General features: G+C 35.5%; 3 protein-coding genes across 3 annotated transcripts; 1 reads left to right on the top strand and 2 right to left on the bottom strand.

Annotated features, from left to right (window-relative positions):
* The first annotated feature begins 30566 nt into the window (after positions 1-30566).
* LOC145159954 (Pentatricopeptide repeat (PPR) superfamily protein) lies at positions 30567-32549 on the top strand. The gene has a single exon (XM_079079007.1). The coding sequence runs from the start codon at positions 30582-30584 to the stop codon at positions 32415-32417; it is 1836 nt and encodes a 611-aa protein (XP_078935133.1). The 5' UTR covers positions 30567-30581; the 3' UTR covers positions 32418-32549.
* Positions 32550-52217: 19668 nt separating this feature from the next.
* Positions 52218-54319, bottom strand: LOC145156701 (high mobility group B protein 6-like). Its single transcript, XM_079075979.1, has 5 exons — positions 53913-54319; positions 53531-53808; positions 53248-53353; positions 52917-53153; positions 52218-52439 (listed from the first exon to the last, which is right to left on the bottom strand). The coding sequence occupies exons 2-4, from the start codon at positions 53668-53670 to the stop codon at positions 52968-52970; spliced, it is 432 nt and encodes a 143-aa protein (XP_078932105.1). The 5' UTR covers positions 53671-53808; positions 53913-54319; the 3' UTR covers positions 52218-52439; positions 52917-52967.
* A 6999-nt stretch (positions 54320-61318) lies between these two features.
* Positions 61319-64051, bottom strand: LOC145158098 (uncharacterized). The gene is made up of 4 exons (XM_079077041.1): positions 63786-64051; positions 62340-62524; positions 62021-62219; positions 61319-61925 (listed from the first exon to the last, which is right to left on the bottom strand). Exons 1-4 carry the CDS (start codon positions 64049-64051, stop codon positions 61319-61321), a joined length of 1257 nt encoding a protein of 418 aa, XP_078933167.1.
* Between the last annotated feature and the right edge of the window lie 8038 nt (positions 64052-72089).

The raw sequence follows: 72089 nt of genomic DNA, 5'->3' as shown, positions 1-72089 counted from the left end.
ATCTTACAAGGTTAAACAATTGCATATCGGCATCATGATATGGAAGGTAAGTTAGTTATGCCAAAATGGTTTGAGTTATATATCTTCATGCACCAATGTCGTTATTTAATGGGTTTAACACCATTTCAGAGTTAAGATGCTTCAATCCAACTCCATTTTCGACAGTAAAAATGGTGTCATGACTAGATTGCCAAAAAATGGAGTTAATTACTCTTCATTTTGTTAATTTGCACTATAAATGGAGTTACTAAAAGTAAAGTTATTGTTGGAGATGATCTTGGTTGTTCAATTAACCTTCATTACCTAGCTAGGGTTTTGCCAAGCTATAATTCTGCCATTTTTGTGGACCAAAACTACCAAATTAAACAATTTTTATTTCTGTTTATAGCACTTACTGATGTTGCTAATATTAAGCGAATGCATGTACAGGGAGTTTGTGTGTGGTGAAGAAGCTATGCGAATATCTCCCATTGAACCTTATTTCTTAAGGAGTCCTATACGTAGAGGACATCTTAATATTTCTCAACATTATTCCATGCAGTAGGTATAAGAAGGGTATTTTGGTCCTTTTGTAAAAAAATGGAACTTTTGAACATGAAGGGACCAAAACATCATGTTATATTTTTTCCATTAAAACCATTTTATGTTCTAATAGCTCACTAATTTGTAAACTTTTTTTTATGTTTAGTAAGTACTTTTTTATATGTAAATTGAATTTTTAGTTTTTATATATTTCCATCCATTTTTATAGGTACTTAAAGATCAGGAAGCTATGTGGGATTAGATATTGATTCAGAAACTACATATTCCTCAAAGTGAAAGAAACATGTATTTTGCTCTTATTGTAGTCCCTGAAACATTTGACAATCGAGGAAATCATGTTTTTTTTACTTTGGTTTTGTTTTTTTTTTTTTTTCTAATTTATGATTATGGTTTAAACAACAAAAAATATAATTTATGATTATATTTTTTTCAGAAATCAAGGAAATATTATCTATTGTATTACGAGACGTGCGCATTCAGATAAGATGTAGTCCACCAAGTAAAGTTTATTTTTTTATTTTTTTTATTTTTTTACATGTTAAAAACTTCAAAAGTGATACCATTTTTTTAACTTATTAATGCAGGAAGGTCTTGCTGCAGTGTTTGGAAACGGATTAGCTACGATTATTCATGAACAAAATGGCATACAATACGGATTGAACAAGGTTTTAAACTTTAAAATGACTTTTGCGCCCTTTTTATCTGTTAATGTAACATTCCGTAAATAAAAAATAAAAAATAAAAAAATAAATAAATAATAAATAAGTAAATAAATAAATAATAAAACCTAAAACCCCGATACGTATATTTTATATATATTGTATTTTAGTCCTAAGTCGTATTAATTAGCGAGGTGTACTCATTGGGGTGTTAAAAGCTATATTTTTTTAATATTGAGGGTTAAATGGTAACTTTTGGACTTGAATTGTAATGAATTCTTAAATTTGGGGGTTGTTTAGTAAATTATGGGCTTGATTTGTGAGGAATAGACGGGGAAGGGCCGAAATTGTCAATATGATGTGAAGTTTGATTTGGAGGGGGTCTAAGACCCGTCGACTCCTCTTCCCTTGCATATCACCCAAAAACCCTAACCCTAAATGACTCCAGCCGCCACTTTATCACCCCTCCAACTTCCAGACGCCGCCGCCACCTCCTTATCGTCGTCATGAGCCTCCAAACCGAGCCGAGCATCGCCGCTGCTGTTCCGTTGCCAATGAAGCTGTGAATCGCTAGCCGAGGTCGAGTTATGGGTTGTCGGAAGATTGAAGCTCGTGGCTATCATCCTTCTCTTTGATAAAGGCGCCCCACCCTCTTCGCTTCTTCTTCTACTACGTTGTCACGTCCCATTGCCGCCGCTCCGAGCGGTGGCCCATTTTGTTGATTGTTCTCCGACTAGCATATTCCACCGTGAGTGGGTGGCTGCGTGGTTCTACGTTTTAGGCATGCGTGTGTATTCTGTTGGCCGGAAAACGTGGGAAACCACCATGACGGCTAACCATGGTGGCTGTCACCTTCCTTCCGCCCTCTGCCGCCATCAGCCATCGTGTTAGGTGGATGTGTGCATGAAGTTTTATACATATGGGTTTTTTCTGCATTGGTTGATGTAATGGAAGTTGGTGGTCGGATTTTAACTCGAAAACCACCACCGCCGCCGTGAACAACCGTCGACCACCACCGCCCGAGGTGGTAGTGGGTGGTGCCCGACCTATTATAACTCTAATTAACCTAAAAACTTAACCTTGGACCTACTTTGCATGTTTTTGGGTTGGAAACCTTAATTAGGGTTTAGAAAACCCTAATCTTGGAGACTTTAGTTTGGGACTTGCTTGGACCCGCGTCTTGGACCGTTGGATTGGAGATATGAATTATGCCCAACCACATTGTATGATTGACCTGGTAGAGTGATGTACTTAATGGATTTAGTACTTAATGGTTTAAGTGTTCTTACTTAACCCTAATCGTCATTTTATGTGAAAACCCTAATCGTGTTTGGGCTTCGAGTTGGGCCTTTCTTTTGGGCTTAGGTGTTTGGGTTCTTGATGGGCCATCTGAGAACAAGTGTATATACTAGGAAAATTGGATGGGCTTTAGGGTAAGGCCTATGTAAGGGGTTTGTGTAACATCCGGATTTCCACGTATTATGTTTGATCATGTTTTTGAGTAAAAGAGAGGGACTCGACGAGTTGACGCTTGGACTCGTCGAGTAGGATCGCGTTTGCTGACTAGATTAATGAGCGGACTCGACGAGTCGGAAAGGGGGGACTCGACGAGTCCACGCTGTAGGCTGAAACCCTAAATCGTCGGGCCTGAGCCCTATTTAAAGGACCTTATAGCCCTCTTGTGCGGCTACCTGTCCAGAGAGAGTGCCCCTTGAGAGCTTGAGCGAGTTGAGAGAGTGATAAGGCCATATTGATCGATTTTGGTGTGATTTAGCAAAGGAGAAGTTGTTTCCAGCAAGAGGAGGTCAAGGGAGCTGTGGATCCAGGGTTTTCAAGTTCAGATCTACACTGTTGAGGTATCAAATCGAACTTCCTTTCTGTTTTGGGTTAAGATCTATGATCTAGGGTTTTCTATAACCTTTTAGGGCTTGAAAAGTTGAGTTTATGGTCCCTTGCGGTGTTAGACCTCGGATCTGGACCCATAGAGGTCCAGAGAGCCTTCCCCATTATGCTTTATGTTGGTTTATGGAGGAAAGGAGACTAGGTTGCCATTTTAGAAGCCATTTCACCAAGGAAAGCCTTGGGTGCATTGCATGTGAGTCAAGTTTCGACCTTTACGTGGTTATTGGTCGTGGGGAAGTCAGATCTATAGTTTAGAGAAGCAGATCTGACCTCAGAAGGTCATTTGAGAGTTGTTATGGGAGCAACTCGCCGAGTCCATAAGTGGACTCGACGAGTCGAGTCGGGGTTGCCCCGCGATTCGTTGCATAGTGACCCGACGAGTGGAGGAAGGACTCGACGTGCCAAGTGAGGCTTAGAAGGATTCAGGGGACCCACGTGGACTCGCCGATTCGCCCGAGTGCACTCGACGAGTCTGGTCAAAGTTGACCGTTGACTAGGGTTGACTTCGTTGACTATTGTGGTTTAGTCAATGTTTGGACTTTTGAGCCATTGGAGGGGTAGAATGGTCTTCTACCCTCCTTAGAGAGCTTGGAGAGGGATTAACATAGTCTTTGAAAATCGTATTGATTAGAGTAATTATTTTATGTGATTAGGAGGAGGCTAGATCAGTATTTCCGAGTTCGAGGGTTTCCGAGGTATCCGAGGTGTCTTCTCACTATACTTTACCTTGAGTGGTAAGTAGAGTTATGTGACCGAGTATCTTGTATGCTATGTATGTGATGTGTTGCACTTCATTATTTCTATGTGAATTATGCTGTGTGTATTCCAGAGTTTACAGAGTTAGGACCGGAAGGTCCACAGAGTTAGGACCAGAGGGTCCACAGAGTTAGGGCCAGTGGGCCCACAGAGTTATAGCCTCGAGTGGCTAATATGTGTTATATGTGGTATATTGGGGAACTCACTAAGCATTTATGCTTACAGTGTTTTGTGTTATGTGTTTCAGGTACCAGTGAGGATCGCGGGAAGGCGCCGGCATGATCAGTACACACTATTGGAGTTTTTTTTATACATTTGATCTTGGGATGTGTTTTTATGGATTTGATATGTGATACATTGAGATTTGATGATATTTATGCATGAAATTACATTTTAAAAAGTGAAAAATTGTTTTAAAAATTTCGGTGTTACAGTTTGGGCCCAATTTAGAAAATTGGGCCATAATTGGGCCTTGGTTGATTATTTGGCTTTTGGGCCTTTAGAGTGTGAGTTTGGGCCTTGGTCTTGTACCATGCTAGGTTAGGGGTAAAATGGTCTTTTTATCCCAAGTATGGATTTATGGTTATGAATTGGAACCCAATTGTTAATTGGGTGTTGTTTTGATGTTGACAGTCCGGGGATCTGTCAGCCAACAGCTAGAGATTTATCTGCGGGACTTCAACAGTGTGAGGTGAATCTCCTCACTGGGTTTAGCGGGTCGAAGGCACCAATACCGACCCATGGTTTTATGTTAGGATGCTTGATGTTTTCGTGACTCTTGCATGTGTTGTATGATGATATGCATACCGGGCAAGGCCTGATGCCAGACGGTGCCTGATGAGTATATTGCATGCTAGTTATTAGTATCTGATTTTATGCTTATCGGGCGAGGCCTGATGCCCGGCGGGGCCCGACGACTTTATGGGATGCCATAGTCTTTGTGATTATTGATGGGTTTTATACAAAAAAACATCATATGTGCTCATGCAAACCCTAATGCTTGGATCTAGGTTTCTCTATTGTACATGCAATTCATCCAAGGCTCAAGAACCCTAATCTAGCATATGCATTTCGAAATTATCACATAAGAGCAGATCTAGATGATTACCTTTTTGATATTGGCTTGAATCTTCAAGTCTTGGAGCTTAGAGTCACAAGTGTCACTCCTCTAATGGCTTACAATAGGGTTAGGAATAGGGTTGAATGATCTTGGAGAGAGGTTGGAGTCTCCTTGAAATTATCACATAAGAGCAGATCTAGATGATTACCTTTTTGATATTGGCTTGAATGATCTTGGAGAGAGGTTGGAGTCTCCTTGAATTCGGCTCTATAGCTCTTAGGAATAGGGTTAGCCGATTTCTGTAGCATAAGGGTTCTATTTATACTGTGGGCAGTTAGGGTTTCATTCAAAACCCTAATGGACAGCTTAAACTCTAAGCAGCCCATGGAACCTTCTGGAATAAGGTCATGGACGAAAATATGATGGAATCTCATCATAATTTCGTTCACCCCTTTGATCCATTAGGTTTCCCAGCCCAAAATCAACTATCACACATTTGACAGTTTAAGTCCCCTTTCTTCAATTAATCTCTTTTAGTCACCAAATTAATTCTTAATTAATCTATGACTAATATTAATTAAATAATATGATTTCTCTTATTAATATATTATTCTAATAATACATTAATGAATCATAAATAATCCTCTTTCTCCATAAATCATCCTATCAAGTTGCTTTGGTGAAGGCAACCCAAAAGGACCATGCACAACCGGGTCAAGTACATACCAAATATAGTTATGGGCTTAGACACTAATCAAACAGTCTCCCACTTGGATAAGTCTAATAACTAAATTTACAAGTATGACTTCGGAATCCGATTAGCAATCGTAGCTCTCAAAGACGATGTCGAACTCTGATCTTATCAGTAACCTGTCCTTTAGATAAGGGATCATATATTCCTCCATTCTAGATATCGTACAGACTGAGACATGGATTTAAATCATTCTCTCTGTCTATATGTTGTTTCCCGACTTCTGATTTATGACAACTGACAACAGACTACAATTGAACACATCAACTTAGTCCCGGCTTGGCCAAGCGCTTAGGGTGTCATCACTAAATCATCGAGGGGCCCACAAATATCGCTTTTATCCCACTTTGGGTAAAAGGAATGAATAAACTTCGACTCAATGCTCGCTTGTACTCACTTACCGAATCACACACAACAATATGTTTTATAACACCAAGTTACTGGTGTGTTTACATATTATCAATGTGCAACCGACTCGCAAGATACAACTCACACATCTCGGTTTCAAGAATATAAGATATTACCGTCTCACCAATCACTCGTGATAAAATCCATGAAGCGATCCAAGTGAGCGTGGGTTTAATCCAATACTCTAATCTTATAGGAGCACTCATGAACCCTGCAACAAACTTTTTGCTATGTCAAAAACACTTTAGACAATCTACAGTCAGATTCATGACAGTCTTCTTTCATACCTACTTCCAAAGTATGAGCGACTGTGGAGGGTTTGAATAATCTTATTATTCGAGAATTCAAAACATGCAAAGTGAAACACAAGAATAATACTAATATTATATGGCCTCGGACCTTTAAGTATAAATGAAACACTTTTATTTAATCACCATATTGATTACTCATTATTTGTTGTTTAGGGTAATCAACTTCTTACTTGAATTATAACGACAATTGTCCCATGCTCTTAGCATGCACACTATGTTTACCTATGGTCCTTACTTTGTGAAATAGTATAATTGAATAACATTTTCAATCACACTCATTTCATAATTTCCCAATCCTTACCACAAGTGTGAGAATACTAAATTCTTGCCACTTATAGAATATGTTAGATTCTAACATTTTATGCAACGGTCCTTTCGTAATATCATGGCGCCAAAGTCACCAAGACTTTGTCAATGAAATTACAAAGTGCACTATTGGAGATTGTTACAAGACAATTCCATAGTCATGAAGTCTCACATTCAAAGTACATTCCTTTGAACATCCTTCTTGCATAGAAGTTTCTAATCTAGACATAGACTCTTAACGTCCAACTCCCAATAAGGAAACATTTCAATATTTGCCATGTGACAACTCATTCTAAGTAGAGTCTTATCTACTCATAATAAAGTCAATATGGTCCATTCATTAGTATACTTCTAACTGTCCACAAGCGACCAATATTTGGCGAACCTTAGATTGTCCTTGGCAGTTGTTTAATTATTTTAGTCAAATCCGCTCTTATTCCCTTTTTCCCTCTAAATGCCCTAGGCATTTGGAAAATTTTAGAACGGTCGAATATTACAGCATATCCAATTGACCCTTTACCCGAAGCGTATGGGATACGATTCATAATGAAAAACGTGATACTTTACCAGTTTCTTGCTATAATATTGCATAATATTTCTATTTGCCGTGTTCTCAAAATTTGAACTAGGAAGAGGGATGTCGTAATCATAATCGAACTTTGAGAACGCAAATAATAAATATATCCTTGACTAAATTCAATTAAAATTTCTCGATCTAAGCTTTTAGATTGGAAACGAAGTACAACATTCTCTCCCTTAATTATGGCAAAAACAACTTTTCAACCCTTGCAACTTTGCAAAGTGAAACTTTTGTTTTTCTATAATTAATATTGCCAACTTGCAATACATATAATAATAATAATCATGCTCCCACTAACATGATGATTATATCCATTCCAGCATAACATTTATACTCCCACTAGCTTTGACACGTATTCAGAAAACAGTTGGACTTCTAGAAGACAATACTTATTGACTTCCAAAGTTCATATTTCCAATACGATGTGCTTCAATAAGCCTTTATCTAAGCTTCTCAAACTCACACACCTTTCTTTAGACAGCTCACATGTGTGTCTAAACTAATTCAGAACTTATATTACTAAGTCCTAAATGTTCAGACTAATTGTCAAATCTCACAATTCGAACTATGAAGAGGGATGTCGTAATCATAATCGAATTTGAGAATGCAATTTACATAATCGCTATCTCCTTAAAATCTCTCTTAGTGAAAGCGTTTCCTCACAATCATTTTCATGAAGGAGAGAAACCTTATGACACTTAGATTTTATGGTGTATGTGCTCCTATCCATGTGAATTTGTCATAAGCATAATCATAAGATAATGTTTGTGACGAATTCAAACTCTTATGGACAGAACTTGTTCATTCTTAATTTCTTGCCATCAAGGGTCCCACCATTGCTTCCAAGTTATTTAGCAGCTCACCTATGCCAGTCAATGTGTTGGATAAGGTGTCTAAGTCCATAACTATTTCTGGTATGTACTTGACCCGACCCGGCATGGTCCATTTGGGTTGCATGGCATCATGCATTTGGATAGACTAAATGAGAGAAATAACACTTGTGGTTTATTAATATATTATAAGTTCTAATATATTAATAGTATTATTTAATTAGTATTGATCAAGAATTAATCTAGGATTAATTAAGTGATCAAAAGATGACTAATTAAATATATGGGTTGATCATGTAAATCATCCATAACTTGTATAGTGGGCTAAAAGGCTCCATGGATAATCAAGTTGAGTTAAACCCATTGAATGCTCCATGGAGGCTCCATGGGAGTTACAAACCCATGGGTCATGGAAATGAAGAGTCATGCCACATTAGGGTTTACATGGTGTAACCCTAGATGTGACACACTATATAAGCAACATGTTCTCCACCAAAATCGGCGACACATAAGAAACAAGAGGGCTAGAGCCGATTTTGCAAGTGTAAGATTCTCTCAAAGTTTACTCCTTTGCATTTGGTGTTGTGTGAAGCATTTGAGGCATCACACTTGGGGTGCTAGGCTCACAAGGTTTCAAGGATCATAATCAACAACAAGGTAAGTTATTCTATCTTTCATTCAAGTTAAAAATGTTCCCCATGTATGCTAGATAGGAATATAACCTTGGAATTCAACTTTGCATGATTATTAGACAAACATAGATCCAAGGTTATTAGGGTTGCATGTACACTTAGGAAGTGTTAGAATGCTCAAAACCCATCAGTGGTATCAGAGCATGGTTCGTTTGTTGTTTTTTTTTCTTTTTTTGTGTGCAAACAGCTTGAAAAAAAATCGTTTTTCTGTTTTCTGCTCGTATGAAAGTTTGCACATTTGTTGCTGGAAATGGACTAGAAACATTACCCTAAACTGTTTTGATGTTTTAAAGCTTGTTTTAGATGGTGTAATGTTTATGCTAATCCATTTACAATGGCAATTATTAAAATTACAAGTTTTTTTTAAGTGTAATTTTTGATTCTTGAAAGTGTTCATATTCATGTTCTTGAACTTATGAAGATTAGATGATCATAGGAATTGTTTGTAACCTTCATGTAGTTTAATTCATGATCATAATGTGTTTTAATGGAGTCCATAACTTGTCCTCAAGTTATGGAAAACCAAAAGTCTCACTTTTATTAAAGCCATTAAAAGAACACAAGAGTTATAAAAATGAAGAGTCTTCATTTTTATTACTCAATTAATTCATAAGTTATAAGAAATGAAAAGTTTTGGAAGTTTACAAAACTTGCCCTCAAGTTTTGGAACATGTAAAGTCTTGATTAAAACTTTAGTTCCAACCCTTAGAATTTTAAAAGTTAAAATTCAACCCTTATACTTTATAATATTATAAGTTAGTAATATATATATGTATAACGTCAAGTCGTCTTACCGCTAGTACGCCTCATTCACGAAGCCGGTCTATAAGGGGGGTATAAGGTTGTTACCTATAAAATGGCAACTTAATGGGTGTCCACTCTCACCCACCGCTTCCTTGATCGGTGGAGGGTCGTTAGCCGAACGGGTAAGACAAGGACTTATAAATTCTCATTAAAAGTATGATGAATATTATAAAGTAACTAAATGCTTTTATTAAATTCCCAATCTTAGTTACTTTAGGAAAATGTGAATAAGGTGCTAATCCATGAAATTACACTTTACACTTTGTTTAAGTCGTTGGTGGAGCGTGTGTGGTTAACCGGCACACTAACTTCGACTTAACAAGGTAGGTAAAGGGTGACTTAAAGTTTATTATAGGTCGGTGGAGCTCGTGTGGTTAACCGGCACATCGATTGAGTAATAAACATTGAGTGTACCAAGTGATTTGCATGGTTACTTTACACCTCGTTTTGTGATCCTCGGTATCCCAGTCACAAAACTTGGAGGGCACACTCGAGATTGAAACATGCCTTTGAAAAGTTCATTGAATCTCAAAAGAATCTAGGAATTTCTAAGAACCAATTAAAAACCTAATATTTATATTTCGTTTTTCATGGTGGAAATTGGTGAATCGTCATTCACCTACCTTTCAAATATGTTATAGCTTGGATTACGGCATACCTCTTCTAAGTTATAATATATTGTGATTGGATCCTAGCCTTAATATTACATTTGGGTGTTTTATTAAGGACTCTCTTAATATCTAAACTAATCTTGTTCTCTTCTTTCAGATGTCTTCAAACAATGCTGCTTCTGGCTCTAATCCTAATGGCTCCTTTACCCTTATGAACTTGTGTGGGAAAGTCACTTTTGATGGATCCAACTTCAATGAATGGATCAGAAACATCAGGATGATTACCCGCTACGAGGACAAAGAATATGTCCTTGACAAGGAGCTTAAGGAGATTGATGAGACCACTGCAACTCCCCAGGAGATCGCTGACTTCCGGGCACATGAAAGGGATGCTACAAAAGTGGCATGCATCATGTTGGCCACCATGACAGCGGAACTCCAAAAGTCCTATGAGGACTTCTACCCTTTTGAAATGCACCAAGATCTGATGGAAAGATACCATCAAAGTGCACGACAAGAGAAGTATGAAATCATATGCTCTATCATAACAACCATGATGAAGGACGGGGAATCCGTCATGAGCCACATGCAGAAAATGCAAAGGTATGTGGATCGGTTGCTGAAGCTTAATGTGAACTTCCCTGAGGAGCTTGCAATAGATATCATTTTGCACTCCTTACCATCGTGCTATGATCAATTCCGCATGACATATCACATGAATAAGGAAGAGGTCACACTCAGCAAACTTCAGGGACTCCTCAAGACCGCAGAAACAGGTCTTAAGGGTAAGTCGGTTGTTAACACTCCTACTCCAAACTCCGCCCCGGTTTTGGCAATCGGGAAAGGTAGAGGGAACAAGAGAAAGAGCTCTTCGAAGGGTACCAAGGCTAGGACCCTTGATGGCTCTTCTTCAAGTGGAACCAAGAAAGGTTTTGTCACTCCTTCTTCTGACCCTAAAGAGGCTGAATGCTTCTATTGCCATGAAAAGTCACATTGGAAGCGGAACTGCCCAAAGTACCAGCAAGATGTGAAGGATGGGAAAGTTAAACCCAACCATGCAGGTATTTACACTATCTTATCAGATAACTCACCCCATTCTAACTCTTGGGTCCTTGATACCGGTTGTGGTATTCATATCTGTTCTGATTTGCAGGGACTAAGAAGAAGTGAGAATGTGGAGCATGGAAGAATAAACTTAATCATGGGGAATAGGAAAGCTTTACCTGTCACCAAGATTGGAGTTTATACTTTATCGCTAAGTAGTGGGTTTAGTTTAGATTTGAATAAATGTTGTTATTCGCCAGAAATGGCAAGAAATATTATTTCCTTTCATGCATTGTATAAACAAGGTTTCACCTTTTCATTTGATAATGAAGTTGGTTCGATTAATGCTTTCTTTAATAATGTTCTTTATTTTAAAGCATTACCTTGTGATGGTGTGTATGAAAGTGTATCTGTGGTTGATAACTCAGGAAATAATGTATTGTGTATTGATTCTGTTAATGATAATAACTTGGATAAAGCATCATTATGGCATTGTCGTCTTGGACATATAAGCAAGAAACGCATAGGCCAACTCCAAAAGGATGGAGTATTGGAGTCATTTGACCTAAAGTCAGATGATAGTTGCGAATCATGCTTACTTGGAAAAATGACAAAGTCACCCTTCACAGGTTCTTGTGAGAGGGGTGAAGGTTTGTTGGATCTTATACACACGGATGTGTGTGGGCCCTTCAAACATGCCACAAGGGATGCTAATCGTTATTATTTGACTTTTACTGATGATTACAGTAGATATGGATATGTCTACTTAATCAAGAATAAGTCAGAGACTTTTGAGAGGTTTAAAGAGTTTAAACAGGAAGTCGAGAATCAATTGGGCAGGAACATTAAGATGCTTCGATCCGATCGAGGTGGTGAGTATCTTAGTTCAGAGTTCCTCGACTATCTTAGGGAATGTGGGATTGTCTCACAATTGACACCTCCCAGGACACCGCAGTTGAATGGTGTAGCTGAGAGGCGTAATCGAACCTTGTTGGATATGGTTCGTTCCATGATGAGTCGAGCTTCGCTACCAATCTCATTTTGGGGGTATGCCTTAGAGACTGCCGCCCATATCCTTAATCTAGTTCCCACAAAGAAAGTTGCCAAAACTCCTCATGAGATGTGGACTGGTAAAGTACCCAAACTAGACCACATTAAGATTTGGGGTTGCGAGGCTTTCGTGAGACGCGAGACTCGTGATAAGCTCGAACCTCGAAGTGAGAGGTGTATTTTCATCGGCTACCCATAGAAATCCTTTGGTTACCTCTTCTACAGACCTAGTGAGAATGTGGTCTTTGTAGCTAGGAGGGCTTTCTTTCAAGAGAGAGAGTTCATAAGCCAAGGAGACAGTGGGAGGCAAGTTGACCTTGAAGAAATTCAAGAGTCAAGTGGTGAAGGAACTTCAAACCCTAGCACTCAACTTGAGGAGGAAAGTTCTTTTGAGCCAATTGACAAGTCTGTACCTCTGAGGCGTTCCACAAGGGTTAGGAATGCACCTGAGCATTACTATGGATTCCATATTACTGCGGAAGGTGATACACTTATCAGTGATGAGACACTGATAGGTCTGGATGAACCTAACAGTTACGCGGAAGCCATGGCAGGCCCTGAGTCAGCCAAGTGGAAAGAGGCAATGGACAGCGAGATACAGTCCATGTATGACAATCAAGTTTGGAACTTGGTTGAGAATATACCAGGTCGTAAGACTGTAGGGTGCAAATGGATCTTCAAGAAGAAGACCGACATGGATGGTAATGTACACACTTATAAGGCACGACTGGTTGCAAAGGGTTTCTCACAAACTCCGGGAGTTGATTATGATGAGACCTTTTCTCCAATGGCCAAGATTAAGTCTATTAGGGTTCTGTTAGCCATATCCGCATTTCATGACTATGAAATATGGCAAATGGATGTCAAAACCGCTTTCCTTAATGGAAAGTTGGCTGAGGATGTTTACATGAGTCAGCCAGAGGGTTTTGTCAACACAGAGTACCCTAATAGAGTGTGTAAGCTTGAGAAATCCATTTATGGGTTAAAGCAAGCACCTCGCAGATGGAATCTTTGCTTTGATGAGAAAGTCAAGGAATTTGGCTTTTCTAGGAGTGAAGATGAATCTTGTGTATATGTCAAGGCTAGTGGGAGTATAGTTAGCTTTTTGGTATTGTATGTGGATGACATACTACTCATAGGAAATGACATCCCAACTCTGCAGGAAGTTAAGTCCTGGCTTGGGAAGTGTTTCTCTATGAAGGACCTAGGAGAAGCTGCCTATATTCTAGGGATAAGGATCTTGAGAGACCGGAGTAAAAGACTAATTGGACTTAGTCAGAGTACTTACTTGGATAAGGTGTTGAAGAGATTCGGCATGCAGGACTCCAAGAAAGGAGAGTTACCCATCCAGAGTAATGCCAGATTGAGTAAGACACAAAGCCCTAGTACTGAGGCTGAGATAGCAGAAATGAGTCGAATACCTTATGCTTCAGCTGTAGGATCGATCATGTATGCTATGACGTGTACTCAACCTGATGTAGCCTTTGCTTTGAGCATGGTTAGTAGGTATCAGGGGAACCCTGGAAAGGCACACTGGACTGCGGTAAAGAATATCCTCAAGTACCTACGGAGGACTAAGGACTGGGTCCTTACCCTCGGTGGGAGTGAAGACTTGAGAGTTGTAGGGTATAGTGATGCTAGCTTTCAGACTGATCGGGATAATTTCCGCTCTCAGTCAGGCTGGGTCTTTACCTTAAATGGAGGAGCAATTTCTTGGAAGAGTTCCAAGCAAGAGACAGTGGCTGATTCAACTTGCGAATCAGAGTATATAGCAGCTAGTGAGGCAGCAAAAGAGGCGATATGGCTGAAGAACTTCATTGGAGACCTTGGAGTTGTATCAGCTATTAAAGAGCCAATGGAAATTTTATGTGATAGTGAAAGTGCAGTTGCCTTAGCCAAGGAACCAAAGGATCACGGGAGATCCAGACACATCGACAGAAAATACCATTTCATCAGACATCGAATAGAAGAAGGACTCCTCGTGGCAAAGAGGGTATCATCGGATGAGAATCCAGCAGATCCCCTTACGAAGGGACTGACTCGGGTTAAGCATCTCCAGCATGCTCGGAGCATAGGGCTGAAGGATGATATTAGATTTAGTAGTTAGATAACCTTGAAATTTGTAAAGTGTAATTGACATTAGATGATGAATAAAAGGTGTTTTATTTATGAGTAAAGTGTTGTTATCTCTTGTCGATCGTTTACTATATTTCTTTTGCATGTTTTGACTTCCAGAATAATTATGTTTGGTATATCATATTATTCGAACCTCCACAGTCGGTCATATGTCGGAAGTAGGTATGAATCAAGACTGTCATGATTGGTTGCAGAGGTCTAAGTTGTTGGACATGGCTACAACACTCATGAGTGCTCATAAGTTCTGAGCATTGGACTCAACCCACGCTCACTGGAATCACTTCATGGAATTTATCTCGAGTGATCGTGAGACGGTAATATCATATAAGTCTTCAAACCTAGAGATATGATTTGATACTTATGAGTTGGTTATGCATTGATTGTACGTTAACGCATTGGTAACTCGATGTTATAAAACGTGCTTTTGTGTATAATTCAATGAGTGGTAGAACAAACATATGAGTCGAAGTTTATCTGTTCCTTCTTGGATTAGAAGCTGATATCTGGGCCCCTCGATGATTTTCTTTTGACCTATGTACCGGGCCCGGTCAGAACTAAGTTGATGTGTTCAATTGAGTTCTATGTCAAACAAATCGGAAATCGGGAAACAAACTGCTGGACACAAAATAAGACACTGTTCCATGTATTTGTCCGGCTGATATCTAGAACAGAGGATTATATGATCACTTATCTGAAATGGCGTATCATCATCTTCTCAGTTCCGAGAAACCTTGAAAAGAGCTACGATTGCTGATCGGTTCCTGAAGTCATACTTGCAGTTATAGTTATTAGACTTATCCAAGTGGGAGACTGTTGGATAAGGTGTCTAAGTCCATAACTATTTCTGGTATGTACTTGACCCGACCCGGCATGGTCCATTTGGGTTGCATGGCATCATGCATTTGGATAGACTAAATGAGAGAAATAACACTTGTGGTTTATTAATATATTATAAGTTCTAATATATTAATAGTATTATTTAATTAGTATTGATCAAGAATTAATCTAGGATTAATTAAGTGATCAAAAGATGACTAATTAAATATATGGGTTGATCATGTAAATCATCCATAACTTGTATAGTGGGCTAAAAGGCTCCATGGATAATCAAGTTGGGTTAAACCCATTGAATGCTCCATGGAGGCTCCATGGGAGTTACAAACCCATGGGTCATGGAAATGAAGAGTCATGCCACATTAGGGTTTACATGGTGTAACCCTAGATGTGACACACTATATAAGAAACATGTTCTCCACCAAAATCGGCGACACATAAGAAACAAGAGGGCTAGATCCGATTTTGCAAGTGTAAGATTCTCTCAAAGTTTACTCATTTGCATTTGGTGTTGTGTGAAGCATTTGAGGCATCACACTTGGGGTGCTAGGCTCACAAGGTTTCAAGGATCATAATCAACAACAAGGTAAGTTATTCTATCTTTCATTCAAGTTAAAAATGTTCCCCATGTATGCTAGATAGGAATATAACCTTGGAATTCAACTTTGCATGATTATTAGACAAACATAGATCCAAGGTTATTAGGGTTGCATGTACACTTAGGAAGTGTTAGAATGCTCAAAACCCATCACAATGTACTTTCATTGATCAAGGTGTTTGCCCTTATGCATTCAATTGAGAACTCGTAGAACTCATATGCATAATCAATCAACTAGATTGGCACATAAATAAAATTTTGTCAACACGATAGGTTACAATCCTCAAGTCGTGTGCTAGTGTTTAATAGGTTTACTTCTTGATTTTTTAATAAAATTTTCAAGATTTTTAGACTCCCACTGACCTCTTGACATATTAGATGCTCTTATCAAGAAACATTTCTTGACAGAAACAAATATCCAAGAGTTAGTGTGTGTCTATATGAAGAAAAAACCACACGCAATTCGGTACTAGTTGGTCTTTGTCTTATTCAATACATCATAACTTACCAAAATGTGCAAGTGTAAGAACATTCCTACTTAAGATTATTTCACTCAAGTCACAGTCTTGGAGTATGACTCTAAGACTTGATTTTGGAACGAAGTACGATACATCTTATTGACTAAACCATTACAACAATTCTCCGTTCCTCTTCTTAGCCAAACTAGTGCACTAAGGTGTTCTTAGAGGATGAATTGTAATATGGTTCCTACAATTACCAAGACGATCATAAAACACGATACAACAGTACTCTCCCTTCTTCTTAGATTGGAGAAACTTTTAATCTTTCTGCCTTCATTGATTCTACTTATTCGTTCTGCCATCCATTGAAAGTTTTCAATGATTCAGAATTACACTTAATCTTGTAAGTATAACCACATTTACTACACCTTTAGTAAATTATGATGAATAACGGTATCATTATTTATGATGGACTTGACTAGCGCACAACATTGTGTACTAGTTTCTTTATTTCTTCACTTGACTCACATACTTACGTGAACAAGGAATTAGCCTTAATTACTTAAGTACCAAGATTTCCATACATCATACAATACAAGTTGTATGATTCTAAGTTTCTGTCCAATTGAAACTTGGGTGATGGGAATCTTTCCTTACTTAGGAAATTATGACACTACCATGAATAACATGACTAAGAATCACATCCATTTCAACATTGTTAATAATAGAAATACACAAACATCAATTTTTCATAACGATTTCATTGCAAGGATATAAATAAATAAGTCAAACCAAAATTTATTTTATTCATAAAAGCAGCGGAAAACAAGTCCTTACAATGCAACAATCAAATGAAAACTATGTATCTAAGTATCCCTAACAAATCTATCATAACTTTCTAAGCTCAAAATTTGATCTTCGAATTCATGCGATTGTAATCCATTTCTTCGTGATCAGACTCATCGTGCTTCTTCCATCAAGCTTCCTCTCCTTTCTTCGATCCTGCAAAACATCCAAATGTAATCTTCTCACATCATGTATTAAGAATCAATGAATAGGAGCTTAACAAAGTTAGATAGTGGATTTTACCTGAAGTAGAGCCATACTCCTTGACTCTCCCATCTCTTGGGCTCTTCAGGTTCTCATGGAAGATCTGTATCCAATGCCCCCTCTCTTGGCAGCAGAAACAGGTGGGTTCTTCTGGAATGTTGACGGAAGCATGGTAGGTTGATATACCAGACAAATATGCCCCATTGCTTTGCCAAATCATTTCTGACTCAGCAGCAATAAGCATGTAAGTTAGGTCAATGAGGGTTGCGTCAATATCCATCATATAATACTCTCTTTTGAACTTATTATATGATTCAAGGAGTGACTGGAGAACCCAGTCCACATCCAACTTCTTGGGAAAAGTCGCACCCAACATTATCAACACATCGATGTGTGATTTCATCCCTAGGACGTGAGCACACACGGGTTTACCATCTTCATGTTTCATTGCCAACAGGGTTTCAGTGATCTTGAACCTTTCAAGTCTTCGATTCTGTGGGTTTGGGAGAACAACAGGAGGAGGTGGAGGAAGTGAAACCAAGCTAGTCCACGAGGAAGGGATTGATCTTTCACCTTCATTGTGGAGCAGATATTCACTTTGAGCAGGAAAACCTTTTCCATGGGATTCGGGAAGACCATTGTTAGAATCAGACATCTACAAAACAGGAGAAATTCAAGTTAGTTGATAGAGTCCTTAATAAAACACCCAAATGAGATATTAAGGCTAGGATCCAACACAATATCCTACAAATTGGAAGAGGGATGCCGTAATCCAATTTGCAGAACATTTGAAGGTAAGTGAATAACGATTCACTAATTTTCCACCATGAAAAACGAAAAAGAGATTAAGTTTTAAATGTATTGAAAACTCCTAGATCCTTTGAGATTTATTGAACTTTTCAATGGCATCTTTAAATCTCGATATGCCCCTCGATTTGTGACTGGGATGCCGATGATCACAAAACAGGATGTGAATAACCATGCAAATATACATGGTGCCCCCAATGTTACAATTACCTATTTGATGTGCCGGTTAACCACACACGCTCCATCGAACTATGACAAACATCAAGTCACCCTTTGCCACCTTTGCTTAGAACCCAATTAGTGTGCCGGTTAACCACATACGCTCCACTAACGTCTTAGCAAGGGTACAAAGTGTAATTTCATGGAATTGCATCAATTGACTTTTTCCTAAAGTAACTAAGATTGGGAATTTTGTAAAACATTTAGTTACTTAATTTTTCATTATACTTTTAATGAGGAGAGGGTTTTCCCTATCCTACCCGTTCGGCTAACGACCCTCCACCAATCAAGGAAGCGGTGGGTGAGAGTGGACACCCATTAAACGGCCATTTTATAGGCCATAACCTTATACCCCCCTTATAGATCGACTTCGTGAATTAGGCCTACTAACGGTAAGACTAGCATTTAAGTTATACATATATAATATTAGACTTTTAATTTTATATATAGTATAAGGGTGTATTTTACACTTTTAAAATACTATGTGGTCTAATTTATCAAATTATACTTTTAATTTAATTAAATGTAAACCATATCATCATGGATTTATTAACTCTCTTTTAATTATACACTTAATTGATTTAATAAAACCATAAGGATGCAATTTGAACTTTTTCAAAAATTAGGGTTCTAGAATTTAACATTTTAAAAAATTAAACTTTTAATTTAAAATTTAAATTCCAAAACTTGAGGGCAAGTTTTGAAACATTTCAAATCATTAGGGTTTAAAATTTAAATATTTAAAAATTAAACCTTTCAATCAGAAAATTTAAATTCCAAAACTTGAGGGCAAGTTTTGAAACCTTTCAAAACTATTTAGATCAAAATACAAATAAGGCAATTAAACAATTAATTGGTGATTATCTATTTTGACCTAATCCAATTTCATGCAAGATAATTGTCCAAATAATTCAAATAATTTAACATTTATCCAATAAGGTAACAATTATCTAATTAGATGACAAAAATCTCTTATTTTGACAAAGATAATCATAAAGAAACAATAAAATTCGTATTTTATTAATTTGAAACAGTTATGGCAATTATCCTAAGTAAAAATAGGCAAAAAAAACCCGAAAATCCGTCTGTCTGACAGCTAGACTCGCCGAGTCACCATATGGACTCGCCGAGTTCATCCTACTCGACGAGTCCACAATGGGAATCGACGAGTTTGTCAGGCAGATGGCCAAAAACTCGATTTTTAAAGCATGAATGAATCAATAAGGCATCAATACAATAGAAACCAATCAAGGCTCTGATACCACTGATGAGTTTTATACAAAAAAACATCCTATGTGCTCATGCAAACCCTAATGCTTGGATCTAGGTTTCTCTATTGTACATGCAATTCATCCAAGGCTCAAGAACCCTAATCTAGCATATGCATTTCGAAATTATCACATAAGAGCAGATCTAGATGATTACCTTTTTGATATTGGCTTGGATCTTCAAGTCTTGGAGCTTAGAGTCACAAGTGTCACTCCTCTAATGGCTTATAAACACCAATAGCAAAAGAATGATCTTGGAGAGAGGTTGGAGTCTCCTTGAATTCGGCTCTATAGCTCTTAGTAATAGGGTTAGCCGATTTCTGTAGCATAAGGGTTCTATTTATACTGTGGGCAGTTAGGGTTTCAGTCAAAACCCTAATGGACAGCTTAAACTCTAAGCAGCCCATGGAACCTTCTGGAATAAGGCCATGGACGAAAATATGATGGACTCTCATCATAATTTCGTTCACCCCTTTGATCCATTAGGTTTCCCAACCCAAAATTCATCTATCACACATTTAACAGTTTAAGTCCCCTTTCTTCAATTAATCTCTTTTAGTCACCAAATTAATTCTTAATTAATCTATGACTAATATTAATTAAATAATATGATTTCTCTTATTAATATATTATTCTAATAATATATTAATGAATCATAAATAATCCTCTTTCTCCATAAATCATCCTAGCAAGTTGCTTTGGTGAAGGCAACCCAAAAGGACCATGCACAACTGGGTCAAGTACATACCAAATATAGTTATGAGCTTAGACACTAATCCAACAATTGTTTCATGTGCTAGTATGGTTATATGTATATATGATTATATGGTTATATGGTTATGTGTGTACCGGGCAGGGTTCGAAGCCGGGCGAGGCCCAATGACTGGAACACATGCTTGTGTTTATGATCATTTTATGTGGTAGCATGATTATGTGATATATCGTACGTGTATAGCGGGTGAGGCCCAATGACAGGCGAGGCCTGAGAATAACAGATATGTAATCCAAGCGGGTCTCAATGTTGGGCGGGGCCCGAGGCCGAGTGGGACTCAAGACTAGGCGAGACACGATGGAGGGCGGGGGCCCGGTATGTGATTTATGTATGTGTGGTATGAGGTATCTTGGGGAAATCACTAAGCTTTGTGCTTACGGTTTTTAGTTTATGTTTCAGGTACTTCAGTTTCAAATGGAAGAGCTCGAGATGATTGCAGATCACACACCACATGTTTTCGCATTATGTGAATTACTCTGATTTAATGGTGTTTTGATGAATCTTGTTTACCTTGGTTTTATGGAAATGATATGTATCAATGAATTATTAATTTAAAACGAATATTTTTATGTTATTATTTTTGGGATGTTACAATTAAATTTATGATGCTAATTAGACCATTGAATAAGTTATTCTCATGTGGGACAAATAAAGAAGATGAATCATACATAATGGAATAGAACGAAAGTGAAGGAGCTTCCCTATTTGTGTTTGTCCTCTACAAGTTTAGTGAAATTTTGTTTCATATTACAACTTGCTGAAATTGTGCTCTGCTTATTGTAAGGACAGTAGTGGTGTCATTGAATAAAGAGAGAGCAAGCAATTGAAATTCTGGGAGTGATGATAATCCGTGTCAGGTAAATCCTTAAAGTTATACTTTTTATTTTTATTTTTAATTTTAATTTTAAATAAATGGATGAAAATAGTGATATTAGAAAGATTTATAGGTTTGGGATAGAAGATGCTTCAGATAAAAAAGAAAGCCTGCTGGAATCCTGATGGGGCATCTGGATGGAATTACATTTCATGACAACCATGAAGATGGTCGCTATTTCATCTCAAACGGAAAGGATCAGACTGTGACATCCATATTTTCACGTCCAGAAAAGACCGATTTGTTTATGCTTTGTTTTAAAAATTAGAGTATCCTTTTAAAGAAAAGTGTTGCGAAATTTGTTCCCAGAAAAACATGATAAACATATTATCAAAGCATTTCCGAAGAAATGTATTTTGTTTATATTAAAACTTTGGAATGTCATTGTCAATACAGAAACATAAGCATAAACAGACCTTACATTCATTTACACTAATGATCCACATCTCTTTTAATCTCTCAGTGTAATGTAGCTTCGTATCGACACCTGTGATACAAATAAGTTGAGTGGGTCAGGTTGGGAAACCTGGTGAGTACATAGGGTTTTCAACACCAGGTTTCCCAACCCACAATAATATAATTATTATGTTTAATCATCAAACAATCAACCCAATTACCCATCCCCATTATCTTCTTTATTCCTTAAGGATCTACCCTAAGAATCATCTAGCATTCACTTTTTCATTCCTAAGGATTCTCCTAAGGAATAGGCACGAAGTCCATCGTTGCCTATGGCACAGCTGCCAATGTTATTTATTAGGCACAGCTGCCAATATTATCATTTAGGCATAGCTGCCAGGATTATGACATTCTCTATTAGGCGCAGCTGCCGATATTATCCTTTAGGTACTAAGTCCATAGCTACCAATGTCCATTCATAAGGCACTAAGTTCATAGTTGCCATGGTTTTTAAATTACAACTGGTGAACATGTAGTTCCAAGGTTAGGCACAGCTGCCAATATTATCCTTTAGGTGCAGCTGCCATGATTATGATGTTCTCTATTAGGCGCAGCTGCCGATATTATCCTTTAGGAGCAGCTGCCAGGATTATGATGTTCTCTATTAGGCGCAGCTGCCGATATTATCCTTTAGGCGCAGCTGCCAGGATATTTAGAGTACATCTGGTAAACACGTAAATCAAAAACACCTACGGGTTATGGCGCAACTGCCAATATTCATCTATATCATCTTTCATCCCTAATTATTTATCTACCCATGTTCTACCCAACATATTCGTAGATATAAAATACATATACAGTTTAAATCATTTAAAACATGTATAAATCATTCATTCAGCATAGATATCAGGAACACAAATAATATGCACACATAGCATGTAATTTATATTAAATATTTTATATCTATGTGTAAGATGAAAGTAACTATGCACTCACATTAGTAGCATGATGTGATAGAATCTAAATAGAAATTGTCAGCGGTTCATCGTTGTCAGGCTCGTGAAGGGAAACGACTTCAGCAAACGAGAGAGAATGAAAGTAGAAGGTTTAATGAAAGAATGGATCTCGATTGCTATTTATAGGCTGATTTTGGCTCTCTCACGTCGTGAGCCTCACATGCTCACGTCGTGAGCTTCCATGAGTCATCCCGTAGACTTCCCAGGTGTTTTCTAGGCTCGATTAGTGTCCGTTCGACTCCTTACGTCGTGAGAAATCATGCTCACGTCGTGAGCCTTAAACATAGACTTGTCATCTGCATTCTAGCCTTGAAAAGTGGCTTTTTGAACCTCACGTCATGAGTTTCTGTGCTCACGTCGTGAGCTCAGTAAAATTAGGGTTTCTGACACGTATCATGCTCTCAGACAGCTACATCTACGGAAGGCCATAACTTTTGCATACGAGCTCCGTTTTTGACGCTCTTTATATCCACGCGTAGGTGGAGATGTACTCTACAAATATAAATAAGGCTAAAAGTACTTTATCATAAACTCACTTTACACGATTCCCGGTGTCGTGCCGGTTTTGTCGCGAAACTTCGACAGGTCATAACTTCTCCGTTATAACTCGGATTTCAACGTTCTTTATATGTACGAAAACCTTGTGACATATACTACAATTTAGTTAAGATTATTTATTCTAAATAATCTTCTATCAAAAAGTCATTTTTGACGCTTATCTTCTCTAAATTGACTAGCCCGAATTTGCGGGCGCTACACAGACCATCAAGCTTTGGGATATCAGAAAAATGTCATCTAATGCCACTCGGTATGCTAAATTAAGTATCCTTCCTTTGTTTATTTATAAATTATAATTAAATAATAACGACATGATTGAATGAATATATGATAAAAGTATTTAAATTTTATTTCAGGAGTCTAGGGTTCAGGAACTATGAATGGGATTACAAATGGATGGACTACCCACTTCGGGCACGAGATGTGAAGCATCCATCTGATGAATCTGTTTCCACACTCCAACACAGGTAAATCTCCAAATTCATCATGTTATGGGCAAAAAGGGAAATTTGGTCCTTTCATGGTTGTTACCAAAACTCCACCATTGAATACAACTACAATGCTATTTATTTATGTTTTTATTCATTTTCTTTTTGTGATTATACATGTTCAAAAATTAGGAAAAGGTTGGTTTTTCTAAATAAATAACAATGAACTTTGCAATTACATTGCTATTTATGGAATATAAAACCTCCATTAACCAAGTACATTGTTATTTCCTTTACTTATAACATTAAAACAAAACACTTTCATTCTTTACTTCTTTTTATTACCTATTACTATTGCCAATGAATATCAACCAACTTTCATTGATTTTTTCCTATATTATTATTTACATGGTTTGCATTTTAAGCGTGAAATAGCAACAAGCTTTATTCTTGACAGATACCAACCAACTTTCATCTGTTTTTCCCTCTTTTTATGTACGATCCTAGAAAAGTTAATTTTTTTAAAGAATAAGTTAAATTTTTTTTTTTATAAAAATAGCAACATACTTTAGAAGTACATTGATATTTATGAAATGTAACATAACATTTATGTATTTATCTGCAATCCTATAATTTTTTTAAAAGAATAGGTTAATTTATTTTTAGAAAAATAGCAATGTACTTTAGAAGTACATTGCTATTTATGAAATATCAATAAGAAAGTAACATAACATTTATGTATTTTTAGTTCAACAGGGACATATTTGTAAATTTATTTTACATGAAATAATAAACAACTCGCATATTTTCAACTTTTATCATGATCTTAAAACCTTAACTCATTCATTCTATTATTAAAATGTCATGTTTCTTGCTTAATAGGAAAAAATTTACGTTTTCAAAGTACAATGCTATAAGTGGTTTGATTTTTAAAAGTTGCAATGTTATCTCATTTTTTAATAACGGATTTGATATAACTTAATCTAAGTGATCCCAACCTTGTATGTGCCTGCACGATAGACAAACCTTTGATATTAGATGTACAAGCAAGCGAGATTTCTGAAAAAGACCTTGAAGTTGCATTTACATAAGTTTCAGTAAGCTTGGAGTTGCATTTACTTAAGACCTAATTGTCTACATCTACTTCAGTTTCAATAACTTTAAACGGAAATTACCCACGAAGCTTGCTAATCTTCCAGAAATTCTACATATTTTCAGATTTGTATGTATGTGAGTGTATGTGTATCTGTTTTGAGCTGTCTCTCTAATTGTTTGTGTGTGTGTGTGTGTGTCTATTTTGAGATAGCAGGTGTGCATCAATGGTTATAGGTTGCCCCCTTTGCATCACAAAAATGATTTTACTGCATCTGAAAATGTAATTACTCATACCGTTTTTTTAAAAAAATATTCTAATTCATTTCTTGGTTTTTGTTTGTGATGCAAGATAATGATGGAAGTGCTCATATATAAGTTTATAAGGTTTCCTTTTGCAACAAATAACAACTTTCTTATTGTGAGAGGTTGTTTTAATATCGTTTTAAAATTGTAAAAAAAAAAAACAAAGGCAAGTGAAGAACGATTTAAGTAGCTTACCCAGTTCCACGCTTCTTTTTTGAATACTATCGATGTGTTTTGCATCTTTTGATTATCTACAAATGTATGTAATATTTATTCTTAAACTAGGCGAATAGCCGCGCGTTGCGCAATGTAAAATTACGTACTTAAAATTTTGACAAATAAATATTAAAACTAATATATGTTATTGATATTTATATCATAACACCTTTCATATTTTACCATAATATTACATGTTATTCAAAATACAACGTTTTCATTTTTAGAAATATATTAATGTTTTTTTTGGTATTTGATGGGTTGTTTTCTATCAAAGCCAAAACATCCAACAAATATTACAAAATCTATGTTTGTTTATCACCGCACACCTCTACTGTTGTGCTTCAATCACGATTACGCAACTGCAAATGCGCAAAGTGACATTTATATCCATTAATATCGGCTAAGTAAATAATGTGATGTACTTATTATTTGTTAAATGCATATCGATGCATCATATTAAATTTCATATTCCAACATCGACAAACTAAAACCACATAGGCATAGTCTGGATACCAACATCTAATTTCTATTAGAGACTAATACAAACACACCCCTGCCACAAAAATGCTTGGTTGAGACTAAATGTATATATACAAAAGAATAAAAGCTAAAAGGATTACCTTCTCATGACTTGAAAAGGAGCATGGCAACTCATTGGTATCGATTGTACCAGTACAACATTAGAATACGCATGACCTACCTTTAGTTCACATGTGATATTTTATAGGATCAAATAGGAAATTATGACTTTAATGGAAACTAAGACCAATTGACATGTAAAACAATTTATATGTAGCAATACATTTGCTAATATAACTTCAAATTTTCCAATATCTTCTAGGGTTCAATAAATCCACCTTGTGATGCCAAGGATGAATATTTCACTGTTTTCCATCTTTTTTTATACTCTTAAATATTAAATTGGTTTTAACAAAAAATCTTAAGAAAAATAAAAATTCTTACACGCATGGATACATATGGAAGTGTCAAATAGTAAAGGTAGAGATAATTTCGTTGTTAAAGGAATGATGATGAAAACTGGATCTATTCAAATAATTTAAAATGATCAGCAAGATTTGTTTGTGTATGCATGAGTCAAATATTAATACCTATTTATACTTGGTCTTGTTATGTTTGATGTTGTTCATGTTATTTTTACATTAAAGAACCAATTAATAATTATTATTAAAAAGTATTTTGAGTGGTATTAATTAAATTAGGGGATTTCAAATTCATAAGAATCAAGGAAAAATGGGGTTTCAAATGCATAAGAATCAAAGAAAAATGTTTCCTTTATTAAATACTAGGCGAATTCCCGCGCGTTGCGCGAGAATAAAATTATATAGTTAAAATAATAACTTTTACCAAATTATTATTTAATATTTCTATTTTGAAACAAAATGTTAGTAGTAAAGCAAACATATAGTTAACATATTAGTTTTATTAAACATTATAGTTTAATTTTTAAGTCATTGTGATATATACAATTATTTGATAATTTTATAAACCGTTTAAAATTGTGTAAATTATATATCAAATGAATGATAATATAACAGATAACAAAACGTATGAACAAAAATATGAACTGCAACTTTTAGTAACGTAAAAATAGAAAAACATCTATTATAACATTTATACTAAAAAAAGATATATATACAACGAATAATAAAAAATATGAAAAATAAACACTATAACTTTTAATAACATAAAAACACTAAAACATCTATTATAACATTTATATTAATTTTTCATATTTAAGTCACAAATCTCTTCAAATACATTAGTGTTTTTAATGAGCAAAACTTCACAACCTTATAAAAGAAAGGAAAATAAAAAGCTATTAGTGATTACTAATTAATAATCATAAGTTAAAAACTCTTGAGTTGTAACTAATAAATATACATAAATTAGAAAACTCTTGAGTTGTAGTGTGAATTTCAAATGATTGCGGTACTTAGAAATGTATATTTATTATTATTATTATTATTATTATTATTATTATTATTATTATATTCGTCGAAATAATTGGTTTTGATGCATCATTTTAATCCCTTCAATTATTAAACATAAAGATATTTAATTATAAATTTATAACATACATAGGTGCATATACATGTTAAACAAATCACATATAATATATATTTTTTCGTAAATGTCATATGTAATTCTTGTCGTAGTAATATGGATAAATTACTTTCATATGAAGAACATATCATGATAAGTCTATCATAATTACATATCAAATGTTCAAAATTATGTTATCTTTTAAATATTGTCTTTTAAATATGTTGTGTAGGATAACCTAACAAAAAAATAATAGAAAATAAACATAATCAAAATAGAAAAACTACAATCAAATAAATAAGAGCATTGGGTGGTTGAATATATAAATAAAGATGTTACATAAATATACATTTAAATCAAAAGAAAAAACTAACATTCGTCAACTTTGCTCAAACAAAAAAACCTATATCCATTTTATGAATCTTCTTTCTTCATTTAACATCATTCAACCATAGAGACTTGATGACAATTCTTCACTAACCTGCAATCAAAATATTTTTCTTGAAAAAGAAGAATCAGAAAGATATTCCAAGCAAAACATTGATGTTTGGAGAGTCACATTCAAGATTGAGTAATACACACAAATCACATATAAAGATTAAATGAGAAACTGAATATAAAGAAAGAATAGAAAAGCTTCATTTGTTTTGGGTGAAAGAAAAAATCATATTACAATTATCATCGATGTAACATAACCCATTTCTTCAAATCGTCATATTTGGATCGTGAATGCTTCAACTATATGAAAACTTTTGAATCACAATATCTTCAACCAAATGACGACTTTTTGTAAGAAAAATGTACTAATATAACTACATATATAATAAGAGAATGCAAAAAAATTATTGGAAATTCATAAATATTATAAATGGTTTTAATTAAGGAATATAAAAAGTTATGTAGGTTTCAAATCAATATGGTTTGAGAAAACAAAATATCTCTAAACATATGATTTTGAATGGTATGGTTTGAGAAAACAAAATATCTCTAAACATATGATTTTGATTGGTCTTATTTATATTACTGGAAAAAAAAATATAACACGATCAAATTATGAGTAAAAAATGATACATTCATCCACAACCTTGACTTGTAGAGCTCTTTTAGGGACTCCATCACTACAAATACGTTCTAAAAGAATTGTGTCTATTGAAAATTTTTTCATTTTTTTATGACATCCTTCTTACATGTAAGATTTTATATAACACAAAAAACACAAAAGATTGACCTTTTTATAGTAAACTTTTCACTAAATGCTAATTAAACATAATATAAGTTATAAAACTTTTGAGTGTTAAATCATAATTAAGAAAACTTTTGAGCTGCATTAGTTAAAAAAGAGGGTTTCAAATGAATGTGATTTTAGGAAGTTAAAAAAGGGAGTTTCAAATGCATGAGATTCAAGAAAAAATGTTAGCTTTATAAGTATGTATGATGATACTAAGCGAATGCCCGCGCGTTGCGCAAAAAGACTTATATAGTTGAAATCTTTACAAATATATGTTTTTTTAAATATAACAATAACGTTGTTGTTAAATTTGATATAATAGTTCGTATACTAAATTGATATAATATATTGATTATTTTGATTTATATGATAATATATACATCTATTATAACTGCATAATCTCAAGCGTTTGAATGACTTCTACCTGCAAGTTACTCATGAATAAAATTAAATATAATATATAGTTTAATGTTATTTATAGTTGTTGTTATTATTAATTAATTTTTTAAAATTTATTTGCTTAACTTCTTAATTTCTATCATTATAATTATTTAAAAATCAAACATTGATTTTTGATTTTAAAGGTAACAATATAATCATTTATATAGAGTTATTTTTAACTATTGTTATTATAAGTTATTTCAAGCTACTTATTTTGAAAACTTTTAACGATTATAAAAATATCTGTAGGAAATATTTGAGTTAAATTGATATTACAATTTAGTTTTTGCATTTACCACTATAATTTATCACTTTTAACTATTCACAAAATATTCAGTGAGTTTTTTAAGTGGAACTGAAATTTATATTTAATTTGGCACTATAATGTTATATTTAAATTAACAATTTAAGCATTTTGTCCAAACTGTTCAAAAGTTGTAGCTTTAAACTGATAATGGTTTACATACAAAAACATATTAAATTTAATAAATTAAGTATAATATGTTAAAAGTTAAAATCATAACTTTATAAGTAGAAGTAAAGATATTATTTTAATATTGAAAATTAGTTTATTTATGGTTACACTTTAGGTTTTGATATTTATTTAACCTTATTAACCAAATTATAATCATTATTAGAAAAACACTACAATTTATCACTTCTAACTATTTACAAAATATTATTTGAGTTGTTCAAATTAAACTAAAATTTATATTTAAGTTGACCGTGTAATATTATAAAAAAATTAATAATTTAAGTATTTTATACAAATTGTTCAAAAGTTATAGCTTTAAAATGATAATGGTTTACATCCAACAATATATTAAAATTAATAAATTAAGTAAAATATGTTAAAAGTTAAAAAAACATAACTTTATATGTAGAAGTAAATATATTTTTTAATATTAAAATTTAATTTATATATGATTACACTTTAGGTTTGATCTTTATTTAACATTATTAACCAACTTATAATCATTATTAGAAAGAAAGTGAAAAGTCATGAGAGTTTCAAATGAATGTGGTGAAAGGAAAAATGAATGAGAGTTTCAAATGAATGTGGTGAAAGGAAAAATGTTTTATTTATTATATAGTATGATATGATAAGATAAGATAGATAGATGCAATCTACTTTCACATATAACTATCTTCTGTTTATACAATCAAACAAAAAACAACCCCCACGCTTTCCTAGTTTAAATAAAAAGTATATTTAAGTGGAATGATGAATAAAAAAAATTTAATTTACTGGTAATATTTATACTTTAAATACTTGAATGATAATATTCTTTAACAATTTTGAAACTTAAGTGTTGTTTGTTTTGAAAGTGATTAAATGTCTTTTGTCTTTTTTCATATTTACAGAAGAAGAAGACGTGCACTTGAAAAACGTATACCTACCAGAAAAAAAGAAAAAAAAAATGCTCAAAGGAGTACTTTTGTAGAAAAACAAAACAAACTAGGCCTTACTCAACTTTGAAGTCATTTTCCTTATCAAAGAGATATGTTAACTTTTCTTGGTCCAGAGGCAACAATCGTCTTTCTGACTATGCACAACTTCCGAAGAACCCAACTCCACCGCGCTCTTCCTCTCCAGCTCCAGTTCCTCCGCCTCCTCTCCTCCATCCCCGCCACCACTGTCACCCCCTGGTACGCTGCTCCGCCCTCATCACCCAACAACCAAAACACAGACCCACTCCTCACCACTCTCTCCCAAGCCATCACCAACAAATCAAACCCTCTCGAAACCTCTGTCCGTAAACTCCTCCCGTCTGTCAAACCCCATCACATAATCGACCTAATCAACCTAAACCCACATTCTCTTGACCCACACGACCTCTTATCCTTCTTCAAATGGCTATCCACTCAACCCCCATTCCGCCACACCATCCAATCTTACTTTACCATGATCAAATTCCTCTCCGCTCATCAAATGTTCCTGCAATCCGAATCTTTACTCCGTTTCGTAGTCTCACGAAAAGGGAAACACTCCGCTGCTTCTGTCTTCCAAGCATATATCGATACTAAAGGTACAGAACATAATGAATTTGTGATTGGTGCTCTCGTTAACTGTTACGTGGACAATGGGTTTATTTCCGATGCTATTCAATGTCTTCGGTTGGCGAAAAAACAAAATTTTAGGGTTCCATTACAGTGTTGTGGACGAGTTCTTGACTATTTAATGAAATCTAATTCCAGTTCAACTGCTTGGGGCTTTTATGTGGAGGTTTTGGGACATGGATATCCTCCAGATGTATATACTTTCAATAAATTGATGCATAAGTTTTCTAAAGAAGGTATGATCAACGATGCTAAACTGGTGTTCGATGAGATTACTAAGTGGGGGCTAAGACCTAGTTTAGTTAGTTTCAATACTTTGTTGAATGGATACTGTAAATCAGGTAAACTGGAAGAAGCGTTTAGGTTAAAAAAAGCTATAGAAGAGACCAGTCTTGCTCCAGATGTATTTACATACAGTGTTTTGATTAATGCCCTATGTAAAGAAAGTAGATTAGGTAATGCATACCAGTTGTTCGATGAAATGTCTACAAGGGGATTAAACCCCAATGACGTTATCTTTACAACCTTAATTAACGGTTTATGCAGTAATTCAAAGACCGATTTAGCAATGCAGATGTACAGTAAAATGCTGGTGAGAGGTATCAAAGCTGATTTAATTACCTTCAACACCCTTATCAATGGCCTTTGCAAGAGTGGTAAAATAGGCAAAGCTAGGAATCTAATTGATGAAATGTCACGTGAAGGGTTAAAACCTGACAAAATCACATACACATGTCTCCTTGATGGGTGTTGCAAGGAGGGAGATTTGCAATTAGCACTTGAAGTCAAAGAAAAAATGGTGAAAGAAGGCATTGAGCTTGATGATGTGGCATTCACAGCTCTTATATCGGGTTTGTGTAGGGAAGGACTAGTTGTTGATGCAGAAAAGTTGTTGAGGGAAATGACTAAATTGGGTCTGAAACCTGATGACGCAACTTACACTATGGTTATTGATGGGGTTTGTAAGAAGGGAGATGTAAAAATGGGGTTTCAGTTGTTGAAGGAGATGCGTAGGGATGGAGTTGTTCCAGGGATTATAACATATAATGTGTTGATGAATGGATTGTGTAAATTAGGGCAAATGAAAAATGCAAGTAAGTTATTGCAATCGATGCTTGATTTGGGTGTGTTTCCAGATGATATTACTTACAATATTCTCTTGGAAGGTCACTGTAAATATGGAGATCCTGAGGTTTTGGAGAAATTAAGAAGTGAAAAAGGAGTAATTTATGATTATGCTTCTTATATCTCTCTGGTAGAAGGGTCTATTAAAAGTTAAAAGTTAAAACTACAAATGATCATCAGAATAGATGGTTGTCAATTTGAATAGTGTGAACAAAGTGTTGTAAAATCGATTTAGTACAAGGAAAGTGGATTTGAATTGAGAGGTATGCATTGCTTTCTTTTCTCATTCTTTCTCTATCAATTCCCAACACTTCATTTACATGCATATTATGTGTTTGATGAAATGCTCAAATGAAATATTTATTCGGCTATAAGGATGTTTAGGAGCATTAAATGGGACCACATATAAGTGTACATGTTCCATGGGAAGAAAAACTTGGAGTGAAGTTAGTCAAAGTTCCATGATTGGCTTCATTATAATACAAAAGTTACATCATAAGTTATACTCCAATGACTTGTCACTCTAACATCGTTAATGTGTTAAAGCCTAGTGTTAATCAAGGTTCCATCATTGGTTAATCGTATCATCATTTGTTGCCTTGTCTCAACTATTGTTGTTGTTGTTTTTTAATTTATATGATACTTAATAAGAGGGTGTTTGGTTGTTTATCTAACAATAACTTTTTAGCTTATTGATTTCTTGAAAAATCAATAAGTTAAAAAAAAAAGTATTTGAGTATAGAAAAAGACATTTTAAAACAACTTTTTGTTTAGTCTTTAAAAATTAAATTTTAAGAAAAAATTAGATTTTAAGAAGTCATAATTTATAACGTTTGAAACAACTTATGACTTATTAGGTTTACAAAGTAGACAAAAGACAAAATTAAACCAAACGTCTTTTTAATTTATTGACTTATTGACTTTTGCAACTATAAAAACTAATCTAAACATTTTTTTTTAAAACTCTTTTTTTATACCTTTATAAGTCAATAATTCATTTAGAATAAAAGTTATTTTTATCTTCAAAATAAAACCTCAAACACCAATAACCAAAATAGATGGTATATAGATGGGTAATTAGCTAGAGATTTGCAGGAATAAAAAATCGTGTTTAGGAAGCAAAAGATGGGAATTAGCTAAAAACGATAAAGAACCAGTTTTTGATTGTTTTATTATAAAAACATCCATCTTACAGACATACTATGTGTAGTTGTCATTCTTTGTTTTAGAAAGATACACGTATATTCTTTATTAAAAGTATTTCATTACAAAGCGTTCATACTTATGTAACTTATTTATGTTAATATGATAATCGTTACTATAAAATGAATATAAAAAAACTATTGATATGAAATTGGAGCTTTACCGCTTAAATATGAATATCAAAATACTATTGAAGATCGCATAAAAAAAAAAAAGCAAAAAAGGTGTCAAAGATGGTTAAGTCAAAGGTGATGATATGAAATTGGAGCTTGACCGCTTAAATATGAATATCGGAAAACTATCAAAGATTGCACAAAATAAAAAAAGACAGTGATTATAAGCTCTTAATGAAATATGTTTCTCGCTTACCCAAGAATGAACATCAAATTGCGGAGAATGTAAAGACGAAATTACAAAAAAAAAAACATAATCGCTAAAAGAATCTCTAATGGTTAACCTATATATGACTCAAAATAAATGTTACGTCATTAATACGTTAACTTTCACTCCAAATTAAATAGCATCTCTAATGGTTAACCTTTTGTTTTGTTTTGTTTTTTTTTTTTGAAAATTTAACTAATCTATCCCTGACCATTTATAATGTTTTATAAAACTCCATTATATGTATTAAAACTTACTATAAATATTAATGTGGTTGTTATGGTTTGTATTAAACTTTATTATGATTCGTAATATATAAACATTTGTAATATATAAACTTTTATATGGAACAATAAAAAATATCTCAAACCTTAATATAATTAAAGGATAGTATGATATGTTATTAAAGAGAAGGTGTTACCTGTTCAAACCAACATAATATATTGACCACTCAATATATTGAATGGTTAATTAAAAAAACCAAATAAGCTATATACTCCGATGTGGTTGAATGGTTATTTAAAAAAAAATAGTAATAAGTCACAAAAAAAAAAAGTTCCAATTAGAAATGTTATAAGATATGTAGGCTTTAAGTCATATTTTTAAGTCATGATTTAAGTATTTCATTCTTTTTTATCAGTCTTTTTAAGTTATATTTTAAGTGGTAGTAATTTTCAATTTAATTAATGAAATTTTATTTTTTTATAAAATTTTGTTGTTTAAATAAAAGTCTAAATGGCATGTTGAAAATGGTGTATGGGAAACCAATATAATAGTGTTGTGGTAGACAAAAATTAAAATGATAGTACATTAACCCTCTACCCTAAATAAATTATATCATACTTATCTTTCAAGCTCGGGCAAAATTAAGGATTCAACTATAACAAAATATTATTGAGCATCAAAACAAAAGATTATTGAGCATCAAAACTGACATATTTTAAAAAGATTGTTATTATTTATTTTATTTTGCCCAAACTTACATGGAAACAATTGTATCTATTTTTATGACAAGTCGAATATGACATCGAAAAATATTCTATTATGTATATAAGTCCAACATCTTGCACCCTATTTACGTAAAGTATGAATGTATATGTTATTTTCTTATATACATATCAGGGCCGGTTTTGAGGATTCAAATGATCTTCAAATACTCAGGACAAGTCAGAAAAAAAAAGTCTTTATCGTTATATATATATATATATATTTGAACCCATAAAAGTTGAGCACTGTGCAAGTGCTTATCCCCCCCCCCCCAAAAAAAAAAGTAATGTTTTAAGTCATGTTTTAAGTATTTCATTATTTTTACCAGTCTTTTAAGTTATATTGTAACATCCAAAAAATATGATCCAAAATTTTCATTTTTAAAGTTACTAGACCCATATCCCAAAACATCATCAATTTCAAAAACAATGTGAACATAAGATGATCATAGTATGTAATCAAAACAAAACACATAAAAGTATTATCAGAGCATAAGTCCCAAAATCTCTACTGTGGAAATCATGGTGTGATGCGATGCGATCATCCCGAGCTCTTCCATTTGAAAATAGAAGTACCTGAAACATAATCTGAAAAACGTAAGCAAAAAGCATATTGAGTTCCCCCACCATATCACATACAAAACAATCATACTGCCAAGCATATCCGGGTGCTGACTTGTAACACCGTAAATTTTCAAACAAAATTTTCATTTCAAATACAATAAAACAGATGTCACATTTCCTCAAAATCACAAGTAACGATTTATCAACACATTTTTATTTAAAATTGTTTATCACAAATCCAGGATCCCCCAAACATAACTCTTTCTCTCGTGTGTACAATCAAGCCGACGCCTTCCCGATATCATGAAATGTACCTGAAACACATATCACATAACCCGGTAAGCACGAAGCTTAGTGAGTTCCCCAAAATACCACACACATCTCAGTAGCCTCTCATGGCTATACTCAGATAAGACCCTCCGGTCAATGTGTCTCAGTGGGACCCCCCGGTCCCACAACTCGGGTGGACCCTCCGGTCCTAACTCAGGAAGCTCATAATAATAATACTCAGCATAAATCACAAAGACATAATGCAGAGTATCACAATACACAGATAAGCACATAAGACATCTCAGTCGCACAAAGATACCACACATGGTAAGTATAGTGAGAAGACTCACCTCGAAAGCTAACAAGTAATAATCTCGCACACGGAAATCTCGAACTAGCCTCCGCCTATCACATAGGATAAATATCTCTAATTAATACTCTATTCATACTCAATACCAAAAGGTTGCCCTCTCTTTCTCTTTCTAACTCTTGGATTGGGTAAAAGACCATTTTACCCCTCCATGGTCTCCATTACTCATGTATGACCAAACCCTAAAGTCAACAGAAGTCAAACTCGAGTCAACAGTCCATTTTTGACCCGAATCGCAGAGTGCATCTATGTGACTCGTCGAGTCCCCTTGTTTCTTCTGTCATATCGCGAAAGTCCACCTTGACTCGTCGAGTTGTCTCGCCAACTCGCCGAGTCACCCATGTCCAGACTCATCGGGGAAAACCCCAGCCGACTCGTCGAGTCAGCTCATAGACTCGGCGAGTCCCTTCAATCTGATTTCTCATTCAGACGATTCAAAGCAGCTCTACTACTCCAAACACTAGATCTAGCATCCCAAGACTTCATTGTCACGTAAAGCTTCAATCTTTACGTTCATGCATGGTAGTTTTGCTCCAACATACCAAAACATGCTCTCACAATGTGTTAAGCACAATACCTTTCATATGGGTGAATAAAGTTGGGACCTTTGGACTCTAGGGACCTCACAAGGTCCAGATCTGAGGTCTAAACCTCAAGACAACTCTGTAAGCTCGAAATCCCAAATAAAGGTGGCATAAACCCTAACCTTCCAAAATCAAGAGATCTAACCATAAGAATGATAAAGGTATGAACTTTTCACCTTTTATAGAAGCTCATGGATGACAAGCAACAAATCTAACAGACTCTTCTCGTTCCTTGCTTGAATTCCTTCTCTTCCCTTCCAAAGATGCACCAAAATACTCAATATAAGCTCAACATTCTCTCTTTTAGCTCAAAAAGGCGACTAGGGTTTCTCTCAGTGAAGTTGGGCAACTCATGAGCCGCAAATGAGGCTATAAGTTCCCTTATATAGGCCCCAAACCTGGGGATTTAGGGTTTCACTACACAGCACCTACTCGGCGAGTCGGCTCTCCGACTCGTCGAGTCCGCTCATTAAACCCACGTAATCAACTCGACTCTACTCGACGAGTTGGACTCACAACTCGTCGAGTCACTCAATAAACCCCGAAATAAACACACCATTAATACACCTAGGATTTTGGATGTTACGTGACTTACCCATTCGGTCTATTTCAACCTGATACTGCCGAGCATATCTGGGTGCTCGACCTGCCCCTTTGGTCTATTTCAACCGGATAATTTCGAGCATATTTGGGTGCTCGACCTGCCCCTTCGGTCTATATCAATCGGATACCGGGTCTATTTCACCCCTTATGACTACCACATAATATCACACACAATTCACAGAATCATCAAACAATACATGCACAACCGATAATTATCACAAAGACAATCATCATGCTATATCATAACTAGTCGGCCGACCTTGGTGCCTTCGACCCACGAATTCTATAAAGGGAGACTCACCTCGCATAGCCGAATCACACAGAAAATCCCTGGCTGCTGGCTAACCGATGCCGAACTATCAATATCGAAACAACACCCAATTAATATTTGGGTTCTAATCCATAACCGTAAATCCATTACTAGGGTAAATGACCAATTTACACCTTACCAAGTTTGGACCAAGACTTAGGCCCAACCTAATAATCTAAAAGGCCCAAATAAAAAAAACCACCCAAGGCCCAATCCATGGCCCAATTTTCCAAATTGGGCCCAAACCCATTGTAGGCCTTCTCAAGATAATTATCATCTCAAAACCTGATGGCCCAACAGGGCCCAATACAACTAAGCCCAAAAGAAACAACCCAGCCCAGCCGAAGCCCATATCAAAAGAGTCCAAGTAACAAAAAGCCCAATTCCCATATAATCAGACGTACGCACGGCGTACATGGCTTGTACGCACGACGTACGTCGCCGGTCCAAAAACAAGAATCATAGCCGGAACACGTCGCCTTCCCCAGTGGTATGCACGATGTTTCAGGCGGCCACCTAAAAGTCATTCTAATGACTTAATCCTTTAAGCCAAACATCCAAAACCTCAGAATAGCTAAATATATGTGACTTGGTCCATAAAGTCAAAGGCATTAAGCCTTTGCATGGCTTAATGACGTCCAACACAAAAGATGAACTCCAAAGTTCAAAATCACCCAAAAATGTCTTAAAAACTTCTAAATACCTTTAGACTCTCGTCCAAACTTCCAGGTCTTATTCAAAGGGACTTCTTAAGTCATAAAGTTCCTAACTTTATGACTTAGCATGACTCAATGGGACCCAAATCAAAACCCTAAGTCCCAAATTTCACCAAAAGACTACCAAATCATGCATGGAAGGTTTATACTCATCGAGATCCAAACTTTATGACTCCACAACCCTAACAAGGACCAAATATGAAGCTCAAAGGTTCTAGAGTAACTTCTACTCACAAGAACCACCTCAAAGGGACCAAAACCATAACAAAATACCACTTAGCCAGATCTACATGAATGAGTTGTCAAGGTTGAGGCTTTATACCTTTAGAAGATAGATCTAGGTGCACAAGGCCTGGATCCAAAAGCTCTAAATCAAACAATGACTCTTCAAGAAGTTACTTCTTCCTCCTCAAGCACCAAAAACACCCAAAATCACAATAAAGCTCAAGAAATACTCAAATGGAGGCTAGGGTTTCATTCTTACGGTTAGAGAGGATGGAGGCTGAAGGAAATGAGGGTTAGAGGTGAGTTAAGGTCTTTAAATAGGATCGAAGACCCTAAATTAGGGTTTTCATCTGACCTACGAACACCCAACGTTCCCCAAAAGTGTCCGCGTCCATTTCACCCATGAACGCCCCGCGTTCCTTCCTGGTACACCCCGCGTACCCGGTTTGGTCCAAAACACTTCTAACTTCAAATGATCATAACTTTTGCATCCCTTATCCATTTTCGACGTTCTTTATATACATAGAAAGGTGACGAGAAGCCCTACACTCCTATCAACTTACTTTTTCCTAAAAACCAATCGAAATCAAATCCATAATTCATAAAAGGCCCGAACCAACGCCTTTGCCGATACTCTTAGGCTCTAAAACACAAACCGAATACCCGGATCATCCAAATTACATCATCTACCTACAAATGAGCCTAGACCTCAATTCTTCAAGGGATCTAAGTCTGCTAATACCCACTCCTTGATCACCACCCCACAATGGGAAACGATTCGAAACAGGGCGTTACAACTCTCCCCCACTTAAATTTGATTTCCTCCTCGAAATCATTCCTTACCATCCCAGGAACTCCAGACAACCTGAAGAATGCAACCACAACCCCAAGCATACAACGGCCTCTCCAAGGCTACCGAACCCAACCTTAGCAAAACTCTCCAAACCCGAAGATGACCGAATCCTTTCGCCACCCGAAAATAACCCCTTGCGAAATAACCACATGTACTCAATTTGAAATATGAAGTCTTGCAATGGTTTGACCCCCTGACAAACCGCCCATACTGAACCATTGTTGAATCCATTCCACTTATCTCCCAACTGACTAGTCAACTTTTGATAACTTGAGGTTCCCACTAGGAAACAGAATCACATACCAATTATTGCTGCAGAATACTTATACTTGACAGAAGGCTCAGATAATCCTTCGAGTGGGAGACTCATCCCTGCAACGGTTAGACTCAATCGAGAGCTGCGCAACAGGTTCAAATCATTTACTCTGAGATTATTTAATCCAAATTGCAAGTGACCTAACATATCCTCCGAAAACAGATGACTCCACACACGAGTTCCAAATCAATAATAACGCCTTGACTTATCTTGATGCCCTTCACCAATAGAACCAATCCAAGACACACTCACAAGAGCTTGATCTATCACCAAAACTGAATTCATTCCTTACCCTTGAACCATTCGATTGATGCCCTCGGCATATAGATGCCCCAAATTCTTATCCCATGAAAATAAAATCATGCACATAAACACTCACGATTCCCAACTCGAGATCTCACCCAAAAACCAACCCGATACTAACTCATAACCCGAGATCCACAGATCTGCGCTTGCATTTCACCCAAAACCTTCTGATTCCCGACAACCCCTCACTAGACCGAGATATAAAGATTCCCAACCATCATTGAGACTACCAGTCTCGCACTTGGTCCAACCACCAGGTTCTCATGAGTCCAAATAACAAGGCTACCCAACCTATAAACCCTTCCACGTCACACACTTACCACTCACTTGATCCTATAACTCAAGATCCAATACCTTGATCGAACGGTTTCCACCAGGTCCCACCTGTATTGTCATAATCACACGTGGCTCGCCCACGGGTCCCACCCATCTAGAGCTACATAGGCCCGACTCCGCCTCAGACCCCAATGGTCCTTAACCTAAAACAGAGAAATACTCTTCGACAATCCTGACCGGCGTGCCCAAGGCACGAACTGGTCCCCCCTTTGCACTCATCACCACCTCCAATGATAATCTACCTCGAACTGGTGAATGCTACGATCTAATCGCAGTCTTACAACACTTCTAACCAACCATGGTTACCACCCATGGCCTTACCACACCCAAACCATCACAACCCCACTCATCCTGAGCCGAAACCTACATCCCACTGCATCCAATCAGGTGTTCCGGTCATACCTCGAATTCCAAAGCCCTCAACCTGGACTCAACCACAAGCCTGCTATACATAATAAAGAAGGATCCGACCAACAGTTGGAAGTTTCTTGAACTCCCACTTACACAACCTCAATCTCAACAGTCACTTGGTTCGTCTCTCCTCCTGGCCAGGATGTGAAACTTGCCTTAGTTCCAAACCCTTCCTAACTCCCAGAAATCTTGATCGATTCTTTCCCACTTGGATTCGGCGAAGCTCTTTCACCTCTTAATTCCAATGGATTCCTGACCCATCAACCTCATATAACATGAACCGCCCATGACCTGTGCTACTCAATACTAGCGTTCCATTACTAGCCAAACTCAATGATCGCCCAACTTCTGAAATCCTGAAGAATACACTTGAAGTCTTAACTAGTCTGATAATCCAAATCACCTCCGATCATACCTTACCAATTCCTTGAGTTCTTATGCTGGCGACTGAAACTATAACCCTTGCCCTGAACCGACAAATCTTTATCCCAACTTCCATTCTCAAAGAATCACTAAATTCTAACCGACTACAACCCATGTGAATATAAAACTCCCTTGACACTTCCAATGACCAAACAACTCATGCAACTGACACTACCATCTTCATGCTACCGCTCCTCTCCTAGCAACAGTAGTGTTTGAACCAAAAAGCTCTTCCATAGGAAACCGCCGATCATACCAGAACAGATGATAAAACCACTGAACCATGACTTCACTGGAGAACTAGCTCGCTAACCCTGACCAAATATCCTTCAAGAAATACCCCTGAATTGATCCTGACAAAGACCCGAATCAACAACTGAACATGGTGACACCCACTCAACAGGATACGACCCACTAATAGATTCATCGAAGACTCTAGACATGCATAATGACATATCATAATCCTTGATAATATAACCTAGACAATAGCAGAAAATCAACCCGAGATATAACTTACCCAGAACAAGCAAAATTCCTACGCAATACAACTTCCCGATAACAACCCAGAAGAAAACAGAAGATGACATTTCCACAAAAGCACCTGAAGGAATCATGACCTCCTCCGCCTGAGTTACTCCGACCATCCTGAGGAAATGGTGACAAACTCCCCTCCGATCCCAATGAAAAGAACTAACAATAGGATCATCCTTCCTAAAGGATTCTAGGGATCCACAAGCCTCGGGCTCCAGATAAGCCCCTAACTGCCCTACTACATCCTCGGCCCGAAAGGCCCCACGATAACCAACCAAGAGCTCCAAAATCCCTTCCTTCGCTGAACCAAAGACCACCGGGGTCTATTCAAAATACCACGAGTAATCTCCGATAAGATGAACTACCGTGTCCGCGCATCGATCGGCTCAGTACCTGCTACTGAGCCAAAACCAGAATCTGAACCCCATTCCTGAGTGGTCAACACCATACAGAAAACAACATGCAAGAGATCCGAATATACCCAAGAATCCTTATCCCACAAGCTTCCTAGATTCTCCAAGACTCTCCCCGATTCGAGTATGGATCCTGTGCTTTCAGTAGTACGGGCCCAATCCTACTGTCCACACCTATCCATACTTTCCTCAAGAATCCTACCGAATCCTCTAAGTCACCTTCTCAAATCCACACACCAAACACTTGCTACCCAGCGCAACAAAACCCACCGAAGCAATCCCTAGGCTTTCCTAGGTTCCCGACCTCACCCCACCATCAGCTGCCGAAGAACTCCCCTTAATGCCAGTCACCCACCTAATGAATACAATCACATGCAACAAAACTTAGATAATCCTTCGAGTAACAAACTCGTCCCTACAACAGTTGGACTTAGAAAAGAGTTGCACAATAGGGTCAAATCCATCACTCTGAGATTATTCAACCCTTGTCACATGTGACTTGACATATTCACTTAGTAGCTAACTCCCATTACCTAAGAGTTCCACAAAGCACAAAGTAAGAAGCATTCGTGCAGTAACACTCCAATCCACCTAATAATCACAAGCATCCAATCCCACATACTACAACCCATACTAGGAGCCCACACTCCCGCTACTGATTACCTTACGCATACAAATCATACCCAAACCAGCATCCCATGCTTCATAGGCTACCAGACATCACATATCAGGCCCACCCACCACTGGCTAATCAGAACTAGCATGTAAGTTTACAAGCTCATACAATAGACATACAAGGCATCTCTCCTAGCATTCTATCATGCAAAAACCAAGCAGACCCCTATCCCTAACTAGCATGCGATTCACAGATTCATAATCAAATAATAACAAATAACACGTATGGGCATCTTGGGTAAAACTTACTTGAGCTCGGCCGATTACATGCATCACACCCCTTGTCTTTTATAAAAATCCTTAGTTTTAAAAGAAATATTTTTCTTATAAAAAAAACCTACCAAACCCTCGATTTGAGTTCAGACACACCCGAGAGTATCCCTGAATCCCTCAAACCAAGGCTCTGATACCAACTTGTAACATCCCAAAAATATGACCAAAAAATTTCATTTTTAAAGTTACTAGACCCATATCCCAAAACATCATCAATTTCAAAAACAATGTGAACATATGATGATCATAGTATGTAATAAAAACAAAACACAGAAAAGTATTATCAGAGCATAAGTCCCAAAAATTCTACTGCAGAAATCATGGTGTGATGCCATGCAATCATCCCGAGCTCTTCCATTTGAAAATCGAAGTACTGAAACATAAACTGAAAACCGTAATCACAAAGCTTAGTGAGTTCCCCTACCATACCACATATAAAACAATCATACTACCAAGCATATCTGGTTGCTGACCTACCCCTTTGGTCTATTTCAACCGGATACTACCTAGCATATCTAGGTGCTCGACCTGCCCCTTCGGGCTATTTCAACTGGGTAATGCCGAGCATATCTGGGTGCTCGACCTGTCCCTTCGGTCTATTTCAACTGGATAATGCCGAACATATCTGGGTGCTCGACCTGCCCCTTCGGCCTATTTCAATCGGATACCGGGTCTATTTCACCCCATACCACTACCACATAATATCACACATAATTAACAGAATCATCAAACAATACATGCATAACCGATAATTATCACAAAGGCAATCATCATGCTATATCATAACTAGTGGGCCGGCCTTGGTGCCTTCGACCCACGAATTCTACGATGGGAGACTCACCTCGCACTGCCTAATCACACAGAAAATCCCTAGCTGTTGGCTGACCGATCCCCGAACTATCAATATCGAAACAACACTCAATTAACATTTGGGTTCCAATCCATAACCGTAAATCCATTACTAAGGGTAATGACCAATTTACCCCTTACCAAGTTTAGACCAAGACTTAGGCCCAAACCTAATAATCCAAAAGGCCCAAATACCAAAAACCACCCAAGGCCCAATCCATGGCCTAATTATCCAACTTGGGCCCAAACCCATTGTAGGCCTTCTCAAGATAATTATCAGCTCAAAACCTGATGGCCCAACAGGGCCCAAGACAACTAAGCCCAAAAGAAACAACCCAGCCCATACAAAAAGAGTCCAAGTAACAAAAAGCCCTATTCCCATCTAATCAGACGTACGCACGACGTACATGGCTTGTACGCACGACGTACGTCGCCGGTCCAAAAACAAGAATCATAGCCGGAACGCGCCGCCTTCCCCAGTTGTACGCACGAAGTTCCCGACGGCCACCTAAAAGTCATTCCAATGACTTAATCCTTTTAGCCAAACGTCCAAAACCTCAGAATAGCTAAATATAAGTGACTTGGTCCATAAAGTCGAAGGCTTTAAGCCTTTGCATGGCTTAATGACGTCCAACACAAAAGATGAACTCCAAAGTTCAAAATCACCCCAAAATGTCTTAAAAACTTCTTAATACCTTTAGACTCCCGTCCAAACTTCAAGGTCTTATTCAAAGGGACTTCTTAAGTCATAAAGTTCCTAACTTTATGACTTAGCATGACTCAATGGGACCCAAATCAAAACCCTAAGTCCCAAATTTCACCAAAAGACTACCAAATCATGCATGGAAGGTTTATACTCATAAAGATCCAAACTTTATGACTCCACAACCCCAACAAGGACCAAATATGAAGCTCAAACGTTCTGGAGTAACTTCTACTCACAAGAACCACCTCAAAGGGACCAAAACCATAACAAAATACCACTTAGCCAGATCTACATGATAGTGTTGTCAAGGTTGAGACTTTATACCTCTAGAAGATAGATCTAGGTGCACAAGGACTGGATCCAAAAGCTCTAAATCAAACAAAGACTCTTCAAGAAGTTCATTCTTCCTCCTCAAGCACCAAAAACACCCAAAATCACAATAAAGCTTAAGAAATACTCAAATGGTGTGACATCCCCATTTTCTCGGCCAGAAAAGACCGATTTTGTTTATGCTTTATAAAAATCAGAGTACCTCTTTTAATAAAAATGTTGCGGAATTTGTTCCCAGAAAAAAAATGATAAATAAGTTATCAAAGCGTTTCCGAAGAAATGTGTTTTTATCCATTTTAAAACGTTTGGGATGTCATCGTCAATACAGAAACATAAGCATAAACAGAACTTACATTCATTTACACTAGTGATCTACATCTCTTTTAAATCTCTCAGTGTAAAGTAGCTTCATATCGACACCTGTGATACAAATAAGCTTGAGTGGGTCAGGTTGGGAAACCTGGTGAGTACATAGGGTTTTCAACCCACAATAATACAATTATTATGTTCAACATCAAACAATCAACCCAATTACCCATCCCCTTTATCTTCTTTACTCTTAAGGATCTTCCCTAAGATTCAGCTATTCCTCGTTCATTCATTCCTAAGGAGTATCCTAAGGAATCGGCACTAAGTCTGCATAGTCGCCAGGGTTTATCTCATTAATTGACAGTATCATTTTCGAGAGTCCACTCGCAATACATGTCAATGGGTTTTTTAGAGTACACCGGGTGAACACATCGTTCACAACACCTACAGGTTGCGAGCCTGCTAGTGTTCCACTAAATGTCTAGAATAGTCCGTGGTTGTCATCCATACTCTGCTAGATGACGGAGCCATCGCTTGGGTCATCGTTTGGCTCATCGTTTGGCTCATCGTTTGACTCATCGTTTTTGCTCATCGCTTTGGCTCATCGTTTTGGCTCATCGCTTTGGCTCATCGTTTTGGCTCATCGCTTAGGTCATCGCTTCGCACCATATTTTATCACTCATATATCATCTCATCTTTCATCGCTCATCATTTATCTCATCTTTCATCGCTCATCATTTATCTCACCTCTAATCTACCCATGTTTTACCCAACACATTTTGTAGATATAAAATACATATAAAGTTTAGATCATTTAAAACATGTATAAAATCGTTCATCCAGCATAGATAACAAGTATACAAATAATATGCACACATAGCACGTAATTTATATAAAATACTTCATATCTATGTGTAAGATGAAAGTAACTATGCACTCACTTGTTAAGGTGGTGATTCCGAACTCAGACAGCGCTTCGCTTCTTAAAAATAATTTCCTTCGACGAAACCTAGTATTATTACCACTAGATTTTAGTCTAATATTTACCGTGACTAATTATTAGTCTTATTATTATTATTATTATTATTATTATTATTATTATTATTATTATTATTATATAAGCGTTTAAACAATATTTTCCAACCACTATGTACAGACAGGGCCCAGACATAAAACACCGGAGGGTAGGACCAATTTGGCATATATCACTTCTGAAATCCAACAACCCTATGCGGCCCTTTAAACCAGATTCCCCGTACCGCGAGTAGTTAAAAAGATATTATAACGACACTTATATAAGTCATAATAATAGCCCAAATATTTATTATAAGTTCATAATAACAATACTAATTTTAAATATAAGGTATATTTAAAATAGGGTAAGCATAACTTACTTACATGGGGGTTTTAGCTAGGAGTCGAGCTCTGCAGGGGAAGAAAACTTCGTCGCTGAATCTTTCTAAGAAAGATTCGTGCAGCGCTTCAGTGCTCACCTTACTATACTAAAATTACAGAAAGAGAAGTCGAATCACGAGGGACCGAAATGCTCGGGGGATAAGAAGAGAAAGACTCTTGAATCAAGAGAATGGTGCAAGAAATATGAGAGCCCAAAGCTTTTATTTATAGTAATTGAATTTTCAAAAACTACCCTCATAGTTACTTAATGACCTTATAGTTATATAAACAACTAAACACACCCTTTATAATACTATTTTAAATAGATTTAACGATATTAGTACTAAACTAATGTCGAAATTATTCAACATTAGTCTTATAATGACCGCATCGTCGATACCTTTCTAATGATATATACATATGTATATATATGTGTACGTATATATGATTTATACTTTATTTTAATACGTAAATATGTTATTATAATTTGTAACTCATTCATACGAACTCTGTTTTTGACGCTCTTTATATCCACGCGTAGGCGGAGACGTACTCTACAACTTTCATTTAGACTCCGTCGGCTAATTTTGACTTTATTTTTAAAGTTATATTTTTAACAGGCTGGGACAGGAAAAGTCCGTTAAAAATTCATAACTTCTTCATCCGACGTCCGTTTTCGTCTGTCTTTTTACCGTTGCGCTACTATTAATGAGATCTTCAATTCTCATTTAGGTTGTGTTGGCCAAAAATCGATCGATCTAAAATTCGAATTTCGGGTTGTGCACTGCTATGCCAAATCTTAGAAAAATCATAACTTCCTCATACGAAGTCAGATTTTGACGTTCTTTTTATGCACACTCTTGGTTTAACGTATATTACAACTTTCATTTAGATATCTAAGGCTAAAAATTAGTTTATCAAAAATTCACTTTTTACGTTACGCGATGTCGTGCCGGTTTCGCCGTAAAACTTCGACGGGCCATAACTTCTTCGTTATAACTCGGATTTCGGCATTCTTTATATATACGGAACCCTTGTAACATATACTATAACTTGGTTAAGATTAATCCTTCTAAATAATCTTCTATCAAAAACTTATTTTTGATGCTCATTGTCTCTAAATTGACTAGCCCAGATCTGCGGGCGTTACAAATGGAGGCCAGGGTTTCGTTGTTAGGGTTAGAGAGGATGGAGGCTGAAGGAAATGAGGGTTAGAGGTGAGTTAAGGTCTTTAAATAGGATCCAAGACCCTAAATTAGGCTTTTCATCTGACCTACGAACGCCCAACGTTCCCAACGAACGCCCTACATTCCCCAAAAGTGTCCACGTCCATGTCGCCCATGAACACCCCGTGTTCCTTCCTGGTACGCCCCGCGTACCCGGTTTGGTCCAAAACCCTTCTAACTTCAAATGATCATAACTTTTGCATCCCTTATCCGTTTTCGACGTTCTTTATATCCACAGAAAGGTAACAAGAAGCCCTACACTCATATTAACTTACCTTTTCCTGAAAACCAATCAAACTCAAATCCAAAATTCATAAAAAGCCCGAACCAACGCTTTTACCAATACTATTGGGCTCTAAAACACAAACTGAATACCCAGATCATACAAATTACATCATCCACCTACAAATGAGCCCATAACTCAATTCTTCAAGGGTTCTAAGTCTGGTAATACCCACTCCTTGATCACCATCCCGCAATGGGAAATGATTCGAAATAGGGCGTTACATATATTTTAAGTGATGTAATTTTCAATTTAATTAAATGAAATTTTATTTTTATAATATTTTGTTGTTTAAATAAAAATCTAAATGGCATGTTGAAGATGGTGCATGGGAAACCAATATGATAGTGTTGTGGTAGACAAAAATTAAAATGATAGTACATTCAATATGTCATTCCCTCTAGCCTAAATAAATTATGATCATACTTATCTTCCAAACTTGGGCAAAATTAAGGATTCAACTATAACAAAAGATTATTGAGCATCAAAATTGACCTATTTTAAAAAGATTTTTATTATTTACTTTATTTTGCCCAAACTTAAATGGAAACAACTGTATCTATTTTTATGACAAGGCGAATATGATATGGAAAGATATTCTATTATATATATAAGTCCATCATCTTGCACCCTATTTACGTAATGTATAAATGTATATGCTATTTTCTTATCAGGGCCGGTTCTAAATATTCAAATGATCTTCAAATACTCAGGACAAGTCAGAAAAAAAGGCTTTTTCGTTATTATAAGTTATAAGCAGCTGCACAGTGCTCAACTTTTTTGGGGCTCAAATATATATATATATATATATATATATATATATATATATATATATATATATATATATATATATATATAGGCTTAGGATATTCTATTCAAAGAATTATTGTGTTATTGTATGTAGGGATGTGCTTCGGGCCGGAACCGACCCGAACCCGAATAACCCGAAACCCGAATTGGACGAAAAGTGGGAACCGAAACCCGGACCGATTATACTAATATGGGACGGTTCGGTTCGGGTAATACGGGTTTCGGTTCGGTTATTAACCCGAAAGGACCGAAATAACCCAAACAAACATTTACACTATGTTTTTGAACCGAATAACCCGAATAAACCGAAATGAACTGAATAACCCAAATAAACCGAAATGACCCGAATAACCCAAATAAGGAAATTCTATATTTAGTTCAAGAAAAAAATATTAAATTAATGTTTTTTTTTCTTGAACTAAAAATAGAATTTCCTTATTTGGGTTATTCGGGCCATTTCGGTTTATTTGGGTTATTCGGGTCATTTCGGTTTATTCGGGTTATTCGGTTCAAGTGACTATTCACTTTCCGGGTCGGTCGTTTTGGCCCGATTAAACCTTTATTCCGGTAACCCGGACCGAAAAACCCGAAACCCGAATTGAGCAAAAATAGATACCCGAGAACCGACCCAAATAACTTATTCGGTCCAAATTCGGGTCGGTCCGGTCTGGGTTTCGGTTTCGGTTCGGGTATTCGGTACAAACACACATCCCTAATTGTATGCATAAATGTGGGCCAATCAATTTTAATTATTTTAAGAAAGTGATTAATATATATTTTTGAATTAAATATAATTGAAAAATATCATCTAATTTAATTACAAGGGTATTTTAGTCAATTAATATATATTTAATAAAGGAAAATTGCATATTTTAATGGATCATAAATTCTATTAATTTTAAAAATCCGATTTTACGAATTATAATTCTTTTAATTCGGACATTCTAACAGAATATGTTTATGGGTATATATTCAAAAATAAAAATATTCTTGAACCATAAATAATAAAAATATTCTTGAACCTATTTCTTGATCATGACTTTAACAACTTCTTGTAGAGTTACAAATTCTTGAACAATCAATTGAAGAATAAAAACAAAAAATACATAATTTCTTATAGAATACGGGTAACAATTGTTAAAAATTACATGAGAATGTTACACTTATTAATAACAAAAAAACACAATATATAAATCATTCTACCAGAATATACTATTACATATATTTTTTTCAATACATTGTATATTATTATGGTAGAATAATCCATTCTTTTTGGAAGATTGGTGGTCATTGTTCATCTTCATCCCATATAATGTTCATCTTCAAGATTCTATTCTGACAGAATCATAATTCAAGATTCCATTCCAATAGAACTGGAATTCGTGATTCTATCCCGATAGAACTGCAATCATAGAAAATACACAAATCACAAAGGAAATATCGAGATTTAATTCCCACAGAATCGGAATTCGCCACCATTTGTAGCAGTGCAAATATGATTAAGTTCTTCCAACTTGCTCTTTACTCGATTCCTCTGAAATTAAACAGCAGCAAATAATAAGATTTGAAACTAAAAGATCTAAGCATTACCAAAAAACGTACAAGGATATTGTATCCTGAAAGCAATAATCTAAGAAAAGAATCTGACACTTTACGACAAATAAATTATTTCTCTCAGACAAATTGTCAAACACCTGGTGCTCACACACCTACACATCATATTAATAACTGTACCACCATTCAAAAGCTTGTAATTTACTTGTCTTGAACAAATCAAGAACTTATATAGAAACACACCTGTTGCATACGACCAAGCTTGCTCCACACCTCTCTCGTGAAAAAAAATTGTAAAGGGTATATGCGTATGAAGATTCGTGGTATCAGCTGCAAAAGAAGATAAAAATTCAAAATTGAAACAAATGCCATACCACAGCTAACCAACAATACAGCAAGAGAGCCAAATTTAACCCTAGTTGATAGTTTTTTCATCTCAGGGAGAACAAATCTTGTTGAAATCGTGTTGTCGACCCCACCAAAAGCTGTCAATTTAAATGCTCGATTGAAACGATAAATAGTTGTACATTGTGTCTACAAACAACCCCACTCAATAGGTTAAAACAAACTAAAGATTTTTGTTTGAAAATAGTAGAATCGAATCATTGAGAAACCAATTTGGCAATTCCTAGAGAAAAAAAAAATTAAAACTTACCTGATAGAGAAGTTGTGTCGCCGTTGAAGTCGCAGAGGGGACAAATGGAGAATTGCGGTTTGATCGAGAGCGAATGGGGTTAGGGTTAAAGGGGAAAAGGGACGGTAGATCTGAAGAGAAGATAGAAGGAACTAATAAGAGATGAGAAGGATGTTGAAGGCGTCTCGGGCTAGGTGGAAGAAGGGGAAGATAGCGGAGATGATGAAGCACTCACCGGAAAAGCTTGAAATCGCCGCTCCTTTCCTCCTATCACTTGTCGTCCTATACTTCATCTGTTTTGGAGCTAGGTTAGGCCGTTAGGGAGGATCATCCTAATTTTGAATGAGATAAAATACATTAGTTGTTGATTGTTTTAAAAAAGGATAAAGTTAGGTCAAAGTAATTACCATAATTATAGGAGTGTACTTGTAGAAATTATTTATCAAATTACTAAATTACCCTTATTTATTTGTTTGATTATTTATTTATTTTTTAAATTTTGATTGGTCCACAATCAACCATACAATAACACAATAATTACTTTAAACACCTGAACCTATATATATATATATATATATATATATATATATATATATATATATATATATATATATATATATATATATATATATATATATATATAGGAAAAGGATCAAATGAGAACACTTAAAAGGTTGAGAACGCGAGAACACTTCTGCACCAATCATTTTACAAGGATATATTAGTAATTGCGTGTTTAATTTAAATTATAACAAATCTTAATCTCCTAAATTTTAGCAATATTAATTACAGTTACTTAAAATAATAGATTAACCGATTTTTTTTAATATATGACAAAAATAATTTTTATTAATTTTTTGTTAAAAAAGTAATTTTTTTTATAAATTTATCATTCATCAGATATTATATGTATAAAGATTGAAAAAAAACATTTTTTTCTTTTGTATTCATAAATGAACGAGAAAATACATTAAATTAATTTTTTTTAAAGAATTTTAATTGATTTGATTATGTTAATCATGAAGGATTATATGTAACAATAAAAGATGGAATGAGTAAAGCACCATAAAAAGAAAATAACTAAAAATAAAAACTCAATTCAGTCGTAATCATAAACGTATAAAGTACATTTACCAATTCAAAAAACCAATACATCTGGAATCAATAATGAATAAAGGAAAATGTAAAGATTAAAAAAAATCTAGTTTAGTTGTAATCACAAATGACTGAAGAAGATAAAAAATCCAGTTTGCTGCGATTTTTCTTGTTGCTACCAGCACACACAAAAACACAAAAACAAAGAAGGATCATTGTTATTCTTGGGTTCATACCTGCAAAATCATGTTCAAGGATAAATAAGAAAAAATCAGATAATAACGTTATGCATCTTCACTGATTCACAAACGAATATATGTTTGTCTTTTGATGGCAGAGAAAGGAAAACACAAACCCTATATCTTTCATTTTTGGTGTAATCATATATATAAAAGTGCAATATTTTACTAATAAAGTTTTCAATTGACCGGTATTTCCCAAAAAAAAATGACTATGAAAAAAACTTTTTTAGTTTTTACCATAAACCTTATAATGAATAAAGATTTATTCATGTATGATGATAACTAAAATCATGTATGATGATAACTATAATCATGTATTAAGACTGATGAATAAATTGAATAGAGCTGAAAATCATAAATGATTAACATTGATGAAATAAAATCTATTAGTTTTTATCTCCATTTCATAACCATTAATGAATTTTAACATATTTATAATTGAATAGGATTGAAAAAAAATATAAACTCTACCTTAATGACGGTTTCTGTTTTCTCTTTCTTTTTAAGCAGTTGCAAAGCTTCCTACTTTAGAACCTTCAAAAGCTCATTTTCTTCCTTCTTAGCATTTCCAACTTCCTCTTCTTTAATCTGCTTGTAGACGTCCATTTCTTGAGTATATTGCTTGTTCTTCTTCTTTGCCACTTTTTCATAACCTGCTTTTTGCTTGTCTGTCATGTTCTTCCATTCTTCTCCACAGATTTTAGCAATCTACCACCACCAAGTTTATGAACCAAACTCATTAATTAGTTCATTATAAAAGAACACACATTTTTTACTAAATAGATTTTCAAACTCAAATTACCTCCACCATACTCTTGCTTTCTGCAATAAGAGCAGCTCTCTTCTCTTTCATAAACAAGAAATACGCAGACTCTGGTCGCTTTGGCTTCAATGGATCTTTCTCCTTCCTGTACGTAGAAAATAAATCCATAAACCATAGTAATCTTCAAGAACTCGATTCTTGGAAAAGGGTTACCAAAAAATTTGATTTTTGCTTTAAATCTTGAAAAGGGTATCAAAGAACTTGATTTTTTTGTTCAAATATTGTAAAGGGTATCACGGGACTTGAATAAGTAGATAATTACTTGTTCTTTTGGTAATCTCCCTCTTTTTCTGCTTCTTGTTTAAACTGCATGTATTGTTCAAGCAACTCCATAACTGTCTTCTGTTTCTGTTCTTCTTCCAAAAGCTTCATAGCTTCACTTTCTCTTTTCTCATTATCCATAATTTTTAAATAAGTAGCCTTCTCAATCTGATACTTCTCTTCGTACGACTTCTTATCTTCGGGGGTGAGTGTCTTCCATTTCGTCCCCAAAATGTTTGCGACTTCACTGAACTCTGCTTCTGGATTCTCTTTCTTGACCTGTAAAAATCATAAAAACCCCATGATGTTATCAATTTATCTAAGCTTAGATGTTTTACCAACAAAATATAAGATAAAATTAAAGAAAAAGGATTGATGCTTGCCTCGGTCCAATGATCGTTACATAATCTTCATATTTCACAAAAGATCCAACACTTCAATCGCAAATCTGAAAAAAAAATGAAAAATAGGGTTGCGTTTTTTTCTTTGCCTCTGTTCTTCAGATTTTTTTTTACAAAAACCCTCTGTTCTTTAGTTCTTACACCCAGCTTCAGGATACAAAAATCGTTGTTCCTCGGTCCTTTTCAGATCAATGTTAGGAGAAAGAAACATCCTAGCCCTGTGATCGAATGAGCGTAGAAACACGCATAACCATCCCATGTTCATCATCTTTCTCCTTGACATGTATGAAGAATAGTAGAAAATATCGTATTTATCTCTCGATTTTTAAGAGCTCTTGGGAGATCATAACTATACACACAGCGACGGCTGGAATGAGAGGATGCCGTAGGGTTCTGTAAATTGCAGAAGAAGGGGGTAGAGAGAGAGAGAGGGAAAGATATAGAAAGAGAGATCGTAGGAGTTGCTAAACATAGGTTAACAATCAATTACCGTTATACCCTTATGCCAATTTTAAAGTTACACTTAAATTCCTATAATTTTAAGAATTTACATAAATGACCCAATCGATAATAGCCTTAGATTTAGTTTTTTAAATGGTTCAGATATGTTCTCGCATTCTCAGTCTTTTAGGTGTTCTCATTTGATCTACTCATATATATATATATATATATATATATATATATATATATATATATATATATATTTGAACCCAAAAAAATTGAGGATATAAATACATACATACATACATGAGATGAGGGTGACGGGTTGCCTATTTTGAACCACCAAAAGACAATAATGGCTAATTGAGAAGGCTTAAAAAGTATTAATGAATTTAGAGTGTGTGTTTATTGAAAGGTCTCCATCAAAATTTGCTACTTTCACAATTCACAGGACTCCTTCCCTTAGACAATTACACATGTTCTTATCCATCAAAACGCAAGTTATTAATCTAACTTTTTTTAATGATATTTTTGCCTTTTCACCATCTTCATTTTCGTCATTCTATTTAAAGAAAAATGAATTAGGTATCAATCCGTATTTCAACTCATCCCAGTTTGGTCGTTAGATAGTTTTCAGATTAGATGAATCAATTGAATTTTTAATTTTCATCTCCAATGTATAACAAATTGACATGTTTATATGTTAACCACTGCCATGTGATGACGTAGACTATAATTTGTTCTATTTTGCTGATATTGAAGAAAACGCGTAATCAATTTCACGAGCCATTAACTTTTGTTTGAAAAAGAAACTAAACACTTAAAAGTATATTAAAAAAAATTTCATAAAAAAACCTAAAATTATTATGTTTTTTTTTATTTAAACTAAGAACTTTATTTTATTTTTCAACTAAAACATACGAATATTTTAAAATTTTAAAATTTTGTTTTATTATTTGGTTTGTAGGTTAACTTTTGGTAGATAAGTGAGAATGTTGTATTTTTTGGGGGACTTTTTTTTAACCAAAAAATCAGTGGCGCAATTAGGGGTTTACACGAGCCGAGCCGACCCCGAGCCTGACCAAGCTCGAGCTTGACTCGTTTAATTTTGAGGAAGCTTGAGCTCGATACGAGCTATAAAATGAAGCTCGAGCTCGGCTCGTGAACAATTTAGTGGGCTCGCGAGTAGGGGTGTCAAAAAAACCCGAACCCGACTAACCCGACCCGACCCAAACCCGAATAAGGTAATTAGGGTCGGGTTTAATAGAGTCAAAATTTCTAATCAGGTTATTCGGGTTAACCCGACAAACCCAAATTGAAGTTAAGGTCGGGTTTAGGGTTATTTTTTTTTAAAAAAATCGGGTTTCGGGTCAACCCGAATAACCCGTTTAACTAACAGTTTGTACAGTACAACACTTTATAGCTATTGTTATTCTTCAACTTTATTTCTCTTCGTTTAAAAGTTAAATCATATCATGAAGACAAAACCTTCATTTTTTTCTCATCGGGTTGTCGTAAGTAACAAAATAAACAGAACATTTTCTCGAAATTTACATTTTCAGTCCTTATATTAATAAGTGATTTATAAAAAAGATACAAATTGAATTCATCTTACTTTCCACGTATAACCTATACTAACAGCATAATGAATTGAACATTTTTTTTAGCAATTTACATATTGAGTCCTTGTACTATTACTTGATTTGCTCAAATGGAAAAACATTAGTCTGACTTACATTTCAACCCGATTAACCCGACTAACCCGACCCTATTAACTCGTAACCCGAACCCGACTAACCCGTACCTTAATAGGGTCGGGTTTCGGGTGAAATTTTTATTTTTGCAAACCCGAAACCCGATCGGGTTGACCCGATTAACAGCCCTACTCGCGAGCCTAAACAGGCTTAAATGAGCCTATATATATATATATATATATATATATATATATATATATATATATATATATATATATATATATATATATATATATATATATATATATATATATATATAGACTAGCCGTTTACCCGCGCCAAGCGACGGGTGCGAATAGTTTATTTCGGCAATAATTTCAATTTAGAAACATGTTATATTTCAAGGAACACCAGTTACTTTTCGACAAATCGTTTCATTTCGATGTTTATTGTTGATTCGCAAATGCCCCTGTTTATTTTTTGTTATGATTAATCAAGAAACAGTTATTATCTTGTCTTAAAAACAATATTTTTAAAAAAAGTTAAAATTAGAATTGAAAATTAGATTCTATAATTATACAAACAAATGAAAGTACATTTCTATTTCTTGCATTTAGTCCAACCAGGGGCTAATAGTTTGTAGAGTCGATTAGTTCATTGAACAATGAATAGTTTAATTCAGCGATTAATTTATTTTAAGAAACATGTCATATTAAAAATAAGACACAATGTAATCTCATGAAATCGGATATTGGTAATTAAAAATTGGCAAAGGCAATTGGAAATTACCATGCGTCCCTACGGAGTGGGGATGAACAATTTCTAATTAAAAATAAGACACGATGTATTGACAAGTATAACCAAGCATTAGTTTCAATTCAGCGATTTGTTTTATTTTCAACGCACAATGTATTCTTCGTTTTTATGTATGTTGTATAAGTGCTTGCAAATGTTATCCATTTTGTTGAAAATAGATTATTTACAATTTCGGAACCATAGGGACCAAAACTCCAAAAAACAGCAAGGGACAAAATTTAAAAGAGAAAGATATAAAGAAAAAAAATAAAGATATGCGCGGGGGGGGGGGGATACTTACGACTTATAGCCCAAATCCCTTGATTACATGTATGTATTTATTATTTTCTAATGAATCGTATTATATTTATATAGGATTGTTAATTCCAACAAATAAACTTTTGTTGCTAAAGTACACAAAAGGTGCTCAGTTATTAGTAGTAAGCACCAAACATGTATTAATATAAATTTATGTATAGTCTTTAACAAATGAATTTCCAATATTGCCGACAGTATGTTTTGGCTTAAAAAAAATCCAAAGGGTTTATATCTTCCACATCAAAATACAATTTTACACAAAGACCAATCAACATTGTAGCTTTGATTCTAGACATCACCTAGCCAAGCAACAACTTCCATTACCATCCTTATTACATAGTGTACATGAATGACAATGATAAGCCCTACTACAAAAGAAAGAAATAAAGTTTTCTTTGAGCACAACCGACAAAAGCAAGAAACAGAATGTTTGCGTTTGTTGGTATAACTTTAATAAAACAGCAAGAAACAAAGTTGTCATTAAGCAGTAATAACAAATAATAATGACAACATACAAGAATATATACAAAAGGTTACAGTATAGGCTTTAAGGTTGTATCAATTGGACAAAATCACAAAAGGTAATCTTCAAAAAATTAGTTAAATTCACATATTCAGAGTTCATAAATGCAAATTGAGAGATAGAGAGACTGAGATAGGGGATAATTGAAGAAATTGCAAACATACATATGTAAACAAATCATATTGAAAAACATATAAACATGTTTACCTCCATATAAATCCTCTCACATAACTATTTTACCCCTTTGTGTCCTCTCAATATAAGAAATAACCAAATGCACAATCCTAGAAAACCAAAAAAGATATGATTATCTCTAAGACAATATAGAATATAAAAATATTTTCCCCTTTCTTGTCCCTCTTCTGCCAGTTTCGTAAACACCAATAATAAACATATTGAGAGGATATTTTCTTTTTTCCTTGATTTTTAAGATCATTCGGAAATCAAACCTTTAATTTCTCTCCAGAAGTATAAACTAAGAACCAAATATTGCAGCCCATTTAGAGCAAAATCATAAACAAAAGGTTCATAAACTGGATAAGGGCAGGTTCAGTCTTCTTTAGTACAAACTTGCCCAAAACTTGAACATGGTAGCCAAAGCGGTGTAACTGAGTGACAAAAACCTGCAAATATTATTATTAAACAATATGTTAAATCAAGTAACTTGTAGGATTATTCTAGGATTTGATGAACCTGCAAATATTTGTATCAAACATCATAATAATGAGTGAGTTTGTTATTAGATGATTCTATTAGGTCCAAATTCCAAAACCTTAGGCCCAGATTACAAAACCTGCACGAAAATGAACAACTATTAAAAACTGATTTCTAAAATATCGAATTTTTCCCGTTTTTGCTTTGGATCTTACCTGGGAGTCCACCTTTAACAAATTCGAAAAGGAAAAAAAAGAGTAAGGTCTTCTGTCAAAAAATTAGGCATAAGATACAAAAAAATACATAACTGCTTACTTTGTAACATAATTATTAAAAAGATTCCTGGAACTGATTAGCCCTGTCAACATGGTCTTCTAACTTCTGCTGCTTAATTTCACTTGCTTTATGAATTTGATTAACTTGATTTCTCTCTAACTCTCAACATACTCTGGAACCCAAAAATTATGTCTCATTGCTAGATTAAGAATTGAGATGCTTGTTGTGGCTATTCCATGATGGTAAGATTCCTCTCACTACCCATTTCTAAACGTGAGTTATCAAGGAATAAATTTCAACATCCATAGTTCATGAGAGATTTCTCTCATGACTCACGTGATTGTTTACTTCTGATCATACTTCAAAGTGACCCTTTGACCTAATAATGCACTTCAGGTCATTTTTGGGTCTATTTTCAGCAACCAGATGGCTCATCTCCAACAACATTAGTAAGTGTATCATCTACAAAGTATATAATGAAATTGATAAGCAACATTATTGAGTTGATCGGAAAAAATAATCCAATATGGTAAGATTGTCATTTTATTGAGTTGGCATAACGATAAAACTCTTGTGGGAATCAGTGAAAATGAGAGCGTGAGTAAGGAATAAGAAAAGTCAAGCAAGGTCCAGCCATGAGTGCATACTATACTGGTAAAAAAATGTCAATGCTATTGTCATTGTCTTTCAGAACATCAATTCAAAAATCATAAATTTTATTTTGTTATGCAATTTACAATGATAATCAGAAGCTAAATTCCCCATATACACACGCAAAACCTTTCCCAAATCAAAAATTGTTACTGAAAATAAAAAAAAAACTTAAAATTGCAAAGAGTTTACCTTTATCCATTGTTCAAAGGAATTGCAGGAGCTTGTTTGGAGGCTTAGAGAAAACAAAATGCACTGAAAATCAAAATACTGTGTGAAGTCTAAAATCATGTTGATAAAAAAATCAACAAAAAGAAGCACCCGCCATAGCAGGTGGATCGATAGCAACATAAAAATTCAAATTTGAATGCAACCTTAGAGAAAGTTACACCAAGGTGTCTTGCATTGGAGCCCTAAAAAGAAAAGTATCAAACACCAACCAAGAACAGACTCATTGTATTATTTGCTTTCTTTTTGTGAACTTAAAATTAATAAAATAGATACCTCAATTTGATCGATTCTGTAATATATAGAAAGAAACATAAGGAAAAAGAGGGCAAATTGATTAGGGGTTTAAACAACAAAATGAATGAAGAAGAAGCACCGAAACTAACATGTATCTTTCAGAACATAAACAAAGTATTTACCTTTTTGCTGGAGAGTGGCGTTTTTGTTGGAGAGTGAGTTTATCATCAAGGGGATGATCTAGGTTTCGTTGAGACGTTTGTAATTTGAACAATTTATGAATGGGGTCCGTGATTGATTTGTCTTTTTTCAATCACATTCGTGGGAAGCGTTGGTGACTGCATGGAAGGTGGAGGAGGCTGGTTCTATGGGAAGGGGAGAGGCGACGTTTTTCTTTGTGGGAGACAGAGGGATAGAGGAAGACGGTGAAATACTGTGGAATTTGAGGAAGGTGAGGGAGAAGTTCAACAGGAAGACACAAGATATAAGGGAGGATCGCAAGAATCCATATATATATTTGCCAAGATGTCGGATTCAAAAAAGACTCGATTCCCCTATTTCAAGGAACAGATTGGGAATAAGTCTTCATTTTGACCAGTTTGATTCACATTAGTTAGGTGGAGATTTTTAAGGGATATAAGTGAGACTATGTATTCAAAGTCTCACGTTTAACTAAATAAGATTCAATGCATAAATTCATTGTACAACTTGCATTTGATCTTGTACCTCTTAAAATTCAGCATTTGAGACTAAATGCTTATTAAGGTGTATATATATATATATATATATATATATATATATATATATAGTCAAGATCAAATAAGAAGGAAAATTTTGGTAAGAAGATAAGAAGTTTTATTCTACATATTTTTTTAGCGGACAAACAAAATGAATAATTATAGATTCAAAAGTAAGATGATTCACAAAAAAATTCCAAAAAAACATCTTCATGATTTATTTTTAGGTAAATTAACAAAAAATTCACTGTTATGACAATTTTAGTGAATAACAACAAAATCATTGTATAAATGAATCATCGAGATGTTTTTTTGAGAATTTTTTTTTGTGAATCATGTTATTTTTTATTCATCTAGTGATTCATTTATTTTTTTCATCAAAAAAATATGTAGAAATAAAACTTCTTACCTTCCTACCAAAAAAAATTTCTTACCGGATATATATATATATATATATATATATATATATATATATATATATATATATATATATATATATATATATATATATATATATATATATATATAGGCTCGTTTAAGCTCGTTTAGGCTCGCGAGTTCACTAAATGAAGCTCGGCTCGAGCTCGTTTAATAAACGAGCCTCATATTTAGGCTCGAGCTCGGCTCAGGCTCGTTTAATTCGATCTCGTGTTGAGCTTTTGACGAGTCGATCCCGAGTAGCTCGGCTCACTTACACCTTAGGCGCAGCCATGATCAAAGTAAAAGGGTAGCAAAAAAACGTAATATACAATAAGAAAAAAAACGCAATATCACTAGACATAAAGTTGAACTTCCATAATAAGGTTACTTTTTAAAGTTTACACCTTTGCCCTTTCATTTCCGAAAGCGAGTAATTACATTTTCAGTGATATTCTCAATTGATTCCTTTTCTACACTACAAATCAAAGCCTCGTTCATAAAATTTTCACCTATTTTATTATGCAAATCGGTTTTCAACAACTTTATTGCAAAAAAACACCTTTCAACGGTTGCGGTTACGACAGACAAAACCAAAGTTAGTTTTAATAATCTATAAACCAAAGGAAAAGAGAGGTGCTTCCAAGTTTCCACCAACAAACGAGAGAGGTCCGCAATTCCCTTCAAGTTGAAAAATATCTCATAATGGAGCAAAGGGTGATAAAAGATATCTAGTTTCCCATTAAGATGCACCCTTTCTGAATCGTCAAAATCATTTTTGAATATCTCGCTTAGCTTCAACAACTTTGCTTGATCAAAACTAGAAAATAAGTCACAATGACTCAAAGCTGCCATATTCTCCTTCAACTCCGTGCCAACTTCACTAAATCGATCCCAAGATTCTTGAATTTTCGTATCCAAAACTTTGTTAAAAATCACAAATTCAAAATGATGTTGATTATTTATATTGGTCCTACACTTTCGTGGGGTAACATAATATTCCGATATGTCTACAATTCCAATACTATGCTTTTCACAAAAAGCACATACATTCTTCCAAATTTGTGGAAACCCATCTTTTCTAAAACTAGCAATGCTTTCTTTGTCGCTTTTACTAACGAAACCACTTCCAAAACATCTTGATCTTTTTTTTGAAGATGATTTGACAATGTATCTGTGAGGCCTAGAATTTCTAACATCAAGTGTAAAAGAAACACGAAATCAAGTGTCTTGAAATATGACAAAATACCCTTTGCTTGATTACAGTTAGATAAAGTAGACCCCTGCTCGTTTACATATTCAAGGAGCACAACAACTTCTGCAAACAAATTCAACAAACTTACAATTGTTCTATAATGTGAACCTCATCTAGTATCTCTAGCTCGAAAAAGAGAAATCTCTTGATTCAACCCTCTTCATGTTTCTGTTTCACCAATACCAATTTCGGTTTCAACACTTTCTTTTTGCATCTCTCGTATCATATCTGTTCTTTTACAACCACAAACGATAGTAACCACCAAAGCTAGTTGTTCAAAGAATTCTTCAACATAATCATGTGTCTTTGTTACGGCTACAACCACTAATTGAAGTTGGTGTGCAAAACAACTTATATAATGTACGAAACTGTTTTATTTTAATATCAAAGATTTCAAGTTGTTGAATGCACCACTCATATTACTTGCTCCATCATAACCTTGCCCCCTCACATATTTATTTTTTAAAAATTAATAAAAAGAGATAAGACATAAAAAATAAATTTATTATCATACTAAAGAAATAAATATTTTATGATTTCTCACCTGAGCCATACTCAAGTTGTTGTCGATAAATACGGTATCGATGGCGGATTTAAGAGTAAAAAAAGATGTATCCAACATGTGAACAACTCTAATAAAGCTTTCCTTTATAATCTCAAGTCTATCAACATATATTAAAACTATAACTATTTGTTTTTTGGAAACATCACTAGACTCGTCAACTAAAACACCGAACACATCTTTACTAATTTCATCACAAATAGACTCGATTATCTCTTTTGAAAAGCAATTGACAATATCTTTTTGAATCGTCGAAAAAGTCAAAATTTCATTTTTTGGAGCATTTTCTAAAGTAATATTAAAAATCTTCTCGTTATCTTCTCTAATCAAAGATAAGATTTCAATGAAAATTCATTAATTATTAGCATTTTCCGTCTCATCATGTCCACAAAATGGTAATGTATTTTTCAATAAAAATCTAAAACTATGAATTGTAGCACGCAATCGAATTTCATAATTACTTTTCTCAAGTTTCGTTTGCTTATGAAAGACTTCACCAATAGATTGGTTTTTTCTCAATAGAAAATCACACTTTTCTTGTACCTTATGGTGATAACTTTGAATTTTACCCATATGTTTCTAGAAAGATTTTTTTACTCCAATTGTCAAAGTATTTGGTTATAAATGCACCTCTTCCACCTTGTTCCCCTACCATGTCTCCAAATAAGTAGTGAGGTGGTTTGATTTATCAAGTAATGAAACGAGATCAAAATTGATAAGAAGTAAGAACACCGTGAGTAAATAAGATCTGGTTTCAGCTCTATTATGCTTACAAGATACAGAGAGAGTTTAGACAGAATAGTGGGAAAAGTTCTATCTAGTCTAAGTATCCTTCCCTATTTATAGGAAATAGAAAGCATACAAAAAATACAAAGGACTGAACAATATAGTTTCGAAAACAACTATGCCTTTGTAAATAACATTACATTACATCACGACCATTCAGATACTTTCGACACCTTACAACTAACTTTGACTCTTACAATCTCCCCCTTTGTAAGCAGTGTCGAAATCAAGTTATCAAAGCTTGAGTAGCCATATGTAATGTCCTTCGAATCTCCGCATACTAGTTCATAACCTTCTTCAATTCAGCCTTATCCCCTTCATTGTTCTTCTTACAACTGTTCATACGCACAATCAAGTTTGTATATTGAGCAGTTGTGTATCTTTCGACATCACTTGACTGGAATAAGAACTTCGTTTGTATTCCCTTCTTGCTCTTTCCCACGAAAACAACTCCAAAAGGCTTCAAACATATTTCACCATCAACATACATCTTCAAATCAGCTTGACTCTTCAACACTGATTGGGGAACTATGATTTCCTTTCCCATTGACAGTGTTAATTCAACATCAGTCAATGCTAGACAATCATAGTAATTGTCTATGAAAAGGTTGATATGGCCCAATCCCAGATGTAATACTTCTTTACTTGTTCCTTAGAGTTTTGAAGCATCCATGTCTTTGAGTATAGTTGCAACTTGAATCAGATCATTCAAGTTCATCAGAGGAAAATCAGCAATTGACAAGTCAAAATCAACATTGTTTTCTCTCACAACATGATATCGAAAATTTTGTAGCATATTTTCAAACAACACATCCTTTGTTATACTTAACACTCGGACAATCTTCACGAGTGACCATACTTCTTCTTGATCCTTTCCCAACACAGCATGAAACCTCAGCTTCATATGGATAAAATCATCTTTATCCTTGAACTGATCAACAATTTTGTACTAGGCTGTGAGAAACATCATCTCATTGACAGGAAAATCGAGTTGACTCATATCAGAATTCTCAATAGAGTAACTTTTCCTTGGCTTTTTCTCAAACTCATACATCTCATTGTAAGCAACTCTCGCTTCGATATTTTCATAACTATGCAGCTTTCTTGGATCTCCTTTGTTCAAAGAAGGAGGATCATTTTGTCGAAGCCTCAAAATACTCTGTATTTGACGTTGCTTTTCTATCTCTGCATCTATCTCAGCCTTTCTTTCTTCCTTTGATTTCTCAACTACAACCTCCTTTCCTCTATCTTGATTTGTTGCAGTTTGCTTGGGTTTCGAAGAACTCCCTTCACCATTTGATCCAATTATAATGCCTTTAGCAATTGGCCTTGTATTCGTAACAGTTGCTATCACTGGTTCAACCGTCGAGATTATCGGTTTTGTTGTAGGAATATGAGTTGAAAACACTTTGCCAACAACTTTTTCTTCTACATTCGTTATCCCAGAAGCACCTTCTCCTCTACCAACATTTCTTCTTTCTCCCACTTGCACCCCTGTGACAACAGGTGGGGTATTTGTTGGTAAGAGATTAACCAGCTGAGACAGTGGGGCTAAGTCCTTCTGAATTGTGGTTTCAAACAAGATAAACTTATGAGTAAAGTGATGGGTTTTAAGCATCCTAACACTCCTATGGTGTGTATGCAACCCTAGAAACCTTGTATCTATGTTTTACTATGAATACATGCAAATTTGTTTTTCCAAGATTCATAACCTATCTAGCATGGCATGGGGAACTTTAAACATAAAAGCTAGAAGAATTACATACCTTTCAATAGTGATTTGATTCCTTGGAGTTTGAGAGCCAAGCACCAATAATGTGGATGCCTCAAATAGAAGTCACAAATCACCACAAACTTTGGAAAAACTATGAGAGTGTATGTTTGCTTGTAGAAATCGGCCACCTTTCTTACACACACACTTAGTGCCATTTCAAGCATCATAAGCTCCTTTATATAGTGCGGGGAATTAGGGTTACATCCATGTAAACCCTAATACCCATGACTCTTCCTTTCCAAGGATCCGTGGGTTAAAAGCTCCATGGACTATCCATGGACTCCCATGTATGCCAAGCCCATTCCAAATGAGTATTAGCCCACACTTATATAAATACAAGAGCCCATATTTAATTAGTCACCTTTTTGATCACCAAATTAATTCTAAATTAATTTATGACCAAATACTAATTAAACAATATGATTTCATATTATTATATTATAACTTATAATATATTAACAAATCATAAACATACAATTCTCAAAGGTTTAACCATACAATAGTTCAGGTGAAGTGCAACCCAAATGGACCATGCCGGGTCGGGTCAAGTATATACCAAATAAAGTTATGGACTTAGACACCTTATCCAACATAAAGAACTCAGGAGTTAGAAGAGATGATGAGCCAGATTTCAAAACCCGCTATTTGAGTTCACTCAGCATGGTATCAAGTTTTCCAAAACTACCAATATCATCAGCTGCCTTTTCATCAAACTTGGGAAGAAGAGATTGATACCATTCCACCACTTTCGTCACAGCCCCTGCAACAATGTCTACTTTCGAAAGTAGAGAAGAATAATTTGTATTCAACTCATTTATCTCCTTGGCCACATCAACCTTCAATTCTTCAAGTTTACTATTGAAATCTTCCCTCACAGTCTTCACATCTTTAATGAACATAACATCGCGTTCCTTCGCAACCAACCTCAGCTCCTTGATTTCATTATTGAACGTATCAGATTGAGCTTTGACACGAAGTTCATTGTTTTTATCCATAACATCAAACTTGTGTTGAAGTCAAAGCTCCTGAGCTTTGAGCATGACATAGACTTCAATTCCAGATATAGAATGTTTGCTTCCTGCATCTTCTTGTGACTGTAGCAAGGAGTTAAGTTTTGTATTTAGGATCTTGAACTGTTTCCCCGACATAAGCATGTGATCTGGAATGTCTTCTTCTTCAGGATCAAATTAGAGATCAGCAAAAGATCCTCCAAATCCTCCATCATTAGTGTCATCATCATTGATCGGTTTGGGTGGGTCAGTTGATTGAGATGGAAAAAGAGAAGTGATAGGTTGATTGATGACTTGATCAAAAGTTGGTGAATGTGTTGTTGTAGAAACAATGGTGACAAACGGTGGTAAAGAAGTATTGGTAGTGATGATTTGGGTTTCGAAAATACCTTGAGTAGACACTGGATTTTCTTTGTTTGAGACTCCTTCACCCATGTTGACATTTACATCCGTATTAGATACGTGTGTAAGAATGCCTGGGGTTCGAAACTCCCCAGTAAATGGCTTGGTTAACGAAACCTCGGGTGGTATGACCGAAGTCTGCGTAGGAGTCAATACTTTTGTGGAGTTGACATGAAGAGTAGATGTGTTCACTGTTGAAGTTTTCACAGAGCTACTTGAAACGTTACCAATTGGTGAATCAGGAACTACTTCGTCTTCTTCGTCTTCCTGAAGGATCAATTTTCTCTTCTTCGTATTCTTTGAAATATGCTTTGCAACATCCTCAGCCCTTCGCTTCTTTGAGGATGGAGAAACTGGTATAGGAATTTCACGAAGAACAACTCCTTTTCGAGTTACATGTGGCTTTCAAATCATTGAGGGTGATAAGGTTGATGACCTTTCAGGAGATTTTCTTGACCGATGAGCCATCTTTTTAAGACGCTTTAACACACCAGATTTTGTAGGAATAATCTGCTTTGTAGGATCAATTTTGTCAGTCTCCTTAGGCTTTGCTGACTTCTTCGAAACTTTTGCTCCCTCTCCAACCTTTTTCTTTGGGGACTTAGACACATTTTCCTCCTGAATTGGTTTCGAAGGACTAGTTTCATCAACCTTCTTTGAATTGCGAAAATTATTTGAAGATCCTTCATCAGTATGTTGTAGTAAAACACCAGTTTCGTCATTTGGGTTAAAAGTCTGTAAGTATGCTAGCAACACTGAATTCGATGGATCAACCTTCTTGAGCATTCCATCTGGAATTCGCGGAACTGAAGGAAACACATTAACATCATCTTTAATGACTTTTGGGTAATGATACTTCACGAACTCCACCCTTGGTTCATCAGCAGGAACCTGGATACCTTCCTTGTCATATGCATATTGAAGAATCAAACTCCAATATCTAGCACACGATACTCAATCCACCACATTTGTATTCTCGACACTTTTCAATAATTCTTTCCATACCTGAGTAGCATAATCAACTGCTAGGTCATAATAAATCCTAGCCACCATAGCATATACCTCCAGTCTTCCTTTATGCAATGCAACACTTCGACCAGTGAGACATCGAAGATAAATTCCAAAAAGAAAATTCCAGATACAAGGAAGACCTGATTTCTTGAACTCACTAATCTTGGTAAGAGGGGGTTGATAACCCATCTCATTGAACATGTGTATTACTTGTTCATTAGTGACCTTAAAGAAAGGTGGAGAATTAGGGATTTCAAGAATCTTAGCAAAAATCTTCTTGGACAGACTAAAATTCTTGTCATTAATCAGATTGAATGTAACTGTGTCCATCGTTTTGCTGTAGGAAGCAGTCGAACCATCCATGGACAACCAAGACATTGGAACATCAAACGAACTAAACATCGCAGTTGATAAAAATGAATGTTTCAGAGCAATAATCAACATCTTGAGTTCTTCTGGATAAACAGTGACATCACCATCAACTTGATAATTCGTACTTTGGATCTTCATAATGGGTTGAAAAGATACATAGTCAGTGGTGTTAGACTGAAGAGCAGCCATTGCTAGGGTTTGATTGAAAGCTTTGAAGAACAGAGAGAAAAGAGGGCACTAATCGTCTTTGAGTAAGTTTGGAAATTCTAAAGTTGGAATGAATACCCAATTACCCCTTTTATATGTATCCCTAATTTGAATCTCAAACGGTTACCAATTATGATCGTGACACGTGGCCCTTGAAAGTTGCACCATTAGCCATCATACACGCCATGTCAGAAAAAGTGTGTGGCACGATATCCAATAAACGCGCACGGTTACCAAACCGTCACATCAAAAGTCTTTTCGTGAGTACCCAGTAGATAAGGATCAAAACCTTCGGTATGGAGGTTGGGCTCTTTCATTTTTGGGTTTGAAAATGAAGTCATGTGCCAGATTTTCGAAATCATCAGCCTGAGTTGGTAATACTCAGAACCTCAAGGATTTCGTGAGTGCAGTGTGCCAAAGAAAAAGGTAAGAAACAAAGTAAGAAAAATATGGATCTGTGATATCAAAAATAAAATTTCGACATAAAAGCAGATAAATCACGGGCAAAGATTGCTTCGCTAATCATCAAGAGAGATAATTTGTGACAACCTGAAACTTTTACCTGGTACATCTAGTCAGTTAATCTAACTTAAACTCGTTTCTGTTAACTCCTAGCACTGATTAAGGGTCCATTTAAGTGTTATAAGCTTGGGTACAGTCAAGGTTGAGGTTAGGAATGAATCAGCAAGGCGTATAGTAGCAAAACCGAACCATACACCCCTTTTGGAGGAGTGTGCTGCCGCACACATGGGTGTACGGCCGTACACACCCCTCATGGCCACACACCCACCCCTATATAAAGGGTAGACCCCTTTCCTTTCATTCCTTTAACACCTTGGCAGCACACAACACCGTTTCTCTCAAGCTTCTTCAACCACAAGCCCTCCCAAGGCTTAAAAAAACGTGAGTAATCCATCCCTTAGCTTATTGTGCTTGAAGAACCACTTAATCTAAGCTATGAATCGTTGAGTCCCGTCATGTTCTTCATCTCTTTGAAGGAGTGCGGCCGCACACCCTCATAAGGTGGCCTCACACTCCTAAAAGACCCTCCAAAGTGAGAGTTTGACTTCCATATTCGAGTTGGACATGACCCTAGCCTTGCTACATCTTAAAATTGGCATTTTTGGACATCATAATGTAGGGTGTACGACCGCACACACCTGTGTACGGCCGCACATACCCTTGTGCGGTAGCACACTCCTTGTGTGCGGCAGCACACTCCCGTGTGCGACCACACACTCACCATAGGACCACAAACCCATTTCTAAGACCCTAAACTTGTACTACAACTAAGTATAGACCTAGAACACTTCATGGATGCAAGTATGGACCTTGAAAACACCTCATAGGCACCTTCCATCATGAGTGTACGGCCGTACACCCTTTGGGCCGCACACCCATGGCCGCACACACCTTTAAGGTGGCCATACACCTCCCTCATGCAATCCTTTAAGGTCCTAGCACTTAGTGTAAGTAGTCCCAAGTTCTTAGAGTGGTTCTCCATCATATTTAGTAGGGAAATACCTTCATTTGACTCCTTTATGTGTCATTACATGTTAATTAGGATCAAATCATGTTCAAGGCTTCACTTGAACATCCCGCATTCCGTATCGATCTTTCATTCAAATCGCCCGAGGTGAGTTCATACCCCTACGCTTTTTCCGAGTTTTTCATGTTTTCAGGGGGGGATTACAAGCAAAAGTACAAGGAAACTTGTGCTCAAAATATATTATTTTGTTGAAGATAATTATATTTTCAGTATGCTTTTAACACGGAAAACAGTTTTACCAAACGATTAAGAAATCAACTCGTAGAAACAGTTATCAAAAGTAGAGCAATAAACATATGAATCAGGTACTAAAATGTATCATTTTATAAAGAATTCATGTTAATCACAAAAGGATTTTCTATATTATTACTTGTAAATTTGTTAGTCTAAGTTGGAGACACGTCCTTGGTAACACTCACCACCGAAACAGAGTGTATGACTAGCACTTATAACCAGAATCTCTTGTAGAGAGAGCGTGACTGTTGTGTATAGATCTATACGGGACTGACTATCCCGCACCTCGCTGCTAGCTACAGTGGGACCGGTAGGTCTACGGGTGAAAAATTCATAAAGGATACTGGCCCCGATACGTGCCATATCAAGTTAATGTATGGTTATAAAACTCGCAATGAAGATAACAGATATTTACTTTTGTAATAATGAATCAAGTGAACTAACCTCAAAGTAATAACCGATTTGATTACTGGAGGGTATTAATAGTACCCTCAGGATTTAGTTCAACACGTTTTCTTTTATTAGTTTTATTTATATAATAGGGCTAATATACCTCACTGGGAGTAACCAGGGTTTTTAAAAGAAAACTACGTTTATCGATATAAGTATGGTAGATACTTGTACACCTCAGTTTAGAACGGATAACCAACCATCAACTTTAGGGAAAATATAGGATTTTCCCGGGATAACTCGACTTTTCATAAACGGATTGTTTAACAAGTAACTAACGGATATTCATTCCACGACACCTTGGATTTTACATATCTTGTATGAATCTGGAAGTCATGGAAGGAATGGGTTTTCAAATACTGCTTTTCATAAGAAAATATGGGATTTTCTTGAGGAACACTTTTCAAAAGGATCAAAGAAACATTTTTCACCAAAACTAAATGCTTATGAACTCACCAGCTTTATGCTGATACTCTTTCAAAACTGCTTGTGTTCTCAGGATTAGTAGACAGGTACTTCCAGGCTTTTGGAGAAGTCGACGCGTTAGAGTCACGTCTTTCGATTTTACTTTTGTTATGAACAAAACTTTGTATTAAGACAATGTAAACCCTTTTCATATATGTATTGAATGTTTGGTTGTGTTTACTATGCTTGCTATGATACAACTGTTGTGATACTACGCATGACGTCAACCACCCCCGAACGTTTCCGCCGTTCCGGTTTGGGGGTGTGACAGATTGGTATCAGAGCTATTGTTTATAGTGAACTAAGTATACCGAACCATACATGGTATACAACTATAAACATTAAGGGGCCTAAGTGCTCTAAACTAAAAGTATACTTTTCAAAAATATAAGTATTTTTATAAGAAAGTATATAAGTATACCCGAGTACCGAACTCCGTGTCATATGTAGAACAAAACAAAAGTATTTGGATGTTGGACATCGCGGTTAAACCTGGGCAGTTATGTAATCATGTCTAGGGTCAATATAGCCTGATCAACTATATTCATTCGAGACATGACCAACATGTGCTTGGGAGTGACTGTGGTGTTGTAGCAAGCCTAAAACTTATCTAGATACCAGAAGAATTCTAGAACCAAACATAAGGGTTAAAATACTATAGGAGTATTTTAGGATGCTATAACAACCGAACCGGAAACTTACCCAAGAATCCATCCCTCAAGAATCAATCATGTAACTATAATACATTGGAAGTATTATTAAATTCGATGCCTATTAACTATCCCTTTACCCCTATCTAGCGTAGATAGCATGGCCGGATTCCATCTCCCTGGTGACCCGTACTTTCCCAACCAAGGAGATGATGGATGGATCGAGCCAGCGCCAGAAGATAACCATGAGATTCCTTTGGACGATGACTTCGCCGAACCATTTCCTGAAGATACTGACTCAGAACCCGAATTCGAGAATCTGCCTCAAGTAGCCCCGATACCAAATCCTAACCCCCGACTTGAGTTCGAAGGCCCAACGCCTATGTGGGTCGGAAGCCTGGATAGATGGAGTCACGGACAAGGCCAACCCCACCCGTACGATGGGGATCGCCGCTTCTACA

The sequence above is a fragment of the Lactuca virosa genome, chromosome 2 (assembly GCF_052849685.1).
Source record: "Lactuca virosa cultivar CGN04683 chromosome 2, Lactuca_virosa_CGN04683_v6, whole genome shotgun sequence".
In the NCBI taxonomy this organism is placed as follows: Eukaryota; Viridiplantae; Streptophyta; class Magnoliopsida; order Asterales; family Asteraceae; genus Lactuca; species Lactuca virosa.
Note: the sequence above shows the minus strand (reverse complement) of the source record. Positions and strands in the feature narration are given on the sequence as shown.

Bases quoted from the DNA above. Each gene is read 5' to 3' on its own strand.
- LOC145159954 (XM_079079007.1), top strand. From the start codon at position 30,582: ATGTTAACTTTTCTTGGTCCAGAGGCAACAATCGTCTTTCTGACTATG.
- LOC145156701 (XM_079075979.1), bottom strand. From the start codon at position 53,670: ATGGATAATGAGAAAAGAGAAAGTGAAGCTATGAAGCTTTTGGAAGAA. The intron at 53,354-53,530 runs GTAATTATCTAC...TTCTACGTACAG, and splicing joins GGAGATTACCAAAAGAACAA to GAAGGAGAAAGATCCATTGA. The intron at 53,154-53,247 runs GTAATTTGAGTT...TGGTGGTGGTAG, and splicing joins AAAGCAAGAGTATGGTGGAG to ATTGCTAAAATCTGTGGAGA.
- LOC145158098 (XM_079077041.1), bottom strand. From the start codon at position 64,051: ATGGGAAAGGAAATCATAGTTCCCCAATCAGTGTTGAAGAGTCAAGCT. The intron at 62,525-63,785 runs GTATGCGGAGAT...AAAATAAAACAG, and splicing joins TTGAAGAAGGTTATGAACTA to TTTCGTACATTATATAAGTT. The intron at 61,926-62,020 runs GTTAGTAAAAGC...TGAAAAGCATAG, and splicing joins GATGTTTTGGAAGTGGTTTC to TATTGGAATTGTAGACATAT.